Source organism: Neolamprologus multifasciatus, chromosome 3 (assembly GCF_963576455.1).
Source record: "Neolamprologus multifasciatus chromosome 3, fNeoMul1.2, whole genome shotgun sequence".
Lineage (NCBI taxonomy): Eukaryota > Metazoa > Chordata > Actinopteri > Cichliformes > Cichlidae > Neolamprologus > Neolamprologus multifasciatus.
Genome location: NC_140441.1, coordinates 39,803,952 through 39,866,381, shown reverse-complemented (window position 1 = coordinate 39,866,381; position 62,430 = coordinate 39,803,952). Strand labels below are relative to the sequence as shown.

At 40.4% G+C, this 62,430-nt stretch overlaps 2 protein-coding genes and 2 long non-coding RNA genes across 4 annotated transcripts; 2 read left to right on the top strand and 2 right to left on the bottom strand.

Moving 5' to 3' along the window:
* Positions 1-1,931: 1,931 nt before the first annotated feature.
* LOC146523138 (uncharacterized) lies at positions 1,932-14,562 on the bottom strand. The gene is made up of 4 exons (XM_085145376.1): positions 10,999-14,562; positions 8,825-9,175; positions 5,626-5,976; positions 1,932-3,509 (listed from the first exon to the last, which is right to left on the bottom strand). The coding sequence occupies exons 1-4, from the start codon at positions 11,063-11,065 to the stop codon at positions 3,331-3,333; spliced, it is 948 nt and encodes a 315-aa protein (XP_085001502.1). The 5' UTR covers positions 11,066-14,562; the 3' UTR covers positions 1,932-3,330.
* Positions 14,563-14,565: 3 nt separating this feature from the next.
* LOC146523135 (NXPE family member 3-like) lies at positions 14,566-60,424 on the bottom strand. Its single transcript, XM_085145162.1, has 7 exons — positions 58,391-60,424; positions 34,718-35,134; positions 29,544-29,833; positions 23,696-23,766; positions 22,662-22,868; positions 21,420-22,566; positions 14,566-16,054 (listed from the first exon to the last, which is right to left on the bottom strand). Exons 1-6 carry the CDS (start codon positions 58,505-58,507, stop codon positions 22,013-22,015), a joined length of 1,656 nt encoding a protein of 551 aa, XP_085001288.1. The 5' UTR covers positions 58,508-60,424; the 3' UTR covers positions 14,566-16,054; positions 21,420-22,012.
* Positions 22,828-26,449, top strand: LOC146523137 (uncharacterized). Its single transcript, XR_014871501.1, has 3 exons — positions 22,828-25,405; positions 25,574-25,637; positions 25,995-26,449. It is a non-coding gene; the product is annotated as an uncharacterized LOC146523137 (long non-coding RNA).
* On the top strand, positions 51,523-55,295 carry LOC146523136 (uncharacterized). The gene is made up of 2 exons (XR_014871509.1): positions 51,523-51,594; positions 52,015-55,295. It is a non-coding gene; the product is annotated as an uncharacterized LOC146523136 (long non-coding RNA).
* Positions 60,425-62,430: the final 2,006 nt, after the last annotated feature.

Here is a 62,430-nt window from a genome sequence, read left to right as displayed (position 1 = left end):
CGTCGGGGCAGTCTGCTTCTCTCCACCCCAGGGAAAAGGGTAACACTACCTGGGTCTGGGTGCAGTTTCCCCCTCCAGGGGCAAGGGTACCTAGACCTGGGGCTTAGAGTACGCTTGGGGAGTGTGATTGTGTGTACAGTGTCTCTTTACGTCTGTGTCCACGTTGGTTGAGTGTGGAGTAATTGCCTATGAGGGTGGGAATGGATGTTTGTATCTGTGTGTGCCTGTATGTCTGTGTCTATATGTCAGGTTGGGTATCAGACGCCACCTCTCTGGGGACATCTCAGGCCCTCCAAGGTATGGAGGCCTATCTCCCCCCACCACTTCCCCTGCCGGTGGCAGACGCCCTCAGACATCGGTGCGTTGGTGGTTCTTTGTGTCCGGGGCTGGGCGTCCAGGTACACACCGGCTCACTCCTTGGTGGCTGCTTGTAGGGGCCTGGAGCCTGGGGCTTGCTCGGGCCACTTTGGGGGTGGGGTGCCCTCAGCCTCGTGGCCTTGGGCTCGGTCACTCACACAGCTGGCTGCCGGTGGAGCTCACGGGCAAGTCACTGCAACCCCTCCTGGCTTCTGCTCCGCGGCTGCTGAGTGACCCCTCATCTGGGACTCACCTCAGCTCCTTCTGGGACAGTGGCGCAGCTGCCCCTCGGTTGGTCTTCCTTGGTCTCTTGTGTTCTGAGGGTCTCTGGATATCTGGAGTTTTGATCTCCTCCATACCTGCTTCATGCCCTGGAGGACGGGGCTGTGGCTCCCCCACACCCTCTAGCAGATCATTACATGAAGGAACCTTTTAAAAACAAGCGTGCTCATGCTCACAGGTGTACACATGGGTGCTCACACACACAAACTACACCCTTTTTGGCTCCTACCTCAAAGCACACTGTGCTGTCGATCTTACGTGCTGCACAATAATGTCTAATATTTAGTATTTACTGTTATATTCCCATATATCATCGTGATGTTGTTTATTATATTGCTCTCTCTCTTGGGAGAGAGAGAGAGAGAGCGAGAAAGAGCAGAAAAAGAGAGAGAGCGAGTTTTGAAATGTGAGAGATTTGTAACGTTTAGCATGTTTGGAGCGTGTAGTTAATGTGTTGTCTTGTGTAGTTAGTGCGTGGTGTTGTGAATAGTTTTGTGTTGTGTGTCAGAACAATGAGGCGACTGCTGTCTCCAGGTAGAAACAGGAGTGATACACCTGCCGCTGTCAGACCTGCAGGTATCAGGCTGTGATGTTCACCTTTATAGTGGACAGAAATTATTTTTTTGGAGTGTCACAAATAATTTGTGTGGCATCTTATTGCAGAACAGCTGATTGTCCTGTAAATAGTTTGAAATGGTTATTTAAAAAATCAAGGTAAAAGTTAAATGGATGCAAATAGCTTATACTAATAAACATGTTTGTGGTTGTTACAGTGATAAATATAACTTTTTCTACTCTCATTTTATGTTTTTTTGTCTGATTTTAGATCAATTGTGTTAATACAGTATGTCAAAATGAAAACATAACTGTAAATTCAGACACGTGAGGTTGTGCTGAAAAGGATGAAGTAAATAGTTTTTAAAGGTGAAATGTGGAGGGAAAATCAAAAGTAGTTAAAAATGGCCAATTATACCCTGGACCCCAGAGGGTTAAACGTTCTTTTTTCTTTTTTTTTTAAAGTAACGCAATAGTTACTTTTCAAGTAATTAATTACTTTTAGAATATTGTAACTCAGTTACTAACTCAGTTACTTTTTTGAAGAAGTAACTATAATTAATTACTTTTTCAAAGTAACTTGCCCAACACTGTACAGTGACTATGTCAATAATATTGAACTTTAAGGGCACTTTCTGTAGACAAGAGGGTTTAACCAGAAATAAAATGGATTTTTAAAACATTGTTTTATACTATAATTATTTTAAACAAAGCAATGTGTATTAATAAATTACTTTTTTAAATTGGGAGTTTTGTATGTGTACAAATGATGATTTAAGATTTAAAACCTGCTGTTACTGCTAAACTTTCTAAAACATAAAATTCATGAAATAATCAGTGTAAATATGATGATGTTAGAAAAAAATGTAACAGTTTTCAGTTCTAGGAAAGATGATTAAGGTTGATTCACTCAAAGCTTCGACGGATAGCCATAAATAGATTCACCATGGCAACAGGTAAATACTCTACTTAAGTGCAGTGGGCTAAGGACTGTGCTTCATTGTAGACCATTATTTATATTTATCTTTCATAAAAAAGGGAAAAAAAAATTTTTTTCCTGTTCAGGGTTGTTTACTCCTCATTTTACCCAACTTCATTTTTACTTCATGCTGACAAACCTAGACTCCGGCCAAATGATGTATTTAATTTTTACATCTAATTAATCAAATAAATATACAAATATCAATCAAACAGAAAAGACACGTTATATATCCAGTGAAAACAGTTTTTATGATTTCCAACACTTATACATACATTTAAACATTTAATTGTACATTTAAACATTTAATGACTACATTTGAACATTTACACATATTTCAACATGAAAAACAGTAAGAGTGCACTTGGATTGTCTACAGCCTGGATTTAAAAACTACTCTAAGCTACATTTATTTTTAGGGTTTTTTTGGATCTTGGAGAACCAGAAAATTCATCCACCATTGCTACGATTGCTGTCTGCATTAGTCACACTGCTATCATGTGTAGTATTAAAACCACATAAAGATTTCCTTTTTTTAAAAAGCAACACGTTTTTTTCTCAGAAAGCTCAGAAGCTGCACATGAAACAATAAAACTAATGCTAACGTAGACAGGAAACACTACATGTGGCAAGGCAAATTTACTTTGGGATCATGTACCTGCTTCTCATCCTATCCCTTGCATCCTCCTCATTACACTAGCACTCTAGCCATCCTTCTTCACTCTATCCACAAATCTTCTTTGTGGTCTTCCTCCATCTTCAAAAGCATTTGTCCAGTATATACACTGCATCTCCACTGTTTCCACTTTGCTTTTTTTTTTTTTTTTGGTCTCTGAACTGCTCAGCCTTGCCTGTTCCTCTGATGTCTTTTTGATGTCTATTTTCTTTTCCATTCTGGTCTCTCATAGTCAAAATCTTAACATCTCCAACTCTCTCACCTTCAGCTCAGCCTGCTGTCTTTCTTTGCCACCATCCTAAATCCTACATCACAGCCAACCCTCAATGTTTGACCAAAAAACACCTCACAAAACATATAACATACCACCTGGGCTCTTTACAGTTAATTTTAACAAACTCTTAAACAATATTACATGAACAGAAATACATTAATAACTAAACCTAACACTGAAGAAGTTCAAAAAGTTTAAAGAAAAAAATTATACTTTAATAAGCAGTTTGGCTATGCATGGAGCTGCCTTATGCCAGCCAACACAATATTTCAAAATACCTGTGATGACAACAATAGCTCCCATAGCAATAACAAGTGGCAGAAGAAATGTAGCTGGATCACACGCTTCCAATTTCTGGTCAAACTCAAACCCTTCTGGTACTGGCACTGTTGGTGAGAATTAGAAGAGAGGTGTCAGACATGATCTACAGGGTGGGCCGTTTATATGGATACACCGTAATAACATGGGAATGGTTGGTGATATTAAAGTCCTGTTTGTGGCACATCAGTATATGTGAGGGGGCAAACTCCTCACACCACACCATTGTTTTTCTTGTGACAATACCAATAAGTTTGATGTGTCACATGGCCCTCTTCCTATTGAAAAAACAAAAGTTGTATCCAAGATGGCCGACTTCTAAATGGCCACCATGGTCACCACCCATCTTGAGGAGTTTGCCCCCTCACATATACTAATGTGGCACAAACAGGACTTTAATATCGCCAACCATTCCCATGTTATTACGGTGTATCCATATAAATGGCCCACCCTGTACTATTATTGCTTTATGCAGTCTCATCAACAACATGTTTACAGAAAAATACAAAACATTAAATTAAAAGATAAATAAATGCATGTTCCTTTCTCACAACAACAATCTGACACCTGTACTACAAAGCAAGCTTTGGATCTCAAAGAGTCAGCTCTGGGTTTTCAGTGTTGAGCTACATTCACAGAGGATTCTGGTTCAATGAAAAGTTAATGGCATTGGATGACTTCAGATGAGTATAGGAAAAGTAACCTTCAACACAGGTGAGTGTGAGCGGTGAGTGCTTGAAGCTACTACCAATGAGAATGCATTATGCAGTGTACCACCGAGTGACGTTTGACCTGGAAGTAAATACATTTGAGGTTACCTAGGCAATGGAATTATGGGATGTGTGCATGTGACCGGTCGTCTTCAAAGCAATGTGCAATGACTTAATCAATTCCAGTTTGGATGCAGCTTTAGGAAAGCAGTTCACTTCTTATTGGGCTACAACACCACGTGAAACTCAATTGCAGACCTAAGGCTGATCAGTCAGTTGTCTGGAAAACAGCATCAGTAAGAAATTCACATTCACTTTATTACTGACTTCATTAGGTACAGGATGTTTCAAAGATGTAAACACTTTATGTTTACATCTTTGTGTTTACATCTTTACTTCCTGCACAGTGCTCTCTCTCAGTGTACTCAGAGACCAGTTTACCATCAGAAATCTCTGTTTATTACACGATTCACTTACGACTCTGCTGTTGTGTACAGTGCTGTCCACCACTATTTTTTTGTTTGTTTCTTCTTTTAATGACAAAAAAGCCTAATAAAGTGGAACCCCGACTTACGAAATTAATTTGTTCCCGAGGGTCTTTCGTAAGTCGAAACTTTTCGTAAGTCGAAGCACCCAGTGAGTGAGGTGATGCTGAATGATAAGCTATAGGCTAATTGCTAACAACAATAGGTCGCTCAAGAGGTTGTCACATGATCTGGTAGGCATTGTAGGCTCAGCCAATCAGAGCCAGTGGATTTCGTTACACGGGCATTTTGCCTTAACACGGGCAGAAATATTGCCGTTCAGTGCCTTCGTAACTTAAATTTTTTGTTAAATGGGGTATTCGTAAGTCGGGGTTCGACTGTATCTTTTACAAATTATGCCCTCTGCTTCACTTCAGCAGCATCAGGTAATGTTCATATGTTGATTCTGGGTTTTCTTCCGTTTTTGTTCTACTGCAGAATATTTTTAAGGAGGTAATTTGCTATTCTGTGTTTTATCCTCAGTGACATTGATACAAAGGTATGCTGCTGTGATGGTTACACCTCTGATGAAGTCTCACAAGAGTCAGCTTTGTTTTTCTACACAGATATAAAAATATGGATATGCACTGAGAAATGACCAGAAGCATAATAGTTCTGACAGAGTCTAAATTGAATTGAGTCGAATCAAATCAATTCAGGACTTTTGAATCAAAATTTAATCAGTTATTACAATCAGTGACGATACCCAGCCCTTTTAACAGCTAATGTTACAGTTTTCACTGTGTTTGTAAGTCACTCTGCTGACAGTGGACAGAAGCTGAATTTCTGATTGTTTAAAGCAGCTAGATTAATAAACCCAGTGTTGACTTACTGATTGTTTAAACACCTTCATGTGAAACCAAATGAAGAAAAGATAATCTGGATATGTTGAACTTGTTTTGTAGTACAGGCTACAAAAGGAAGAAGATTAATTTCTTCTACAAACTCACCCACTGTCAGCTTGATGATTTTGATGGGCGTAGTCTTTAAAATGGCTGCCTTAGAGTTGTTTGTTCCTACCTGGGTGACATGACACTCGTACGTTCCATCATCATCAAATGTCGTGCCATACAGAAACAATGTTAATTTCCCTTTTTGCATGTCTGTATACATGAGACGTACACGGTTCGCAAGACGTGGCGGCTGAGTGCTTGGATCAGATGCATTGCTCTGGTAAAAAAGTTCATTTCCTAGATACGAGACAGATCTGGTCCACATCACAGCTCCAATGGATTCCTTATTTGGAACCTCGCATGGCAGAATGGCAATTTCTCCAGGTGCAATGTAGACTTTCAGTGGTTCTGAAACGGAGAGGAAACAACACAAAACAGAGCTAATATGATACCAAACAAACCATAATACACTGCATGCTAAATATTTAAAAATTACTGAGAATCACATGAGGAGAATAATTTAGATTCCCCAACTCAAATAGAAATCAACTATAAATTTAAACCTGTCACAGTCTAAGGATCGTCTATTAGATCAAGTAAAACTGGAAAAAATGTCGCTCTCCCTCAAACAGAAACTTGCATTACAGAATTACACTAACATGCTCCAGAGTGGTCAAATGTCACTCAGGTTCCTATTTTTTTGGATTATGGTTCATTGTTGCTTAACATTTCTGTTTTGTTATATTAATTTCTACATTCATCATCTTAAAAATGACTAAAAGAGTAGTTGTAAAATAACAAACTGATCATCTGAAGAGATTTCAGAGCTCACAGTACAGAAACAGCTTTAGTGAAGGTTTAAAAAGGTTTAAGGTTCTTATGGCCTCTGACAGTGGATTCATTTCTGTGCTTGACCTACTGGAACTAAATGCAGTGTTCAGTAGGGATGGGTACCGGTATCTGACATAAACAGTAGTAACCAGACCGAAAAGCAGCGCACATTTTGGTGCTTCATTTTGGTGCTTTCTTTTTTTACTGAGATATCATACACTTTAGATTCTAGCCAATCTACCTTTGCAAGCGTAGTAGGCGGGTCCAGGTACGTACGTTCTTTTAGAGCAGAGCTTAAGATTAAAAATGCCCAAGGCGAAGCGGTCAAAAGTCTGTCTGTACTTCACAGCAAAAGATGCAAACTCAGCAGCCTGCAACAAGTGCTTTAAACTGATACTGTGATACTGTCAAAGGAGGTAACACCTCGAATCTGATGAAACACCTGGCGACGCATAGCGCTTTTTTAAAAGCCGAGAAATGCACCGTATTTGATAGCTTGCTGTGAGACCTCACACCGTGCACATCTACTGCGGGTTGAGTGCCTGTTATTGAACCAGAGTTAGCAACATGAACCCGAAGAATAGAGTCCTGGCCCCTAGCCCTGCGGTGTAGCAGAAAATCACGGGTTATTTTTAGATACCCGTCATACATCGGGTGGCTGTAGCTCAGGTGGCAGAGCGGTTAAGCCACTAACCAGAAGGTCGGTGGTTCGATCCCCGGCTGCTCCAGTCTGCATGCCAAATATCCTTGGGCAAGATACTAACCCCATGTTGCTCTCCGATGCATCCATCGGAGTGTGAATGTGTACGAATGTTAGATACTCAGCACTTAAACTTAGAAGTGCTTGTGTGAATGGGTGTGATTGGGTGAATGAATTAGCTGTATAAAGCGCTTTGAGTGCTCGGACAGAGTAGAAAAGCGCTATATAAGAACCAGTCCATTTACCATACATCGGTCGCTTGTTCATCGAGCGACCACTGTATGCAAAATTTGCAAAAAACCAAAACAAAGACAGCGCAACAGGCACAACAGACTGATACAGTCACAAGACAGTGCAGACACTGCAACAATGACAGTGGGTTGTGCAAAAGACTGAGCACTGTGTGTGTATGAGACTGGGCAGATAAGTGCTTTAAGTAGTGACCTGTATGAACGTGTGTGTCAGTCGACTCACTGAGTGTTTAGGAGTCTGACATGGGGAAGAAACTGTTTCGCAGTCTGGCAATGAGGGCCCGGTACCTCTGGTACCTCTTGCTAGAAGGCAGCAGGGTAAAGAGTGTGTAGGAGGGGTGTGTAGGGTCTTCCACAACTGTGGTTGCTTTGCAGATGCAGCAGGTGTGATCAATGTCTGTGATGGAGGGAAGTGAGGCTCTGTGGTAAAGGCTGTGTAAATTCCAATAAAACTGAGGTTAATTTACTCGGCCCTAAAGATGTTAGAAATATGGTATCTAACCAGATTCTTACTCTGGATGACATTACCTTGACCTCCAGTAACACTGTGAGGAACCTTGGAGTCATTTTTAACCAAGACATGTCCTTCAGTGCACATAATAAACAAATATATAAGACTGCTTTCTTCCATTTGCACAACATCTCATCATCAAATTAGAAATATCCTGTCTCAGAATGACGCTGAAAAACTAGTTCATGCATTTATTACTTCCAGGCTGGACTACTGCAATTCATTATTATCAGGATGTCCTAAAAAGTACATCCTGAGTACTGCTGCTCACCTACAAGGTTGTAAATAATCAGGCCCCATCTTATCTTAATGACCTTGTAGTACCATATCACCCTATTAGAGCACTTCGCTCTCGCACTGCAGGCTTACTTGTTGTTCCTAGAGTATTTAAAACTAGAATGGGAGCCAGCCTTTATGCCCCTCTTCTGTGGAATCAGCTCCCAGTTTTGATCAGGTAACCCTGAATCCTCTCTTATTTATGCTGGATGTTTTTAAACACCTTTCTCCATTTAATTATTAGTTATTATTAATCTCTGGCTCTCTTTTGCAGCATCTTACCCCCCTCACCCAGAACTGGTCATGGCATGTGGCCGCCCCTCCCTGAGTTTGTTTCTGCTGGAGGTTTCTTCCTGTTAATATTTTTTTCTTCCCACTGTCACCAAAGTGCTCGCTCATAGGGGGGTCATATATCATATTTTCTCTCTTGTCTTTGTATTATTGTAGGGTCTTTACCTTGCAGTATAAAGTGCCTAAATGCAACTGTTGTTGTGACTATATAAATAAAGTTGATTTGAATTGAATTACTGGTGACATCAATTTGGATTTAGATTAATAAATCCAGTGTAGATTTACTGATTTAATAACCACCTTCATGTGAAGCCAAATAAAGGAAAAGATCATCTGGATATGTTGAGCTTGTTTTGTAGGCTCCAGGAAGAAGATTAATTTCTTCTACAAACTCACCCATTGTCAGATTGACAGTGTTGATTGGCTTGGTCTTCAAAATGGCCGCCTCAGAGTTGTTTGTTCCTGTCTGGGCGACATGACACTCATACGTTCCAATCTCAGCAAATGTCGCCTCCACTATATACAAAGACAACTGACCATTCCACATGTCTGCATGCAGCAGATATATGCGACTCAGAGAAGGTGACTTCTGAGTGTCTGGATCAGACGCATTGCTTTGGTAAAAAAATACACATTTTGAATCCAAGTAAGACCTGGTCCACATCACAGCCCCAATTGATATATCATTTGGAACGTAACATGGCAGAATGACATTATCTCCAGGAAAAACCTTGAGGCTTGTCGAGTCTGAAAGAGAGAAAAAAAAATACAACACAGACCAGTAAGCTGGAGTTACAGCTGATACCAAACAAACCAGAATACACTGCATGCTGAATATTAGTACAATTACTGAGAATCACATGAGGAGAAACATTTAGAGAGAATCGGTTGCCCACGACACAGATAGAAATCAAATATAAATTTAAACCTTTTACATGTAAGAATCCATTAGATCAAGTAACACTGGAAAATATGTCTCCCTCCCTCAAACAGAAACTTCCTGCTCAGTTGTTTTTGTACACATGTTACATTGCAGCAAAAAAAAAAAAAATCCTGAAATATCTGGTTCCAGCAGCCTCCTTTTTAGGCCAACATCAAAAGCTTTTAGACCCAACATGATGCGTCTCAGATAGGATGAGTCACCCACTTCACCCCAACTCTACAGGTACCATTAGAGTTACCTGTACCTGAGCTGGACTGCAGTAAACACAATCAGGTAAAGACTAGTAGTTGAAAGTATGGAGATAATTCAAAGACAAAGGCATCAATTTAATTAAAAAAAAGAAAAAGCCTCTCCTCTCCCATCATCAAATTGCCTGAAAAAAATTACACAGAAAAAAACACTCTTACAGCACTAATAGAAAATGTATAAATAAATGCCAAAATGTCAAAAAAAATCTATTTTCAGACAATAAGAGAGTACACTATATTATATTAACAGAAACTAGAATGATTTCAGTTTCTGTGAACACCTGGGGAATATCACACTGAAGCTGGACCTTTGTACTTTTAAGCTTTAATATCTGTAAAACCATTAACAACAATTTGTAAAACAACAACTTTTAACTAGAAGTTTATGCCTTAAATATGGAAATTTGTGCATAAAATATCAATCCCCTACCCGCTACACTGTGATTTCAATTGTCTTTGAAATCTGCTGTCAAAGATGGGACATCCAATAATTTCAAGAATCCATCTTTCTGTGTGAGCTTCACCTCTGAGACTTCACATTCATACAGCCATGCGATGTCCCTTAAAGTGTTTTTTTAGATAATAGAATTTTAAAATGTCCTCTACAAAGAGTCATATCAGCAAAATTTCTAACAAAACCCTGATACCTGCTCATATGTTATTGAACATTTAATTTTCTCAAACAAAACAATTATTACAACAGGGACCTAAAAGTTTGCATAATGTACATTGAGAAGTTTATATTTGCCTTAATTATTTTCCGGCAAATCTGGGATGATCGGGTGAAAGGTATTTAATGAACTGATATGGAATGATCCCAAAAATGAAACATTTCAATCTGAAAAATCACTTGAATTAAAAGCCTTCCGAGCTGGGAGTATCTTCACAGATCCAACAGAAACATGTGTCTCATCGCTTTTGATATTTTTTTTTCATGATAAAAAATAAAAAAATATTTCCCCCTTTAATGCCTATTAAGGAAAATTGATCTTGAATCAATGAGTTTTGATGAAAAAGATCAACATTGTGCTCCACATTGAAAAGCATTCTGATTTTTCTTCTGCATTTGATTCAAATTGAGGCTCTGCTGATTAGATATTTTTGTCGTGGTGATTCCGGATAGATCCTTCAGATGGTTTTCATTACTCACACGTGTGAACTTAACACCTGTCTGTCCTCCACCTGTTGATATTTATCAGTAAGACAAACACGCTCTGTCAAAATCCAAACACTAAGTGCAGCACAGGAAGTATCTAACATAGTACAAAGTAAGAGAAATACGCATCTTTGTATATACATGTGTTGCTGCTGGCTGCAAGTCTGACATCAGACATTCAGCCATAAGAGCTGATTTACATCATTCTAATGAAAAACCTCACCTCCAGAAGATGATGGTGACAGACAAAGGAGAATCAAACCCAGCACGGCTCTTCTGGACACGTTCATCTTCGTCGGAAGTAGCAGTAACGTTGAAGAGATGCTTCTTCTTGGTGCGTTAGGGTGCTGTGAGCACTTGTACTCTTGTCTAACTGGACACAGTCTCCACTGTTCAATCGCAGGTTTTCTGCTTCAGCCCATCTGCCTCATCCTTCAGACTGGATGCAGAGTTGGAGGTTTGCTGCTCTCTACTGTTCATGTGTGAACTGCCTTAAATCCACATTCAGTTATTATTAAATCAACACTGAAAGTGCACAAAGAAAAGGAGAATACACATAAGATATTAACATTTGTTTGAGACACTTGCATGTTTGAAATCCTCAAACAAATATTAATATTTGACAAGTATAATCCAAGTAAATAGAAAATGCAGCTTTGAAATGATGATTTCATTTCTTAAGGGGAAAAAAATTATCGAACCTTCCTGGGACCATGTGAAGAAGTAATCCTCCCCCAAACCTGCTATATGGTTATGTTACTACTGGTAGGGGCAATCAACCATTTGTAATAACTGTAAATGAGTCTTTGACATCACTGTGGAGGAATTTTACCCACTCTGCTTTGCAGAATATGCAGCAAACTGAGAAACCAGGAGGAGGCTAAACACTTTTTACAGCACTGTGAATTGGTTTACCGCCCTTTAATGTAAGCAAGATAGACTTTATATGCTAGAAAATGAGATTTATATCTACAATAACGATTTTTAAAAATAGTTGAGTGTTGAATTGCGCACACAGACAGCAGGGGGCATCTGTTTCTGCTGTGATGAACACCATACAAGCTAAAAGAGATCATGCTAAAGGATGTTGAGGCTGTGTGACTCTTAGTCAGTGTGTTGCAACTCTGTTAAATGTGGACTCAAAGACAGATTCACTCATTTCAGAGCAGAGGATATCACTGCCTTGCATGAACTTCATAACAAACATTCATAAAGCTGCTCGGAAATCAGGGAAAGACTTCAGTTCCCACAGTTTTATTCTCCTCTGGTTTAGTTTTAGTCTGAATTTGTCTTCAGTCTGACTTTGATGATAATCAGACTTCTCTGGTGAAATGACCCCCATGGCTCTGAGTTGTGTATTTACACAACTAACAGAAGAAGACGGCCGTAGTGATAGACGGAGCGGTTCCGAACAACAGCAACATCAGGAAGAAGGAACGCAAGAAGCTGGAGAAATAAAAAAGCCTCAGTGAAGTGCTGGAGAAGATGTGGAGGGTGAAGGTAACAGGAACAGCTAAGCGACTGCGCAGGACCCTCAAGCTCCCAGGCCTCTGGTAGATATTATCATATAATTATAAATTATTATTGTAAAATAAGTGGATTTTATAAATATCCTGAACAGAAATGTTAAGTTATTTAATTGCAAAGATGGTGACTAAAGCTTTAATTTCAGGTGGAAAAAATTTGATTTTATAATTAAGGCATAAAAACTGTACTGGACCAAAATCAGAAATGTGCAGAGTGCAGCAAACAGGGGCGGTCCTAGCATGTTTGGTGCCCTAGGCTCTGCAGTCGTTCACTTTTCTGTTTCACCTTATGAATAAAAGATACATAAGCTGAGAGTGTTTCTCAAAACTGGGTTGTTAATTTTAATCTCTTTGTCTTGTTTTCAGAAAACATCAAATTTTAATGAATTTAAAACAATAATATTCTGCATGTACACGCATGAAATACATAATATTTTAGGTTCTTCATTTGATGTAAAACTGCTTCCAGGTTTGTTACACCAACTGTTTCACTTCATAGATGCTTATTTTTCTGATCTAGTTTTTTTTTCTTTCTGAAAATCTAAAATTTTACAATCCTACTATTTATCCTAATATGATTTATCCTAAGGTCCCAAAGAAGGATTTACTTACTTGGACTAACATGAACAAAGAATAAAGTCAAAAAATGCTTGCAGCGTCTAGTGCTTTCAACTAGGACATCTTGTTTATTTATTATATGTATTAATTATATATAAAGTATTGAATTATTGCAGTCAACAGTGAGAGGACATTTATTCTCTCGGCATCTGTAGCTCTAGTATCTCCAGTAGCCAGAGCTGGAGATTTTCATGAATGGGAGTCACTGGTAGGATCAAGAACAAGGGTGGTGGCATTTGGAAAAAAAAGTCAAAGAGAACATATGGCATTAATTCTACTTTAATTAAATGCTTATTTTGTATTATTTTATTATAATTTAACATGTACTTTACAACGGACAAAACACATGACATGCTGCGAAAAGTAGGGGAGACCGGGGATAGTTGTAACGTGGGTCAGTTGTAACACTTCCAATTTCTCCAATCAGGGCTAAGTTTCAAATGATGTGACTCATCCTGTACATGCCCAATTCAGTTCTGCTATCACATGTGCAAAATCAGCACATTTTGTCAAACACAGACAATTTAACACGAAAAAAAGTAATTTGTATGCCAAAAAGTAAGTTTTTCTACTTTATTTCAATTTCTAATAGAATTATCTGCTTTGCAGTTAAACTCATCAAACTTAAATTATGTTATTTGTATGTCTATGGGGATATATTCTGTGTAGGTCTTTAGTGCTAATGTTTTAGCCGTTGGCTGTAATGTTAGCTAGTTCATAGCTATAGGAGTCTGGGTCAGTTGTAACAGCAACAGTCTGGGTTAGTTGTAACAATAATGCAGATGTTACAACTTACCACACTATTACTTTAACTTATATTAAACAAGTTGGGGCAACGACATCAGCAGAGAGAGGTTCACTGGGCGCTTTTGTATATGCGGTTAATGCCATTGGCAACACAATTCCTCCACTGTTTGTGTTCCCACACATACATTATGCAGACCACTGTGTCAGAGATGGACCAGTAGGAAGTATTGGTAGTGGAAATAAATCAAGATGGGTGCAAGAAGCAGATTTCCTCATCTTTCTGAAGCACTTTGCAAACCACACCAAGGTAAGCCATGATAAAAAGTAATGGAATTGCGATGCTGGTGAACAACTACACTTTTTCAGCTTCATTGTTATGTTCAAAATTGGTGCAAGAGTTGTAGGTTATAATGCCCACTGAGCCAATGAGGCCAAACTCAAGGAAGACCAACCAAAATTAATGAAATATTCAGTTGCAGAAAATTCCATAATTTGTCTTTTTGGGGGGGGGTTGGCATATGTTCAAAAGCTAGATTTCTGCATTCTGTCACACACACACACATAGCTACATAAATGGCTCTAAGTGCATTCATGTGTTGAATAAACAAAGATTACATGTTAATGTTTTGTTAGTACCCTTATTTCATTGTGTTACATTTCACCCCAGGATATGTTACAACTAACCCAGACTATGGGGTTAATTGTAACATTTCACTCTTTGTGTTTGAGACCATACCATGCAATGGGTAATTGTGCTGCAGAGAAAATAGATGCACTATTTAATAGCCGAGACATGTAAATACTTTTCATTACATTTTGAATCCACTACCTTAAAAGAGCTCCAATTTACAGACAGAAATGTGAAAAATGTTACAACTATCCCCGGTCTCCCCTATTCCCTTGAGTGGGTAGTAGCATAGCTGGACTGGCCATCGGGCATACCGGGCATCTGCCCGGTGGGCTGATGGTGATTTTTGTTTTTAATGGGCTGACGGTTTTTTTGTTTGTTTGTTTTTTGTAACGGTATAAACAATGAAAGGTGGTGGATTGGCCAAATGGTCATGATCGACTCTGGGCTGGACCAATTACAGCCGATGAGGTCGAACTTTAAAGTTCCGTATTTAGGTGTAAAGGAACGTCATTTGTCCCGAACTTCAGCAAAAAATTTAAAAAAGACACAAAGCTGGAGTTATTCTGTGTCTTTACGCTGCAGAGCTGCCTCTTCTTCTCTCATTCTCTCCCCCTCCATCTCCTGTTGCTACTTCAATCATGAAACTGATCAATGATCAGCTGATCGGCTTTGCTGTCCTAAGTCCCGTCTCGTTTGTTTATCCCCCACTTTGCGCCAGAAAGACGAAACCAGTGGATGTCGCGCTAAACAACAGCAACACGTTTAAGCTTGATAAGCTGTTGTTATAATTTATTTGATATTACTTTCTAGTATCAGCTGATGTTTGCTGGAGCCACAGCCATATACTTTTCTTTCTTATTCTCATTTAAAATGTCTAGGTTTTAATAAATACACCTGAATCTTACAACCAAAGTGGTCATCTGATGTAAAATATATAAAAATTCATTATTGTATATAGTAAATATTAAGTTTAATATATGCCCTAATAAGCTATAGTACCATGTGTGCAGTCTGCAATTCTGTTGCAGAAAGATACTGAATCTATTTAATTACTGTAGAAGAATAACTGGTTTCTGTGCATTTGTTTTACCCTGGCAATAAATTAAAGTCGATCACGTCGATTAAGCATCATGAGGTGGAGGGTGGGGGGTGGTCCCCTATTTTTTTGCCGGGAGTTGGCAACCCTGCTAGTTAGGTATATGTAATTATTGATTAGGTTGTTTGATATTTCTGGTAAGTACTGTTGTAGTGTAGGTTTACGTTTATTCGATTGATACATATATACCAACAAGACAGTGTACATCACTGTCACAACAGCATTTGTTTTCATTCAAAGGCTTTATGGCTTTTCCTATAATACCTGGTGGGCCGTTCTCTAGTCAAAATGCCCGGGCTGATTTTTCCAGTCCAGTCCTGGGTAGTAGGTACATTTATTGTTAGGATAACTCCAAAAATGGTGCTCCTGTGTGGTAACTCGCAAAAACAAAGAGAATTTTTTTTTCAAAGCAGTTTTATTTATTTAACTTCACTTCTGGACATAATTGGCAAGCTAGTGAAACAATAATAGGCATCTATCTGTATATTATGAAAATGATGTTAAAAAAAAACAACAAATAATCAACTCTGAACAACCTCTGAAATAATTCATACACCACATAATCACATGACATTTTCCCTTTCCACCTTTCAGACACAAATTAGCAAGCACAATGCAAGAAGAAAGGAAAAACTACTTCACACTCAAGTCAAGTGTAACACTGGTGGTGCAATACTAGTAGTGGGCATGTAAGACCTGTTAGTGCTACTTCTTGCCTTCTTTGCCTGTAGTACTGGCAGTATAGTTACCTTTAACCACAGTACGAGGACAGAAGGGAAATATGGACCAGATCAGACAGGTTCTAGATTCGTAGGAGCCAAGGGTGTATGACAACAGAGGACTTGTACACAGTAGGTGTAGAAAACACAATTGCATTTATTAGCAATTATTAAAGTTTAGCAGGTTGTGCACATTTAACAAAAGTAGAGCGCGCTTCTTGAAAACAAAATAAAATAAACCCCACAAATAGTCGACCCAAGGATATATTGTCTTTTGTGTCTTTTTCAAAGTCAATTTCAGTCTTTCAATGTTCACTAGTCACTCAGTGTGTTTGTAACCAGTCGGGTTACAATCTACCAGTTCATCCGGCTCTTTGGGCTGGGCTCGCCATCCAGTACTGGAAAAGGGATCCTCGATTCTTCTCAGGTCCTCAAAACCAATCCAATCCAAATAAGCAAAGGGAAAAAACCTGACCTGGGGACCAGGCCAGAACACAGTAGTTCAACATTTAAGCTATCATATCTATAACTTATTATTACTACTGGTTGCTTGTAGTGTTTCTAAATTTCTTTCAAAATATTCCATGTTGTACAACAAATTATTCTCATTTCAAAAGGGAAAAAGTGCATAGGAAACACACATTTAAAATAATACAAAATAGCTCAGCAGTGCATTAAAAATACACATTGGCTTGAGATTTATCAAGTTTCAGCTAGGTAAAGTGCAAGTGAAGGCACTTAGTTTCACGTTTCTAATACTTAGTGTGCAGAACTATAATTAGCACCATGAGAAAAGTGAACATGTGCTAACATAACAACTTCGCACAAAACCATACATTATTCGTCAATACCACAGTAATGTGACATAAACCTTTAAAGAACATCTCGTATAAAGTGCAGCAGACTCAGTGCTAGTTGCTTTAGCCTCGGAAAAGGCACTTTCATTGCAAAATGGCTAACGGAAGTTAGCATCGGAGCTAGCGGCGAGTAGCATGCTATGCTAGCGCACATGCGCTGCCTGGGACTTACCATGTGAAGCAACAAATGCTGCACGGGGCTTCACAGTGCTCACGCTGGCTCACGGAATACAGTAATACAGTAATACAGTAATGGAATACAGTATCACCCTTATTATTCTCGCCGAAAAAAGGATTTTCACTATCCAGCTAGCTTCTTCGCTGCACGGGTAAACTGATCTTTCACCGTCTGTGTCTCTGGCGTATCTGACTGGCACACGAAGGCGCACACACAGGTGTCTGAGCAGCGCACAGACTGGGGGAGGGTCAGACCGGCCAATGATTGGTTGCTCAGTGGATCTAACCAAACACTCTACAGGACTAAGTCCTGCCCCCACACCATTTATATATTACATATACATATGTACATATTAATTAAACTTATGTTTACATGCTTTATCAGTATTTATTATAATTAACTTTGTTTTTATCAATATTTATTCCCATTGTTACGAGTATGAATATTTATACTTTTAATCCTGTTTTTAACACTGGGTTACACTATCCCCCCTTAGAATCATGCAAGTCCCTTTGCATGGGATAGCTAAACGGTAATGACAGGGGAACCAGCATTCATGGGGATGACCACAGAATCTTGTTCTGTCAAGGCACTGGTAAAAGCCAGGCTTAGACCTTGAAACAGGGACTGGGCAATGGAAATAAGAGGATTTCCCAACTGACTATATTGCAGTCGTTCTGGTTGGGTTCTTGTTCTCTCTGAGCGCCTTACAGTCGCTGTGGCTTCACTCTCAGTATCTGACTGACTTGAGTTCGCTTGATTATCATTTGAGTTGTCTTCTTCCACTGGCCCATCACAGGTAGATCCATCGGGTAAGTTAGCGGCACTCTCGTTTTCATTGTCAGTGTTTGAGTGTTCCACCATGGTTTCACTCTCCTCTAGGCTTCCACTCTCCTTTAGGCTTCCACATCCAAGTGGATTTCCACATTCAGGTATGTTGTCACATCCGGTTAAATTGTCACCTCCAAGCAAGTTGTCATGTTCATGTAAGTTGTCTCCCCGGGGCAAATGAGTTTCAGCATGATCGTGACCATTAGGGTGTGTCTTTGGCTGGGGAATCTCATAGACTCGAGTAACCTTCATGGGCTCTTGAAAAGGTTCCTCTCTGAACCAACAGACATCCTCATCTTCCAGTTCTGAATGATCACATTCCTCATGTTGTTTAGGTGATTGCCTTGTTTTTGGTTTGCGTACATGAGTTGGTTGGACAGGTTTCTCTTCAACAGGGGCAAGAAAACCACAAGGGAGCAAGAGATCGCGGTGGACTGTGCGGACTGGGCCCTCTTTTGTTAAGGGTTTTATACTGTAGACGGGCAAGTCACCTGCTTGGTTCACCACAACGTGAATATCAGTCTCCCACTTGTCGGCTAGCTTGTGCTTGCCTCTGAGACGGACTGCACGCACCAAAACTCTGTCACCTGGCTCTAGTTTTGAGGGTTTCACTCGCATATCAAATCTTGTTTTGTTTCTTTCTGCCATTTTGTTAGCATGGTCTGTTGCTAGTTTGTAGGTCTCTTGTAGAGTTGCCTTTAGTTTTGTTATGTACTGAGAATGCGACTTGAAACTTTTGTTGTTAAAGGGCAGCCCAAATGCTAGATCGACTGGCAATCTTGGCTGACGGCCAAACATTAACTCATATGGGGCAAAACCAGTTGTATCGTTTTTCGTACAATTGTACGCATGAACGAGTGGTTTGACATAGTTATGCCACTGAGTTTTGTCCTTTTCCTCAAGAGTACCTAGCATACTTAGTAACGTTCTATTGAAACGTTCTACTGGGTTCCCTCTGGGGTGATAGGGTGTTGTCCGGATTTTGCGAATGCCCATGATCTTGCAAAGCTCTTGGATAATGTGGGACTCGAAGTCGGGACCTTGATCGTTATGCAATCGTTCGGGTATCCCGTAGTGGACTATGAAGTTGTCCCAAAGGGCTTTTGCAACGGTCTGAGCTTTCTGATTGCTGGTAGGGATGGCTAATGAATATTTCGTGAAATGATCGGTTAATACAAGCACATCCTTTACATTACTTCGATCAGGCTCAATGGACAGGAAGTCCATGCAGACTAATTCGAGGGGTCTGGTGGATTTGATATTCACAAGTGGAGCTGCTTTTTCTGGAGGAGTTTTACGTCTTACACAGCGGTTGCATGTTTTGATCTTATGTTCTATATATGCTGCCATGCGAGGCCAATAGAACCTTGTTCGGGCAAGATCTAAGGTACGTTCAGTGCCTAAGTGGCCCATGTCACAGTGGAGGCTTTGGAAGACTGGGTCACGGAGCTGTTCAGGTAAGACAAGCTGGTAAGTAACATCTCCTCCATCTTGGCGAGTTCGGTACAGGATGTTATTGTGCATCTCCAATCGATTGAACTCTCGGAGTAGAAGGTTGATGTCAGGAAGTTCAGCTCGCACAGTTGGTGGGACCTTTTCTCCAGTTTCAATTTGTGCAATGACTTCCCTCAGACAAGGGTCTGTTCTTTGTTCGTTTGTGATCTGTTCAGGGGACATATGGGGTATAACAGGAAGACCACCACAGTCATTTTCATTGACAAAGTCACCTGGAATGGCAGCTGCAGAAATGGCTAGCGAGTGAACCAAAGGGATGGTGTCATTTTGAGAGCTGCATACAAGGTGTTTCTCACAAATAGCAGACACTACTTCAGGACTTAAACTGCTGTCAGGTAGGGACAGGTGAGTCTGTGTGAACTGCTGTATGCGGTCAAGCTCTTTTTGGGACACTGCGTCGTTAAGCAACTCGCCATGTGGCCGTCTAGAAAGGCCATCTGCATCTGAGTTAAGCTTGCCTGCTCTGTACTGGAGCTTAAAGCTAAACGTTGACAGGGCAGCTAGCCATCTGTAACTCATGGCATCCATCTTAGCAGTAGTTAATATGTATGTCAGAGGATTACTGTCTGTTACGACAATAAACTGATTTCCATATAAGTAATCTGCAAACTTTTCCGTCACTGCCCACTTCAAGGCTAAGAACTCTAACTTATGGGCGGGATAACGAGATTCACTCCTAGACAACCCACGGCTTGCATAAGCTATCACCCTGGTCTGGCCATTCTGCTCTTGATAGAGCGCGGCGCCAAGCCCTGTAGTGCTGGCGTCGGTATGGAGCGTATATGGCAGTTTAGGGTCAGCAAAACCCAATACAGGCGCAGTACTGAGCTTTTCAATGATGGTTCTGAAAGCAAGATCACAAGAGGGAGTCCATCGTTTGCCGAAAGGTGTCTTGGGGTCATGGTACTGGACAGACTTAGCTTTAGGCTTTGTGCTTTTGCGCAAAGGAGGGTAGCCTGATGTTAAGTCAGTGAGGGGCTTAACGATACTCGAATAGTTCTTAATGAACCGCCTGTAGTACCCTGAAAAGCCTAAGAATGAGCGGAGCTGTTTAAGATCACGGGGCACAGGCCAGGTACTTAAGGCTTCCACCTTTTCAGGGTCAGTCTCCACTCCCTTGCTGGACACAATATGCCCAAGATATCTGACAGAAGTTTGGAAAAACTTGCATTTTTCGGGTGAGAGTTTGAGCCCATATTCTTTCAGGCGATCAAGAACTTTCATTAAGCGAGCCTCATGTTCTTCAAGTGTCTTGGAGAATACAATGATGTCATCAAGAAACACGATCACCTCACGCAGGTTCATGTCGCCCATACATTTCTCCATGAGCCGCTGGAATGTGCTGGGGGAGTTTGTAATGCCTTGGGGCATTCTATTAAATTCCCAAAAGCCGATGGGACATACGAACGCCGTCTTTGGTTTGTCCAGCTCCTCCATCTCAATTTGGTAGTACCCAGATTTTAAATCCAGGACAGAGAACCATTGCGACCCGATCAAGGTGGAAAACGTTTCCTCCAAATTGGGGAGGAAACCCCTCGATAGTGAAAGGATTTTCACTATCCAGCTAGCTTCTTCGCTGCACGGGTAAACTGATCTTTCACCGTCTGTGTCTCTGGCGTATCTGACTGGCACACGAAGGCGCACACACAGGTGTCTGAGCAGCGCACAGACTGGGGGAGGGTCAGACCGGCCAATGATTGGTTGCTCAGTGGATCTAACCAAACACTCTACAGGACTAAGTCCTGCCCCCACACCATTTATATATTACATATACATATGTACATATTAATTAAACTTATGTTTACATGCTTTATCAGTATTTATTATAATTAACTTTGTTTTTATCAATATTTATTCCCATTGTTACGAGTATGAATATTTATACTTTTAATCCTGTTTTTAACACTGGGTTACACAAGTCTCAACAAATCGATCGATAAGCTGTGACACAGATTTGGAGGATAACTTTGGTCCACTTCTTTACTGGCCTCTCTTCCCACTGACAACGAGGCCCATAAAAAGGAAAAAATGTCATTCAGTGAAGCACCAAATCCAAGTGATGTAATTGGTTGACCCGCATGATGGAAACAAATAATTATATAAAATCACATTTAGAGAAAGCATAATATTTTAGGTTCTTCCCATCTTAGGAACACACTGGAACATGTCAGCTTTGCTGGTTGTTTTTCATTTTTACCCCCTCACGTTACTATTTTATGTTTGGTGTAATAACTAAAAAGTAAAACTGGCTTATTTAAATGGATTTTGATTTAATATTATGAATACTGAAAGAAACAGAAAATACAAAAGGGATAACAGAATTGTTTTGGTTTTTCCCTCAGTAAATATAAAAGCACTAATAAAAAAAGCCCCAATTGAAGTCTAAGGAGAAGCCAAGAGTTGACATCACAGTGGAACTGTGAAAACAGGAGCAGTCTTCATAAACTGCACTGTGAAGAGTGAAGAAGACAGATTAGATGAGGATTGAATATGTTTATAGATGGAGTACTGAAACACATCTATCCACCCTTTGGAGAACATATGTAGGACAACAGAACATTAATCATGTTCTTGATAATTGGAGGTTGTGGGTGCATGAGGTGTGGCAGGTGGTGGGCCAGAACCATCTCCCAGGCATCCACCAGATGGACATTCAATCCTTTGAATATAGCCTTGAGTGCCTTTAGCCGCTGAAAAGTGGCCCAGTCGCTGTTAACAAATGCGCCAAGAAGTGTATAAAGTTTGGGATTTCCAGTCCGAATGACAACCACTATGCCTGGAGCCCTGGACAGTAGCCGTACCACTCCACTGCGGATGGTCATCAGTCGACGGATGTAGAACCCAATAGGGAAATTGTCAAAGTGTGCCCAGATGCCAAAAACTACTACAGTGTTACTGCCTCCAAGCACATTGTCCAGCTCATTGGCAATATAATGCAGCTCCATGGATGGGACATTGACAGTACGTAGAGGAGGACCATGGGTGCGGTACCTTACAAAGATGTTATTCGCATGGTCCAGGGCCGTTAAAGGTCCAACTGATTTGTGGCTATGCAGGTTAAACTCCTTTAGATCTAAAAGAATTCCAAAGGAAATAAGTTAAACTACATGAATAAAATAGTGTGAATAAATTATTGTTCTTTGCCAGAAAGGTTTGCAGAGCAGCTACCTGGTAGTGCTGCATTAAGGTACTCAAACCACTGCCTCATTGTGGAGTCTCCATACATATGGACCTGCTTTCCTTTCAGACACTGAGTGATGGCCGAGGGAGTGTTGAACTGATGAACGGTAGTGCCACCTAGTGCTCGCCACACACCCTGGTAGTAATAGCCAGACGGTTCAGACTCCACACTGCTGATGCTCACCTCTGACTGACCTGTTAAGCAGTAAAACAGACAATTGTGTGTGTATTTTTACTTAATAAAATACACACACACACACACAAACAAAGCCTTTCCTTAACCTGTATGTAGCAATAAAACTCAATTAATCTGACAAATGCAGCATATGCAGTGTGCAGACACAGTACCTGGTCCATGAGGCACTGGAAAGTGGCTGGTTAGGGCAAAAGCCAGGGTACACCCTGGACATGTCACCAGTCTGTCACAGCGCTAACACATAAAGACGAACAACCATTTGCACCAGATTCAAATCTATGGACAATTTAGATTGACCAATTAACCAAACCCCACATACTCCATGTCTTTGGACTGTGAGAGGAAGCTGCAGTACCTGGAAAGAACCAATGCAAACACGGGGAGAAAATGTAAACTCTAGACAGAAAGGCCCCAACCATGTGTCGGAATTGAACCCAGGATCTTCTTACCTTCTTGCTACTAATTGTACTACTATGCTACCTGGTTCAGGTATGTCGTTGAAAATAAAATCTCAGGACTTACCACAATTCACTGATCACATTTAGTTGGTGGACCGATACATCATGTTCACCAAGGAGAAAGGTGGCAGGTTAGCCTTCTTGGAGGCCTTCTGTGAGGTTTGCATCAGTAATGACGGACATTTAAAACTTGATGTGTCCCATAAAGTAACCCATACAAATAAGTATTTAAAGTTTCACCACTGGCGTACAAACTGGATGTCATCGCACTGTGAGACAGAGTGAAAACCATCCCCACAGAGAGGCCAGGGAAGATATGGAGATGAAGATTAAGATATAGATGTTAGCAGTAAGATTTGTATTTTTACCTTTCTGCTTTGGAAAAACAGTGACACTGGCAGGTCCTGAAGCTGGAATGGAGACTTTCATGTTTACGCCACTGAGGGAAGTACACACATTACAATCTTTTCACAAAAATTAAGTATTAAAATGATTTTTAAACTAGAGATACAGTGAATCAAATTCAAATTTTTATCATTGTCATATTCAGGTAACAATGGCACATCACTACTGACAATGAAAATTTTAGGCTCAGTAGGCAGCAAACATAGCTTGAGTTATAAACTACCAATCATTAAGCTTCAGACTAGATAGAGAAAATATGGAACATTTTTCCAGCTAGCAAGCTACATAGTTCCATCTCTATTCTAGCAAATCTAACGAGCTTGGAAAGAAAAGTGTCTGGACTTCTTTGAGTTGCTTGAAGACGTCTCACCTCTCATCCGAGAAGCTTCTTCAGTTCTAAAGGGTCAAATGGTGGAGAGTCCCAGATTTAAACCCAGTGGGAGTTTCCCCCCAAAGAGGGACAAAGGACCCCCTGATGATCCTCTACCTAATCACATGAGCCAAGGTGTGAAAGCGGGTGTGGGTCAAAATCAGCCATTTCTCTGCAACAGTTGCCCATAGTGGACCTCATCACAGCCACAGAAACTGCCATACGGATTAATAAATTATCACAGACAGAAGCAGAGCAAATCAGGATGAAAGTCTCAGCCACCCTCTCCAGTGCCAAAGTCTCTCCGTCCAACCTCACAATACAGGAAAAGAAGGCCGTCGCTTCCCTGAGCAAAGACCACAACATCACTATATTACCAGCTGATAAGGGAAGGTGCACCGTGGTCCTAAACACAACAGATTACCACACAAAGATCACTACTCTCAGGTAGTGACAACAATACCTACAAAGCCTTAAAGCGAGACCCCACAAGCAGCTACAAAAAGAAAGTTATAGCTTGCCTTCAAGACCTTGAAAGGGACGAAATCATTGACCACCTTACATATCACCACCTTTACCCAGGGGATGCCATACCCTGCATTTATGGACTTCCTAAGATCCACAAAGAAGGTGTCCCACTCAGACCCATTGTCAGTAGCATAAACTCAGCCACTTACAACATCTCGAAACACCTTGCTACCATCCTAGCACCTCTTGTGGTGAACACCCCACATCACATCAAGAACTCCACCGACTTCACCGACAAGATCCAGAAACTTACCCTGGACCCAGATGAAACAATGGTGTCCTTTAACCATTTGGTTGGCTTTATACTTGAGAATAAAGTAATATAGCTTGTCCTTCTAAAGAATTAAGTTAAATTCCACAGTTGAATCATAAGAAACATTATGTTACATATAAACCCTGCCATATGTTAAATCTGGTCATTTTGCTTATTAGAAACTTTATATATTGGAAATTAACTTTGAATGTAATGATTATATTTAAATTAGGTGGTCTTTTTCAAACACATATCTCTATAGGCCTAAACTGACAGTGCCAATACCACACATTCAGACACAGTAGTAGATGGTGTTTTTAATACTATATGTGTTAGTCTAATTTGGTTGTATGGGGTCTACACTGACCTTCTGTGTTGTAAGGTACAATGATTGCACAGCCATTAAGGATCAAATCAGCTTCTAAAAAAATTTCTGTTTTTTCTCCCTCTGCTTGCTTCTTACTGTTTTTGAGGCTCGGGACCAGCACTCCTGCTGTTGGACAGAAAGACATCAACTCAGTGGTAAGTATTTTGGTCTTCCAATATATTAGCAATTGTCAGTGACATTTATATTAATAAGGCTGAACTTTAATCATACTTTAGATCAGCCTGTTTTACTTATTGTTTTATTTGTGCTTTGGTTTGGGGAAGTTGTTTCTGTACTGATCTTTTCCTGTCTTCTGTCATTAGACTTGAGATATGACTGCACTATGCTGTTGCTGGTGACTCCAGTTAATTCTACAAGACATGCTGTGTAAGTAAACAAACAACAACAGTTTGGTCTGCATTTCTTGACAGATCACATCCCCCAAACTTAGTTTAGAGGGTCTACACTGTAAATAGTGAAGTCTGCAAGTTTTCTAACAGCAAAATTTGTTTTGTGCCCAAATCATTTTGCACATCATTGGAATGAAAGTTATTGGCCATGTTTGCATAGCCCTTTTTAAAATGATGCTTTCAATTGCAATTGGGACATTGAATGTCACCTCTCCGGTGGTGAGGGAGCCTGAGATTGTCTAAATTGGAGTCTTTTTTATACCAAATGCAGAAAAAAATGTTTTAAGAAAGCAATTAAGTTCATGTTCCAAAAAATATGATTGTTTGGTTGCAGGACACCAGGAGAGATGAGTCCTCCATCACAGATGGTGTGGTCAGTGAAGATGGTCGCCTGCAGGTTCAAGCTCATTGCATCTCCAACCCACATCCACTGCCACTGTACTTAAGGGAAGTTAAAGACTTTCTTCTGCACCTACATTTGGATCACCTCGATCCATGACAGTCATTCAGGCAGTAATGCCTGGACTGGAAACAAGCCATCCTTAAAACATTACAAGCTCATGTGTTGGAATGAAAAACAAATGTGTTGTTTAAATCAGAGACTGCACTTGTGACAGCACAACAAATATTTTATTTTGATTATATAAGTAAGTACAAAACAAACTTGAGGTAGGCCTAAACTTATTTTCAGAATAATTACATCTGAGACTTTGTTTCATTTTAAGATTATAACCGTGATGGCAATATAATTGTTTGTTGTTCAAGAGAACAGTGTCCAGTATGTTGGTTGTTATACTTTTTTGCATTTGAAAATGAAAGTTGGGCTGATTTTAACATCATTACAAAAAGTGTTGTTAATTATTTTTAATCACATTCAAGTTACCACAATTTTTTTTTTCATTTAGTTGAACTTGAAATTTTGTTTACTAATTGTTTACCTACTTTGTCAGTAGGTAAACAATTAGTATTGTACAGCCAGAAATATCAAGTTATTCTTAATACAGCATACTTGCAAATAATAAGTTGTCCTAACAGTCATCTTAAGTAAGCTTTACTTAGTTTTTTTGAGGCTACGAGTTTGCATATTTTTTTGAAATCTGGAAACTACATAGGTTTTTACTCTATACTCAAAATGGGTAAGTTGCCCTAGCTTAATCATCTTACGTAAAACATTACTCAATTTTTTTTAGGCCACAAGTTTACATAGTTTTTTTGAGTTCTGTGAACTAATTCGATTTTACAGTGCAGCCACTGGTACAGATATGTAGACGACACCTGGGTCAAAATCAAAACACCAGAAGTGGAATCCTTCACTGCGCACATTAACTCAGTGGATAAAAACATCAAGTTTACCAGGGAAGACACAAAGGATAACTGTTTGCCTTTCCTGTGCACATTGAAGAGAATGGCAACCGCAACATTGAAGTTTACCGGAAGCCCACACACACGGACTAGTACCTCCTCTTTGACTCCCATCACCCTCTAGAACACAAACTTGGGGTAATCAGGACCCTACACCACCGGGCTAAACATGTTCCCTCTAAGCCTGAAGGAAAAAAGAAGGAACACACACATGTAAAGAAAGCATTTAAAACATGCGGCTATCCTAATTGGGCATTTATAAAGTCAGCAAAGATGCACAGAAAAGAAGATCAGACATCAGCGAGGAAGGATAAGAAAGACAGATGCAACAACATTGTCATCCCCTATGTAGCCGGTGTATCAGAGAAACTCCAGAGGGTTTTCTCCAAGCACGACATCCCGGTGCATTTCAGACCCAGCAACACGCTCAGACAAAAAACTTGTTTACCCGAAAGACAAAACTCCAAAACACAGACTTAACAATGTGGTGTATGCGGTACAGTGCAGCGAGGAATGCCCAGACCTCTACATTGGAGAGACCAAACAGCCACTTCACAAGCGCATGACACAACATAGAAGAGCCACCTCCACGGGACAAGATTCAGCAGTCCATCTGCATCTGAAGGTCAAAGGTCACTCTTTCGAGGATGCCAATGTTCACATTTTGGAAAGAGAGGGCAGATGGTTTGAAAGAGGAGTGAAAGAAGCCATTTACATCCACTGTGAGCGACCATCTTTGAACAGAGGCGGTGGTTTACAACACCAACTGTCTGCCATCTATAATCCAGTTTTGAGATCCCTTCACAAACACCTTAAAGGAGTTCAGGTAATTTGGGGGAAAAAAACCCCATCCAGAGCTAAGTTTATTGTTAAAGGGAATCTTTAGACCTTGGGCAAGAAACCCCCTTTTTGTCATCTCTCTCCTCTCAATTGAAAGTGTCACATTCCTTCTACCGTCACATCGCTTCATCTTATCATACGCTGAATGCTTCATGCAGCAAATAGTTCACTATGTTTTAAACTTTTTTAAAAAATTATTTATTTTTTTAAACTACAAAACCTAGATTGGTGACAACATATTCCCATAAAATAGATAATCTATGAAATCGACCTTGGACGCTGTAACTCTGTAAAGTTTCATTTTTTTCATGGCAAATGGGCAAAGCCAGCTTATTCTTGCTTTCACAGCCTGCAGATGAAAAGCAGAATTGCACACAATTGGTGTTTTGGTCACTCGATGTATTAATTTGAGAAGCATTCATTCCTGGTAGAAAATAAAATATTTTTTTGTGTCTATTTAGTGAGCTATTGCTTGTGCTGCTGCCATGTAAGGATTATCCCAAACATTTTCTCTTAAGGAGGATAACAAAAATTAGCGTGTTAAATGAAAATAAAGAATAGGTGACAATGAATTAAATTCTCCTGAATATTTTGCTGTTCATTGTTCCTGCTAGAAGCAGAAACTTGGAATTATATTGCTGCGCACAAGGCTGAAGGTTAAGAAGTCCATGTTCTTGCATTCAAGTGGTCACATCAATCACCCATTCTCACCTCTGTGATACATTTTCTTTAGCATTTATTCAGCTCAGACGGGGTACAACCTGAACGATCGCCAGCACTGTGGCATGATACTTCAGTCTAAATATATTCCTAGTTCCCCACAATACAGTATGTATACATTTTATATTTTAAACAGTTTTTGTTGTTTATCATGAGACCAATCTGTCAAATCTCAGGTATCCCATGCTGAGACTGAAAAAGAAAAGAAAGAAAGAAGGCAAGACTGGCAGACCAGCAGCATCAGCAGTGTGATTCAACAATGTGGTTTCCATGCTGAGCAATGGGGAGCCTCCAGCACAAAGAGAAGTTCTGTTCCCCCTCTAATGAGCCAGCACAAACTGCCAACCTCCTCACTGAATCACTCCCCTAGTAAATGTCCTTCACCATCAGCTTTTATGCAGCGCAGCTCTCTCACCCAGACTTCAGGCACTGTAAACGGCAAGCAGGGTCAGAGTAATTGAAATCATTAACGCCCACTCACATCCTGGGCCATCTGACCTCAGCAAATCACATGATAGGGTGGGGCCAGGTTTCACAATGAGCTCACCCGAAACCCTGGCTGATTGTGACCCACACCCGCTTTCACACCTTGGCTCATGCGATTAGGTAGAGGATCATCAGGGGGTCCTTTGTCCCTCTTTGGGGGGATACTCCCACTGGGTTTAAATCTGGGACTCTCCACCATTTGACCCTAAGAACTGAAGAAGCTTCTCGGATGAGAGGTGAAACGTCTTCAAGCAACTCAAAGAAGTCCCGACACTTTTCTTTCCAAGCTCCTTAGACTAGGATAACCTGGATGACTGAGAACCTTCACAGACATATTCTAGCAAATATTAAAAAGTGAGGGGATTTTATTTCATGTGTTTTGAAAGCATTTGCAAAGTAGTCCTTATTTTCCCTTGTATTAGTTTAGATATGATTTTAGTAACTCTAGAAATTGAACACCACAGGTAATGCTCACCTCTGAAAAAGCTCCTCCATGGTTGTCAGGCCTGTTTTATATCCTTCTTTGTAGTTGCTGATCCTGGTGTCACAACTCATATTTTCTGGCTTATAGCAGAACCATGGCTCACCTGTACGTAAATCAGTGTAGTTGCACACAGGCTGGGTTGGACGTAAACATACGTTGCAGGTGGTTGTTCTAGTGAACAAGCTCGAGCGGAACTGACTCTTGAAGTGGATCCAGTCGGGTTCTTCTATGTCCACCCTGCGCAACTCTGTGACTGCCTCACTGGGATGAACCAGTGTCACCTGGTAGGACAAATAATCAAAGTTTTGAAATTTGGGTCTCACAGAAGTATATATAATATGGATCTGGCACATGGTACTGTTAAATATTATTAAGCAAGCCAGAGCTTCATTGTGCTACAGCAAATGTGAAGTTGTTAATATAAATAGTCCCTGCAGGCCAGGATAGGTCTGAACCTTTGATCATCACAAAGATGCCCTCAACTGACAGCGTGCTCAGTGAATACCTCAGGCAGCAGAAACCCAAGAAAAAGGATGAAGGTGAGGAACCATCATGGAAGGACAGGCCCTTGCACGGAATGTACCACCAGCAGATAGCAGAGGTGGCTGATACCCAGAAATCCTACCAGTGGCTGGACAAAGCTGGACTGAAAGACAGCACGGAGGCACTAATCATGGCAACACAGGAACAAGCACTGAGTACAAGATCCATAGAAGCTGGGGCCTATCACACCAGGCAAGACCCCAGGTGCAGGCTGTGTAAAGATGCCCCAGAGACAATGCAGCACATAACAGCAGGGTGCAAGATGCTAGCAGGCAAGGCATACATGGAATGCCATAACCAAGTGGCCGGCATAGTGTACTCCTCCCCCTTTTGTGAGTGTGGACGCTTCCTCTCTTTGCACTTTAAATGCTTTGCTTCTTTTATTGATTTTTATTTATTTTTATGCTGATTTTTTCCCTTTTTTCTGTATGAGCTTACCTGCGATAGCTTTTGGACACTTATAGATCATTAGGACTAAAGTGTTCTTAACAGAAACAACAACATTTTTATAGTTGCCTTATCTTCAGCGCTCCGTGTGTCTGTGGCCTACACACAGCTGAAGCCTGATTACAGCGTCTGGGCACCGAACAGCCTCAATAGCCTGGAAAGGTGCTAACCTCTAGGCTAACTAGCAACAGGATGCCTTCCCTCTCCACAGACGACTACCACAGCCTCCTGCAGAAGACTGCAGTACTGGAGACCAAAATTCATCGTTTAGAAGTAAACATGGAGGTAAATGGACTGTGTGGAAATGAAACAATCTTGCCTTTGATTCAAAACAATGGCCATGAGCAAGCTAGTACAAAGCTAAGGAGCACAGATAACCTGACCAAGAAAGTAGACTCTGTGCATTATAATAAATCCTCAAGCGATAATCCCCCCTTGGACTGTCTTGGTGCAAAACCAAGACAAAAATCATGTCTCCTGGAAGGGGGAGGAATTATCACAAACAGGGCACAGTGAGCTGAAATCTCTGAAACTGACTGGCCTTCACTTCCTACGAGACAGAAAAGCTCTTCTACCCCTGTATGCGGGAGGAAACAGGACTGGACAACCGTGAATAGGAAGGTTAACAACAAACCTCCACAACAACTGAATGTGAAATTGCAGAACAGATTTGCTTCACTATCAAAGGTCCCTGGATCTATATCGGACAACCATCCATCTAAAAGTAGCGAAGTAAGGTCTGAAAATCTGTTGAAAAGTAAAAGGCCACAGGGAAAGCTAAAGGCTAGGCCTGAAACTCTGGTTGTGGGTGACTCTGCCGTAAAGGATGTACAAAGGATGTGCGGTAAGAACACTAAAGTCCTCTGCTTTACTAAGGATATGGTCAACAACCTGAAGGAGAGAATTCTTCAAATTGCAGATGAATATCCAACTGTGACAAACATTGTTCTGCATACAGGGTCAAAGAATGTGTCCAAACAACAGTCGGAGGTTCTGAAACAGGACATTACTAGATTATAAAATACTGTAAACTCTCTGAATGCAGCTGTATTCATCAGTGGACCTGTACCGCCCGTCAGAGGAGGAGACGAGAGATTCAGCAGGTTGTTTGCACTAAATAAATGGCTTATATCAGCATGTACTGACCACTCAGTGCATTTTATCAACAATTTTAATATTTTTTTGGAAACGCAGGCATCTGTTTAAAGCAAATGGATTTAATTTTAACAAGTCACGGGTGAAACTGTTCACCTCCAACTTGTTTTATTCCATACATCATCCTTCTGTGCTTGGTGCCAAGGCTGAGATAAACGAGGAGTTTTCTCATAAAGAGGAACAAACAGTACTCCAAGAACAGACAAAGCCCAGCAGAAACCTTGAGGAGGAGCTCCATCTGCCCCCATCTGGGAAGAGCCTCAGAAAGGAGAGACATCTGAGGCAAGAAGAGGGGTCCCTATTTGCCTCCAACTCTCTCAACAACACCAACGACCAGGACCAGGGACCACGACCTTCCCCAGTCCCCCAAACCCCTGACAGGCCATCACCTCCTCCCCCTCCCTTTCTCCCTCCTCCCCACACCTGAAATTCACTGAGGAGATGATGGAGCGGGTCAATGATGGGCTCAGATCTACCCCCGGCCCAATCCGTTTTTGTCCCCCATAACCCCCCCACCAGAGCAGCCAAAGGTTCGCCATCGAGCCCCTTCCTCAACAGAGCAATCGAAGTTACATTGCCCAGCCATTGCCCATTTCAAAAAGGTCTCAAAGACTTTGGAGTCAGACCTGTTACAGATCGTCAACTTTTCTTTAATGTCAGGTGTGTTTTTAGAACAACTAAAAACTGCTGTAATTAAACCTATACTGAAAAAGGACAATCTTGACAAGACACAAATAAACAACTACAGGCCAATCTCAAATCTCCCATTAAGTAAGATCATTGAAAAAGCAGTTTCTCAACAGCTCAATTACTTATTAAAACAGAATAACTGCTATGATGCCTTCTAGTCAGGTTTTAGACAGAACCACAGCACTGAAACCGCTCTGACCAAAGTGTTTAATGACATATGTCTGAATACAGACAGTGGAAAAATGTCAGTCTTAGTTATACTGGCTCTCAGTGAAGCTTTCAATACAGTTGGCCACAACATATTACTCAAATGACTGGAAAACTGGGCAGGTCTTTCAGGAACTGTACTAAACTGGTTCAAAACATACTTAGAAAACAGGAAATACTTTGTATCAATAGGTAACTTCATATCTGAGCAGACAAGTATCACATGTGGAGTTCCCCAAGGTTCCATCTTGGGACCCCTTCTGTTTAACATTTACATGCTCCCACTGGCACAGATTATAAAGAACAACAAAATAAACTATCACAGCTATGCAGATGACACACAAATATATATCACAATGTCACCAGGAGACCGAGGCCCTGTTCAGGCTCTTGGTAAATGCATTGAGGAAATTAATGACTGGTTGTGCCACAATTTTCTCCAGCTAAACGAAAACAAAACTGAAGTAATAGTCTTTGGTGCCAAAGGAAAACGATTATAGGTCACCAGAGAACTTCAATCTATACACCTAAAAACCACAAACCAGACCTAAACTTAGAAAAACACATTAAGACAATAACAAAATCAGCTTACTATCACCTCAAGAATATATCAAGGATAAAAGATCTGATGTCTCAACAGGACCTGGAAAAACTAGTCCATGCATTCATCTTTAGTAGGCTTGATTACTGTAACAGCATCTTTACAGGTGTACCTAAAAAATCAGTCAGACAACTACAGCTTATTCAGAACTCTGCTGCTCGAGTCCTCACTAAGACCAAAAATGTGGACCACATCAGTCCAGCTCTGAGGTCTTTACACTGGTTGCCTGTCCGTCAGAGGATAGACTTTAAAGTTCTGATGCTGGTCTATAAAGCTCTGAATGGTTTAGGACCAAAATACATCAGTGACCTCCTGACCCAGTATGAACGTTCCAGATCCCTCAGGTCATCTGGATCCGTTTTTTTTATCAGTTCCCAGAGTCAGAACCAGACACGGAGAAGCTGCATTCAGCTTTTATGCTCCATATATCTGGAACAAACTCCCAGAAAGCCTCAGATCAGGTGAAACACTCAGTTTATTTAAATCCAGGTTGAAGACTCACCTATTCTCAGCTGCATTTGAATAAAACACCAAATCCACACTTTAAGCTTAAATTTCAAAACTTACATTTTAACTACTGATTTTATCTACTGTTCTGATTTTATCTACTGTTTTTATTAATCAATTTTAAATCATGCTTTTTATTTGTTTTTGTTTTTTAATGTTTCTGTAAAGCACGTTGAATCACCTTGTTGTTGAATTGTGCTATATAAATAAACTTGCCTTGCCTTGCCTTACAGGAACATCTGTGCCGAGTATAACCTGGAAGTCCTGAGGTCAAAATGGGAAATGCCCCCAAGGATGATGGAGAATGACCGAGCTAAGATCCTGTGGGACTTCCAGATACAGACGGACAAAATGGTGGTGGTAGAGAAACAGAAGAAGACGGCCGTAGTGATTGATGTAGCGGTTCTGAATGACAGCAACATCAGGAAGAAGGAACACGAAAAGCTCGAGAAATACCAAGGGCTCAGCGAAGAGCTTGTGAAGATGTGGAGGTGGAAGGTAACAGTGGTCCCAGTGGTAATCGGAGCACTGGGTGCAGGGAACAGCTAAGAAACTGTCTTTAATAAGAATTTTTGGCATTGGTGCTTTAGCATAACATCAAGTATGTAGTCATTAAGTGTCCCTTAAATCAAGTAAGCTTGAAACTCACCTTAGACTAAGTACCTCATTATCCATAGCTACTACAGCAATATTAGTCATCACAGAGTGATGTGCTATTTACTTAATCACTTATCTTTGCTCATTACTACTATGACTACTAAAATACACACATTTTATTATATTTTTAGTTTTTTATTTCTATTTTATTAGTACTAGTCTTGTTATTTTTTGTTATTTTATTTTTTATTTTATTATTTTCTGTTTATTTCATTATCATGTCAGTTGATGCAACAATAAACTTCACAAATATGGGATAAATTAAGCATTCCTATCTTAAATCTTCTAGCAACTACAAAGACATAGATAAACTCATAACAACTCTAGTAACAATACAAATTAAAAGTTTTATCATCACCTCAACCTGTGCGCTTCCTTCCCAGAGTAAAGAAAATACAGCAGAGTAGGAACCATTGAGATGATCCACCACTTGTCCTGCAACACCAGCACCAAGGGTGGGGTTGTGCAGCCGGGCAAGTAAGACGTCTCCTCCATACTTCTTTGGACGGCCCATCAAGTCATATATTTTGATCAGGGCCTCCAGTTTATCCCCTATTTGCCACTGTCCCTCTCTCTTCCTGGGGAGAATGGTGAAGGTGCTGTGGGCTGGATCACTGATGCTGTTCATAATAAGAGGTGATGGTAAAGATGGGGTTTCAGGCCAAGCAATGGACTCTAACAGAAGTTGTTCTTCAAGAGACTCCTCAGGGGACAGTGGTTTTAACTTGCAGAAGTTGTAATGTATGTCAACAGGTTGAGTTATTTTCCTCTGAAACTGGAAAAGGGAGAGAGCATTGCAGTTATCTAAATGCTTCAAACAAAAGAAGTCTGTCTTTAGTTTTAAACACAATATAATCAATGATTCCTCTTGACATGACATTTCCTGCTTTCACTATCTTGCAATGTATAATGCATGTAAGCTGAATTTCCCTGAATTTCCCAGAGGAACTCACCCAAGCGATTAATAAAGTTTTATCTAGTCTAATCTAGCTCTTTATTCAATACAGTCATCATTAAATTATTACTTTACACCCGGATGTGTAAATGGGGGCTGGATCCAGAAAACAGTTAGTGAGGCTATAGGAGGCGTCTGTCCAGGTGGTCTGGGTGAAAACTCTATTTTTGATTGTATGGTAAAGAAACACGGAATAGAGTGTGTGTGATACCGGTCAAAAAAGAAAAATTTAAAAAGGGGGAAGGGGAAAAAAGAGAGTGGTTTTCCTAAAAATGGTTTCCTCAGCGTGAACCGGCTAAAAAGGTGGAAGAGCAACTGGGGGAGGAAGATACACAAGTGTTTGTAATCAAGGTGATATCATGAGATTTAAGAGAAACAAAATTAGAAACAAAACAAGTAGCCATAATGATCATGGGGCCGTCTGTTTCATGAAATATTTTCATGAAAATAATCATTCAAAATAATCATTATTATTTTGTTAGTTATCATAAAAGTACCATGTGTGTAGTTGCATCACTTTGACATTTCAGAAAATACAAATGTCTGGAAAAAAAAATTATTTGTTGAAATTATTCCGGAAGACTAATGGTATCATACATTTGGATAATTTTGAAAATGAAATAGCAGAGCATGTCATTTTGAACTCATTGTAAAACAGCATATTCAGCATATAAACAGCATTTCCTGTTAAAAGTCCCTTAGTCTGTTCATTTTTAGTCACAGTTGTGTCACCTGACATTATGATTTATTTATTTATTATTATTTAAATTCATCTAAACACATTCAAGCTAAAACCGTTTTCTACAATGTGTCCCGGCACTGGGTCTGGTGACCCTGTGTTTGTGATTTTGATTTAAGTTGTATTCTTTGAATTATTGTATTCTGTTTGTGTTGTATTCAGTGTTCAATATTAAAATCTGTAACATAATGTTTGGAGTTTAGTCTGTTACTGTTACTATTATTACCATTTCTTTTTGGAGCAATTGTAACCCACATATTTTCCTTAGTAATAAAGTATTCTGATTGTTTCAGGATGACCTGCCATTATCCAATGACACGATCCGGGGTTAACTGATGGCATGATCATAGCTGGACTGGCCATCGGGCATACCGGGCATTTGCTCGGTGGGCTGACGGTGATTTTTCGTTTTTATGGGCCGATGATTTTTAAAAAAAAAAAAAATTTTGTATCATTGTTTATACTGTTTTGTATAAACGGTATAAACAATGAAAGGTGGTGGATTGGCCAGATGCTGGCCGGTGTGTAAAAATAACTCAGTTGTTTGGTGGTGGATATGGCGTAGCTTCCGCAGATTCAGTAACATTAGCAAGTGGTGGAGGCCAGCAGGTGGATGAGGGAAAGGGGAGGCAATAGGAGAGACCCGAGGTGGGGCCGGTCCGAGTGTCAGGTGAATTGAACTTCAGGTAAGAAGTTATGACCTGCAGTCTATCTGGGTCAGATATAAACCAAGTTTAGGTGGAGTTTATTTTTGTTGGGCTGAGTTTTTACAGTCAGTTACAATAACTTGTACTTCGTACTAGCTAGCATGACGGAGTTTCTATACAGCTGGGTGGGTGCTATGATGTTACTGATAGTGAACTCTATTTTATTCATAAGGTTAGTTAGTAGAGTTGCCAACCGTCCCGTATTCATGACCACAGCTGTAAAAGCTGTGGTCATGATATCGGTTTGGATATGTGGTGAGAGGGAAACATGAAGATGAATCCAGGAGATGTCCTTACTGAATCATCAGAGCTAAACAGGTGATGGAGAAACAGGTTTACCTTTTAGGTGACATGAATGAGTTGAAGGGAAGTTATGAACTGTTTCTGAGAGACAAATAACACCAGGATCCTTTTCTAAGTAGCTGACAGCTGGTAACTGTGCAGGGGCGGGTCTAGCAAAGTTTTGCCAGGGGGGCCAGGTAGGGCATTAACAGGGAGAGGTGGGCACAAAGAAGTACTTTTCTTTCTTATTCTCATTTAAATTGACTGGCCATTATTAAATAATTATCTGAAGCTTACATTCAAAGTTTTTATCTGACGTAAAATGTATAGAAATCATACATATATCAAGACAGTGTACATCACTGTCACAACAGCGTTTGTTTTCATTCTAAGGCTTTATGGCTTTAATACCTGGTGGGCTGGTCTCTAGTCCAAATGTCCGGGCTGATTTTTTGTCCCAGTCCAGCCCTGGGCACGACACGCAGTGAATTAATCTGAGAAGGTGCATCAAAAAATAAATGGCCGCGCCAGCAGTGCACATCGCAAATTAGCTTGCATATACACATTAGTTGTGCCGCTTCTTAATGATGGCATCTTAGCTAACAACCCCAACTACCAGATTCAACTTGTAATTGGCTAAAAAATAACTTAGCCTACTGGTGAGAGGGACGTTGTTAGCTCTCCACATTCCGACACTTCAAACGCTTCAGGAGCTTTCCGCTCAGCACAGCATCAGCGCCACGGAAATACACAGATGCATCCGTAGACTCGAGACAGAATTCACAATGCCTTTTTTGGGACTTTCTGGTCCAATGTTTTCTTTTCTGATCAAACCAGAAAGCTGTAATTAGCAGCTAGATTTGTCTCGCATTAACTGGCTGAGTTAATGCCAGTTAATGCGACATTGAAACAGCTGGAATTCACAGCTGTGCATGTTCATGGAGCTTGCATTTTCGCCTGCTGGACATCACTACCTGACAAGTTTAACTGTCTTCAGAACATTGCAGAGGCCTTGTTGACAGTATTTGGTTCTACATATCTGTGTGAGCAGATTTTCTCTCACATGAAGAGTGTCCTCAGGTAGCCGTCTGAATGCTGGACACTTGGAGACCTGTGTCTCTGAGTGGGAGACCAGAGATTACATTAACATGTGTATCCCTGTATTAACAAACATGCCATATTGGGCTAGTTTATTAGAGCCCGAGCACTGAGAGTGCGAAGGCCCTATTGTATCTGCTCCGTTTCTTCTTCTTCTTCTTCTTCTTATTATTATTATTAGGGCCCGAGCACTGAGAGTCAGATTGACACAATCTCCAGTGTGTGGAATCTAAAGACCTTTGTGATGTTAAATTGCGAAGCTTTTTACGTTCAGGGCAACGGGGTGGTCGTGGCGGCACGTGGAGTTTGAATCACTCGCCAAAAAGCAGTACAGATTGATGTGCCCATTGTCAGGAGTACGCAGAGCGCCACCTAGTGGCAACAGGAAATGTCATGTCTATCACTTTGTTGTACTGATTTTCACAGGTTCATCGTGACCACCTCAAAAGTGGTGAATATTAACATGAGTCCCTCGTGATGCTTCAGTGTGAAAATTGTGACTTTAAACTAAACTAGTGGCAACGTGGTTCACCATGAAAAATTAAGTGGCTTTTGAGGGGCTTGGAAAGTTTAAAAAGTCTTGAAATTTGGCCCACACCTCCAATGTGATGAAGGCTTTGTTGTTATGTGATCATTTTAATTGAATAGCGCGAAATGGCTCCACAGCGCCCCCTACAAAATTTCAAAACAACAGCCCCTGCTCTGTGTTTCATCTATGAGTCTGAAACCTGGTAAGCTTATGGAAGATATTAAGATGTACAAAAAAGTCTCTTGGAGCAATATCCCAAATCCAACAGGAAGTCAGCCATTTTAAAATTAATGTGTAATTTTGGCGACATTTTCCCCTCCTTTCAGGCCTCATACTTTGACGAACTCCTCCAAGGGATTTCATCAGATTGAACCATTCTCCAGTGTGTGGAATCTAAAGACCTTTGTGATGTTAAATTGCGAAGCTTTTTACGTTCAGGGAAACGGGGTGGTCATGGCGGCACGTGCAATTTCAATCATTCGCCAAAAAGCAGTAATCTGCTGTCACTCAAAAACACAATGTCAAATCTCTCCCAAAGGTCGCAGGCGTGATGAGACTCGAGCTCGGAAATGTTTGTTATGCCATTTGTCAGTAATGGTTAGAGCGCCACCTAGTGGGACAACTATAATCATGATTGAATGAGATGAAATGTTAGCTGGTGGTTAAATGCATGGGTTCCATCAATGTGACATCAGATCGGACGTGCTGGTTTTAGGTTTCGGGCGTGGCTCGACGTGATGGGGTGCCCGAGCACTAAAAGTGCGAAGGCCCTATTGTATCTGCTCCGTTTATTAGGGCCCGAGCACTGAGAGTGCGAAGGCCCTATTGTATCTGCTCCGTTTATTATTATTATTATTATTTATTTATTTTTTTTTTCATTAAAATGAATTGCCTTTTTGAGGGCTTTAACATGCTCAAAAACTCATGAAATTTTGCACACATGCCAGGTCTGGTGAAAAAATTTGTATTTTAATGGTTTTACATATGAGCACTGGGAAATGGCTCTGTAGTGGCAACAGGAAATGTCATGTTTTAAACTTTGGGGTACAGTATTGTGATGGGTGACATCTGCAGCCTCAAATTTCTCCAGGAAAGCCTTAAGGAGTTGGTAATGGCTTACAGTGAAAAGTGTGACTTTTCGCGAGAGGGTGTGACCCCTGCAGCATGGCAAACTTTGATGCCTCGCCATGAAGAAACAAATTAGTGTAACTCAATGAAATCCAGTCTGATTAGAACCAGACTTTACAGGCATGATGTCAGACCCGCCCTGAACAGATTGATGTGCTTATTGTCAGGAATACGCACAGCTCCACCTAGTGGCAACAGGAAATGTCATGTCTTTCACTTTGTTGTACTGATTTTCACGGGTTCATCGTGGCCACCTGAAAAGCGGAGAATATTAACATCAGTCTCTCGTGATGCTTCAGTGCGAAAATTGTGACTTTAAACTGAACGGCGCACCCTGGTGGCAACGCGGTTCACCATGAAAGATGAAGTGGCTTTCGAGGGCCTTGAAAAGTTTAAAAAGTCTTGAAATTTTGCCCACACCTCCAATGTGATGTGGGCTATCTTGTTATGTGATCATTTTCATTGAATAGCGCAAAATGGCTCCCCTACAAAATTTCAAATCAACAGATCGTGCATTGTGTAGTATACGTGGGGTGACGAGAAGCGATTAACACCTCACGACCAGCTCCCGATCATCAATCGCTCGTGAGGGTGTCACCGCAGCCGCTCACACTGCTCACACGCAAACACGTAAACGTCGGTGAAAAAGACGGAGCAGCACGACTGTGCAGCGTGTGATCTGGACACAAGTGATGGAGGCACAACTTGTAGAACTTTGGAAAGCTCAGCTTTCAATGTGGCATCACCAAATTATCACGACCACAACAACCGTGAAAATAGTTGGATTTACATTGCTGCTCAATCGCAGCTGCCTGATCAGTGTTTTTCATTAGCAATTTAGCAAAGTTGATGGTGGTGGTGTGCGTGTCTGTGTGAGTGAAAGACAAAGAGGGAGAGCGAGCGACAGAATTTCTGTTATAACCTTCATTTTATGGAGGCACAGTGTGAGCACTCAGGTCACATCAGAGCATCGGGCGGTATAGTGTGAGACCCTGCATCGTGACCTACGAACTTAACCCATGCGAGCCAATCGTGCAGTTTGAAAATCGCACAGTGTTTGCCCAGCTTCAGGTGTACTGTCATCTGAGACTTGCACCGCAGTGTCGGCGTTTGTTTCCCTGTTGGCCATGCTTTTTGTTGTGGTCATCTGTTGTCTTCCGGTATTTTCTCCGCAAGCGACCTTTCCTCAACCAATGAGATGAGCGGTAATCTGAATTGTCATACTCGAATTGTCATAAGTGTGCTGTCAGCTCATTGGTCACAAAGCAGGAGCGGGGCTGGGAATTATGTTTTCAAACAAAGCGTTAATTACATTAAAACTTATAGACTACTTTTGATTCTCACTGTATTACGGGACAAAGTGCGGCCCTTTTCAGCTCAATACGGGACGTGTACTTTTGTTTCTAAATACGGGACGATTCCGTTTTTTAAGGGACGGTTGGCAACCCTACTCATAACGCTGCTTGCAGCTTTAATTTTTCTTATCATTGTTGTGAGGAGACCATACATAGCATAACAAAGCATAACACAGTGGGCCCAAAATTCCGTCCACTTCAGGTCCCAAAGTCAAACGAACACTGCGGCATCACTGAGAGTTAAAAACTTTCTAAATTCTTTCACCTTTAATAAAATGATCAGCTTTGCTCCTTTACCAGGTGTAACAATTAAGTTTAACATCCAGGCATCCATGAAAATAGAATTTATTGAATTTAACGGAGTTAGAAGTTAGCAGACAGTTAGCAGGAAGTTAGCTCGCTGGTTTCGCTAGTTAGATAAACATGATATATCTATATCTATATCTATCTATCTATCTATCTATCTATCTATATATATATATGTTCTGACAGAGATTTCTGGAAAAAATAACGTACAGCTCTGCTATCACTTCCAACATGAATGAAGACAGAAAACTACACAATAGTGACGTTTGTAGGGTTACTGGAGTTGGGCTAGATGGTATATAATGCTGTGCTAGTGATCACTAGCGACGCAGCTATGTTAGCATAACAAAGCATAACACAGTGAACCTGGAGAATGAACGCAAACTTTTTTCCACTTGATAAAAGTTCCCGATGTTTTTTTGACAAATGCAATTGCATGGAAAATTGCTGTAAACGGACCAAACTTCAGTAGGTGAGAACAACTGAGATAATCCAGCCACAATATGAGGTTAGTCATTAATGTAAGATAAGATAACCTTTATTAGTCCCACATGTGGGAAATTTGTTTTGTTACAGCTAGAGATGGACCGATCCGATATTACGTATCGGTATCAGTCTGATACTGACCTAAATTACTGGATTAGATATCGGAGAGAAATAAAAAATGTAATCCGATCCATCACAAAACTTGCGACACGCCGTAACTCGCCTCATAACCTTAGCACGTCGGAGCAGTATGCATCACGTGATAGAGCGGCTGTGGCATGCGAGACCTGTCGGTGGTCTGGTTGAGCATTTGGAGCTTCGCTACCAACCCGGCATTTCATCTCCCACAAAGTTGTCCCCGAGAGAAGTAAAGCAAGTGTGTAAGTCCATCTCTGAATGTTTGTAAAGCATTCCCACGTTAAGCTTAACAACCGATTTATGGAGCGACTGCCTCTTCTCTCTCTCCCGCTGCTACTTCAATCATGAAACTGCTTAATGATCGGCTGATCGGCTTTTCTGTCGCGACTCCGTCTCTCTTCTTTGTTTTTGGCCCACTTTGCACCAGAAAGAGGGACCCGCGGATAAACAACAGCAGCACGTTTAAGCTTGATAAGCTGTTGTTAGAATTTATTTAATATTACTTTCTACACCAGGATCCTTTTCTACGTAGCTGACGGCGGGTAACTGTGCAGGGGCAGATCTAGCAAAGTTTAGCCAAGGGGGCCGATAGGGCATGAACAGGGAAAAGGGGGCACAAAGACATACTTTTCTTTCTTATTCTCATTTAAAATGTCTAGCTTTCATTAAATAATTATCTGAGACCCAAAGTTTTAATTTGATGTAAAAATGAATAGAAGTCCATTACTGTATATAGTAACTATTAAGTCTAATATACCCTAGTAAGCTATAATACTTTTTCCTTTGGGAAGGCACCATCTGTGCAGTCTGCAATTCTGTTAAAGAAAGATGTTGAATCTATTTAATATTTCTTGAAAAATAATTGATTTCTGTGCATTTTTTTTCACACTGTATCAAATTAAGGTTGATTACGTCGATTAGGCATAATGAGGTGGAGCGTGAGGGGTGGTTCCCTATTGTCTTTTACGCTAAGTACTCTTTAAAATACTAGAATAGGGAGGATGGTGTAGGTTTAAGTTTATTAGATTGATCAGTGTTGCTGAACTATGAAATATTTTGGGTGCAGTGTATTTTTTGCAAACAGGTATAACAGAATAGCTTTAGTGTTGTTGTTTTTTGAACTTGAGTATGAACTTATACAAAATGCAGCAAGATATTAAAAAAACAGTTTTATTGATTCAAAAATATCGGTATTCATATCGGTATCGGCAGATATCCAAATTTATGATATCGGTATCGGACATAAAAAAGTGGTATCGTGCCATCACTAGTTACAGCAGAAAGTGGACAGTGCAAAGTTACATAGCAAAAAATAGAAAAACACTGGAACAACATATACTGTTGTTTCAGTGTTTATACAGCAGCTACCAGAGAATTCAACATTAATGAATCAATGGTACGGAAGTTGAGGAAGCAAGAGGAATGAGTTGAGTAAAGTTTGACTTATCTGACTGTTTTGTTTTGTTTACTGCACTTTATAATCCGGCGCGCCTTATGTATAAAAACAGACCCGTTTGTCAACAGTGCGCCTTATAATCCCTTGCGCCTTATGGTCCGAAAAATACAGTAATGGTTTCTGTTTCTGTGTCTCCCCTGTGTTCCTGGTGTCATGTCTCTAGTTTAGGTTTTGTTCTGTATTCTTTTTATATCACTTTTTTCTCTGTGTGTTTTATGCTTGTCTTTGTTCTCTGTCACTATACCTTCCCTGTGTTCCAGTTATTTTTGTCTCTGTACTTCATGTTTCCTCTGTTCCCATGTCTTCCATGTTTCCACGTCTAGTCTTTTTTTATGTTTTTATGAATGTCATGCTTCCAGTTTTGTCTCTATTTTTGCTTTCCCCTTGTCTCACTATGTCTGATTTGTCCCAGCTGTGTTTCCACCTGTTGCCCCAACCTCTCATTATCCTGCCTGTGTATTTTATTCCTCAGTCTGTCCCTGCTTGTTGTTGCATCGTTAACCATCAAACCTCCTCGGTGCTGTGTAGTGATGCCCGAATCATGAACGAATCGTTCAATACTCAAGAATCACTTCACTGACTCATGAATCATGATTCACAAGCCCAAATGACTCACTGACTCATCCCTGTTGCTGTTAGTGATGGATCGGTCGCGAACAAAATGGCTCTTAGAGCCGGATCTTTGAAGTGAACAATGCGAGCCGACTCCTTATTGGGAGCCGTGGGTTTTTTTTTCTTTCTCTTACCCTCTCTTTCACTTTTTTTCACTTCACGCTGCAAGTCCCTTGTGTTTGCGTTGAGCAGAGACGGCAAACAGAGCCTTGCGATTGTGCCCCTCCCCCCTCTGCTCAGCGCTGAGTTGAGGGGGCGGGGGTGGTAGTTACACTCGCAACAGCAGTAGCACACAACAAGAGCAGGAGGGAGAGGGAAAGAAAGAGAGCCGGGAGCAACAAGAGACAACACCGTCACATTGGAAAGGTACAGTAAAGAAAATGAGTGACACCAAGAAAAGAAGCAAAGTCTGGAGCCATTTTGAATCTTATTGACAAAACAAAGGCAGAGTGTAGAGTCTACAAGAAAAGGATATATAGAGCTGGCTCCACAAACAACATGCACAGGCACCTAAGAACTGTCCACCCATCAGTGCAATGGGAAGATAAAACGCAGTCAGTTGAGTGTGATATTAATATTTCTAAATGCCAACCTTTCTCTTAATTAAAGATCTGGGCGTTCTTTTTTTCACCCTTTTTTTTCAATATTTTAGTTTATGTTTAATTGTGTTGTGGTTTGCAGTGTTTTGTGTTGTTTCACTTTAAATTTGTTTAAAAGGAAAAAGCTTAAAATTTAAGTAGTTAAAAGTTGAAATGCATGAAATGTAAATAGTTGGTTTTTGTATTTTATAATTTATTTATTACATTTTATGTGGAGTGAATAAATAAAAGTATATTTACAGTGGCCCCTAGAGACAAAACACGTACAAACTCCAAAACACGTACAAACTCCGGAGAACATACAAACTCCAAAACACAACGGAAGTCCAAGATGCTAGGGGCGTGTGGAGCTTTTGTTACCTAGTGGCTACACAAGCCAGGAAGTACCAACAATCGGATTGGTTGTGTGGTAGTAACAGGTAAATGAAGTTTTCTTTTAAATTATTTGAATATATATATATATATATGAGTGTTTGTGTATTGACACAAAAACAATAGACATATGCATTCGATTGTGTAATTTAAGTGATCTTGGTAGCTCTGTTTTGGAAGTCCAGTTAACACTAGAAATGTGTTTTGGAGTTTTTACATGCTTTGCAATTTCTAAGTGCTTCGGAGTTTGTACATGTTTCGTCTCTAGGGGCCCCCATAACTATTTATATATAAACATACATAAAGAAAACCACGTCTTTTTACATTACTAATTCCTTTTGTGCATAATTTTATATTGTTGTTGATAATTAATTAATTAAAGCAACAAAACAACCCGAAGAGCCGGTTGGGAGCCGAAAGAGCTGGCTCTTTTTAGTGAGCCGAGCCGAGAGAGCCGGTTCTCTAAAAAGAGCCGGAAATCCCATCACTAGTTGCTGTTAGCAAACTAATTTCATTAGCAAAAATATATCTAGCTTATAATTAAAATTGTGGAGAAAAAACACAACATCCAGTATCTTAACAAAAACATGTCTACTCTGAACTGGAAGAAAAATCCTTGAGTAGAAGCTCACATCAAGACAATAGCTCCTCGGTTCACAGTAGCATCGCTCTGCTAACATGCTAACAGCACATTTGAGCTACTCACCCCCTCGCTTCCTGTGCTGAATCATAGCGCGAACGAATCACTCAGGACTCACTCAGGACTCACTCACCCCCTCCTTTCCTGTGCTGAATCGTAGCGTAAGCGAATCACTCAGGACTCACTCACCCCCTCCCTCCTGGCTCACAGCTTCTTCTTCTTGGTTGACAACCAATGTTAAGGCGCATTACCGACCCCTGGCTCACAGCTCAGTTGACATTTAGATGAGCAAATATATATTTGACACATTTAAGGAAAATACTAATAAAATAAAAATAAACAAAATAAATGTTCCCTTTAAAAAAAATTTTTTGCTCTAAAAAAACAGTTGTTTTCTTTTAGAATCACTCGTAGGATATACATGAAAAGAGAAACAAATTAAGTTTGAGTGAAAATGTAAATTTTTTGCACTCTCTGGTCAAATGACTCAAAAAATCCGATTCACTTTGGTGAGTGACTCATTAAAACTCAATTCAATTCAATTCAACTCAATTTTATTTATACAGCGCCAAATCACAACAAAAGTTGCCTCAAGGCAATTCATAGATAAAGAGAAAAACCCAACAATCATATGACCCCCTATGAGCAAGCACTTTGGCGACAGTGGGAAGGAAAAACTCCCTTTTAACAGGAAGAAACCTCCGGCAGAACCAGGCTCAGGGAGGGGCGGCCATCTACTGCAACCGGTTGGAGTGAGAGAAGGAAGACAGGATAAAAGACATGCTGTGGAAGAGAGACAGAGGTTAATAGCAGATATGATTCAATGCAGAGAGGTCTATCAACACATAGTGAGTGAGAAAGGTGACTGGAAAGGAAAAACTCAATGCATCATGGGAATCCCCGGCAGCCTACGTCTATTGCAGCATAACCAGAGATGGGCGTTACTGTAATCCGATTACTTTTTTCAAGTAAAGAGTAAAGTAAGGGATTACTATTGCAAAAACGGTAATTAGATTACCGTTACTTTCCCGTAGGAACGCTGCGTTACTAAAACCGTGATTTTTTTTGCGAGAATGTCTCATGACAGTGACGTAAGCAAGTGCGACGTTCGTGACAACAGCTGTGTGCAGATCAACAATGGATAATATATCGAGATGGGAGAGAGTATGAGCGTGCAGCGTTTAAAGCGTGGAAGTACTGACCTTACTTTGAGTTTGATTCCATAAAAAGTGACAAAAACATTAGTGTCCGTTGTGCGTGGGAAGAAAACTTCTTTTTACAGCGAAAAAAAACAACCCTAAACACCGCACCCTAAGCAAGCACCGAGTGTGTTACGACATAATGGGAAATTCACAGAGAAGCTCGGGGATTCTTCCACTGACCGCTGCGGCACACCTGCACCAGGGTAAACCTGTGCCTACCCAACTCCTGCTTTACAGGTGAAAATAAGAGCAAAAGGACTGCCAGTCTTTGACTTTGTTTATTTCCTGCTGTGTTTTACTTGCATCTATTTGAAAGAGTGAGTGTAAACACACACAAAAAAAAAAAAAATTATGTGCTGGAATGTGCAGAAAATAAGTTTAAATATTAAACAAATTTCTTCCAGTCAGAGAATGTTGCATATAATTAAATTTTTGCTTGATGCATAAAGTTAAAAGATTAAAAGTAATAAAACAAGTTTTAAAAAGGGACTTTTCCATTTGATTACATTTTGTATGATGGATTATGTAGAAAAAGTAGAATTGGGCTGAAAGATCTATCGCTTTATCACCTATTCAGGTTGTAAATCGTGTTTTTAAAAAGTAACTAATTAACTAAGTAATTAATTACTTTTGAAAATAAGTAATCAGTAAAGTAATGGGATTACTTTTTGGGGGGGAAGTAATCAGCAATTAGTTACTGATTACTTTTTTCAAGTAACTTGACCAACACTGAGCATAACTAAGGGAGGATTCAGGGTCACCTGGTCCAGCCCTAACTATATGCTTTAGCAAAAAGGAAGGTTTTAAGCCTAATCTTGAAAGTAGAGATAGTGTCTGTCTCCTGAATCCAAACTGGAAGCTGGTTCCACAGAAGAGGGGCCTGAAAACTGAAGGCTCTCCCTCCCATTCTACTTTTAAATACTCTAGGAACAACAAGTAGTTCTGCAGAGCGAGAGCGAAGTGCTCTAATAGGGTGATATGGTACTACAAGGTCATTAAGATCAGATGGGGCCTGATTATTTAAGACCTTGTATGTGAGGAGCAGGATTTTGAATTCAATTCTGGATTTAACAGGAAGCCAATGAAGGGAAGCGAAAACAGGAGAAATCTGCTCTCTCTTTCTAGTCCCTGTCAGGACTCTTGCTGCAGCATTTTGGATTAATTGAAGGCTTTTCAGTGAGTTTTTTTGGACATCCTGATAATAATGAATTGCAGTAGTCCAGCCTGGAAGTAATAAATGCATGAACTAGTTTTTCAGCGTCACTCTGAGACAGGATATTTCTAACTTTAGAGATGTTGCATAAATGGAAGAAAGCAGTCTTACATATTTGTTTAACCCTTTAAGACCTACCATAGAACCAAGTCCGCCAGAGCTTATATTATATTTTTACATGCTGTAGAGCCATTTTAGGGAGCATTTCAAGTTGATATACATCAATACAACCATTATAGCCCAAATTTTAATAATATGTATGCATTAAGTGCATAGTAATTACATAAATTGCAAAAAAGTGCAATAAACTACAAAAAAATTGAAAATTGTTTTTGTTGCACAAAGTTGCACAAAATAGTTTCCCACCACACATAACTTTCATTGCAGGTGCAACTGTAATCATTTTATACACATTGAATTTTGGTGCTTATTAAAGAGTTGAAGCTCGGTCAGTTAATTGATGGTCAGAAGCTTCGGTCTATTGAGTAAAGTGGCCTAGAGCTATGGAAGATTGCATACATGCTTACAATGCATATACACCACATATAATCTAGAAACAGGTCTGAATAGAGGCCTGTGTGTATTCAGCAACCTGCTGCATTGGAGTTTGCCTGGTAACAGATGACTCAGAACAAGTCAGGAAGTATACTTCTAAAATGTCTTTGTTTGTCGAGTGAGGTCATGCACTGAGGTCGAGACACACATACTAGCCTAGCCTGTTTGGCGCCCTGGGCGAACACTCATTCTGCCCCCCCCCCCCCCCCCCCCCCCCCCCCACACACACACACACACACACACTCACACAAAACATATTAAGGATTGTACATTAACATAAAACTGTTGTGTACACACACACACACACACACACATGTGAAGAGAGAGAGAGTATGCATAGTATGCAAATTGCCGCCAAACAGCCATCATAATTCGTCATACAATGAGAACAGGACAAATCAACAATTGACAATGACTAATTAATATTAAAATCTGTAAGATAATGTATTGTTTGGAGTTTAGTCTGTTACTGTTGCTATTTTTTACCATTTCTTCTTGGAGCAACTGTAACCCACATAATTTCCTTAGAGATTAATAAAGTATTCTGATTCTGATTGTTTCAGGATGACCTGCCATTATCCAATGACACATCTGCTTACCTGTATCTTTTGCTCATTTCTCCTCTTCTTTTCTCTTTTTTCTAAACTGAGCACCTGATGGCTTTGAACTTTTCTTGTCCATCTTCCATTGGTTTTAATTTTGCACTCCAGTATGAAAACCCATCCCTCAACCCGAGGATCACCACAACATGACCTTAGTTCACAGATTCACTTTGTCCAGGGTTTATTTCTGGGATTTCACACAACCCAGGATTCAAATCATGAATACATAATGGTCTTGGATTTACAACATTATAAATGAAATGTGCTCTATTTGGAAGCAGCAGGTTTCCCTCCCCTTTCGACAGGTTGTGTGTGAGACTTTAAATCATCAAACTGTAAATTATAAGTTTTAAATTGTTATTGATGCCTTTACCCCTGGTCCTAAAGTGTATATTTATTTTCTTACTCTTCTTATATATATTGTTTGTTTACTTGCACTGCTGTAACTGGAGCCTCGTCGTCTCGTCTCTCTATATACTGGACTGTATGTAGCGGAGATGACAATAAAGTTTACTTTGACTTCAGCAGTGAGCAGGCGCACCGAGGGCTCTCTCACTCACTTTTCGTGTATAGAATTTCGAAAAAACATCGGTGCAAATTATAAGTCTGTATCATAATGTCTGGTGTTTTCGTGTTTGTTGGTTTGTTTTTTTTATTTTGCGAGTTGGTTATTAGATGCTGCTCCAGCCAGCCAGAGAATCACCCGCCGCCCCGCCCTCTCCTCCCAGTGCCGCAAGCAGCAGGTGCACCTCGCAAACGAAGGGCGCCCTTACTCGACGCCGATTGTGTGACAGTGTTCATCTTCATCTCCCCCACACGTGTGTTTAATAAAATCATTGTTTGACGCACTTGGACCTGCAGTCATTTGTCTCTCACCTCAATCACGAACCGGGACAATAGGCTCATAAGGCCCTGATAGTAAAAAACTACATTTCCGCAAAATGATGTCACTTACGGTTTCGGGCAGGACATGGCGGACATGCGATAGTTCGTGCTGATGGATGTAGGAAGTGTTACAAACAGCTGATCGGATCGGCAAAGCGTGTTTCTGGAATATTATGTTTTTGTTGCTGCAAGTGCTTTTTATGCAGTTTTTGCAAAGCTATATGTGGAAGGAAACTGTGACCTAGGACAAGCTGATGGCATAAGATGTAAGTACATCTCCTCCGGTTTCATATGCAAAAAAAATGATTGCGCTAGCTTATGTGGTTGCAGTGCTACCGGGATTTAAAAATAGTTATGCAAAATGGAGCGGCTTTAAAGGGTTAATATGTGCGTTGAAGGACGGATGATCTGATATCGTCGTGTTGGTGTTGTTCCCAGATCATCATGAAAATGTTGTTCCAGGTTCAACATTGCAAGTGACCAATCACATTATTGTGACGTTATTCTTTTGCGCACCAACCCATTCGTGCATTTATGAAATTCCAATGTTGCAAGGACAATATCAATTCTGCTTAGCGTTTATTAAAGGGTTAGGGTTAGGGTCAGGGTTAGGGTCCGTTGATCGGCGGACAAAGGCGGTTTCTCGCAGCTTAAGTACAGTTTTTTGTTTTACGCCGGTTTTACCCAAAGTCGCAAAAGTATGACATCACAACATTCTGATTGGTCACTTGCAATGTTGATCCTGGAACAACCTTTAGTATGATGATCTGGGAACAACACCAACACGAGGATATCAGATCGTGCGTTGAAGGACATATCCTGGTCAAAAATGACTCCAAGGTTCCTTACAGCATTACTGGAGGCCAAAGTAATGCCATCCAGAGTAATAATCTGGTTAGACACCATATTTCTAAGATTTTCAGGGCCGAGTACAATAACCTCAGTTTTATCTGAATTAAGAAGCAAAAAGTTAGCAGCCATCCAGGTCTTTATGTCTTTAAGACATTCCTGCAGTTTAACTAATTGGTGTGTGTTATCTGGCTTCATGGACAGATTGGTGCTGTCCATGAAGCCAGATGGACAGCACCAAGCATACATTTTCACTGCTATGCAGATGACACCCAGCTCTGGGTGTCATCTGCATAGCAGTGAAAATGTATGCTATGTCTTCTAATGATGCTGCTTAGGGGAAGCATGTATAGTGTAAACAGAATTGGTCCTAGCACTGAACCCTGTGGAACTCCATAATTAACCTCAGTGTGTGAAGAGGACTCTCCATTTACATGCACAAATTAGAGTCTATTTGATAGATATGATACAAACCTCTGCAGCGCAGTACCTGTAATACCTACAGCATGTTCTAATCGCTCTAATAGGTAGTGATGTGCAATACCACTGATTTCCTTTCCGATCCGATACCAAGTAAAATTCAGGGTGGTATCGATGATACTGATTCTATCCCGATACTTTGTACAAAAACGCATTTAATTTATTGTATCTCAAATTATAGCATCATAATGATTACAGGACATCTGATTACTTGTTCTTATCACTTAATAATGAAGAGTTCATCATATAGAAATAAAAAACTGCAGAAGAGGAAGTAGTTCCTTCGAATGTAGACAATCCGAATGTTATAGTTTCTTTCCACTGTGTTCCTGTTAATGATAAACTACAAATTTACCCTAAATTACTAAAATATCAATATTTTAATGTGAGAATCGATTCTAGAACATAAATGATTGGTATCGGAGGAATCGATATTTCAGGATCGATCCGCACATCACTACTAATAGGATATTATGGTCAACAGTATCGAATGCTGCACTAAGGTCTAGCAGGACAAGCACAGAGATGAGTCCACTGTCAGAGGCCATAAGAAGATCATTTGTAACCTTCACTAAAGCTGTTTCTTTGCTGTGATGAGCTCTGAAACCTGACTGAAACTCTTCAAATAAACCATTCCTCTGCAGATGATCTGTTAGCTGTTTGACAACTACTCTTTCAAGGATTTTTGATATGAAAGGAAGGTTGGAGATTGGCCTATAATTAGCTAAGACTGCTGGGTCTAGAGATGGCTTTTTGAGTAAAGGTTTAACTACAGCCAGCTTGAAGGCCTGTGGTACATAGCCGATTATTAGAGATAGGTTGATCATATTTAAGATCGAAGAATTAATTAATGGCAGGACTTCTTTGAGCAGTTTTGTAGGAATGGCGTCTAAAAGACATGTTGATGGTTTGGAGGAAGTAATTATTGAAGTTAACTCAGAAAGATCAATTGGAGAAAAAGAGTCTAACTTAACATCAATGGTACTAAGAGTGGCTGTAGATAATATTACATCTGTGGGATGATTATTGGTAATTTTTTCTCTAATGATAAAAATTTTATTTGTGAAGAAGTTCATGAAGTCATCACTAGTTAACGTTAAAGGGATGGTTGGCTCAAAAGACCTCTGACTTTTTGTCAGCCTGGCTACAGTGCTGAAGAGAAACCTGGGGTTGTTCTTCTTTTCTTCAATCAGTGACGAATAGTAAGATGTTCTGGCTTTGCGGAGGGCTTTCTTATAAAGCAACAAACTATTTCTCCAGGCTAAATGATGATCCTCTAAATTTGTGACACGCCATTTCCTCTCCAGCTTACGAGTCAGCTGCTTTAGGCTACGTGTTTGAGAATTATACCACGGGGTCTGGTACTTCTAATTAGAGACCTTAGTTTTCACAGGACCTACAGTATCCAGAGTCGTACGTAGTGAGGAGGTAAAATTATTAACAACATAATCGACCTCTGTTGGGGTAGCGTTCAGATAGCTGCTCTGCTCTGTGTTGGTACAGGGCATTGACGATGATAACAGTGGCTGGATTATATTCTTAAATCTGATTTATATGGAATATGGTTGAAGTAAACTAAAGTATAAAATACTTAGTCAGTCATTTTTTTAATAGTAACTTAACATTATATAATTCACATATAAAACTATGAATTGTAATTTTAAATGGTTTAAAAGCAGGTAGAATAGCATATGTAGGCAAGTATATTTCTCCTTTTTTTAATCAAGAAGCAAAGACAAAAAGGAAAAAAAAAGAAACAGGGCAAAACCAAATCTACGCCCTTGAAGCTACATGTCTGACAAGATTACCACTCATGACTCATATTTAATTGGATAGCAGTTCTGAACTCTAAAAACAGTTATTAATAACAGCAGTTGTTAGACATGCATATTTTTTCTTTCTCTCACTCTCTCTCTCACACTTTTTTCGCTTCACGCCACACGCGAGCCTTTTGTTTGCACTGAGCAGAGGGAGGAGGGGTGGAAGTAGAACCGGCTCTCCACCTCTGCTCTATGTTGGTACAGGGCATTGACGATGATAACAGTGGGTGGATTATATTCTTAAACTTAGTTACAGCGCTTTCAGAAAAAACATCTACTTTGATAAAGTCCACTCTCCACTGCTGCGTAATCAATTATTGTAAATGTAAATGTTATCAAGAAATGATCAGACAGGAGAGGGTTTTCAGGAAACACTGTTAAATGTTCAGTTTCTATGCCATATGTTAAAACAAGATCTAGAGTGTGATTAAAGTGGTGGGTGGGTTCTTTTACATTTTGAGAGAAACCAATTGAGTCTAACAACAGATTAAATGCCATGTTGAGGCTGTCATTTTTAGCATCTACATGGATGTTAAAATCACCCACAATAATTATTTTATCTGAGCTGAGAACTAAATTAGATTACAGGACATCTGATTACTTGTTCTTATCACTTAATAATGAAGAGTTCATCATATAGAAATAAAAAAAAAACTGAAGTTTTGCGCTATTTGAACAACTTGCCAGCCTGCAGCACTAAAGGACTCCGTGAGAGACGTCCTTCTTGCCCTAGCAGCACCTGTCCTTCTCCTCCTGTTCAGTTCGCCTCAACATACGCTCATCATATTCTGTGATATGATTTACTCTGAGGTGTTTGACAAGGTCAGTGGTGTTGCCACAACACCTCACTTTTTTGCCACATGTATCGCAAACCACGTCTCAGCTGTTTGTGGAGGTAAAATACGTCCGCACATGACTCCAATTACGCTCAGCCATTGTTGTGAGTGCGCACGCCAGGGGCTGCGACACATTTATACAGCCGTATTTCACACATGACTATGAAAGGCAGAAGAGGAAGTAGTTCCTTCGAATGTAGACAATCCGAATGTTATAGTTTCTTTCCACTGTGCTTCTGTTAATGATAAACTACAAATTTACCCTAAATTACTAAAATATCAATATTTTAATGTGAGAATCGATTCTAGAACATAAATGATTGGTATCGGAGGAATCGATATTTCAGGATCGATCCGCACATCACTACTAATACGATATTATGGTCAACAGTATCGAATGTTGCATTAAGACTAAGACTAAGGTCTAGCAGGACAAGCACAGAGATGAGTCCACTGTCAGAGGCCATAAGAAGATCATTTGTAACCTTCACTAAAGCTGTTTCTTTGCTGTGATGAGCTCTGAAACCTGACTGAAACTCTTCAAATAAACCATTCCTCTGCAGATGATCTGTTAGCTGTTTGACAACTACTCTTTCAAGGATTTTTGATATGAAAGGAAGGTTGGAGATTGGCCTATAATTAGCTAAGACTGCTGGGTCTAGAGATGGCTTTTTAAGTAAAGGTTTAACTGCAGCCACCTTGAAGGCCTGTGGTACATAGCCGATTATTAGAGATAGGTTGATCAAATTTAAGATCGAAGAATTAATTAATGGCAGGACTTCTTTGAGCAGTTTTGTAGGAATGGCGTCTAAAAGACACGTTGATGGTTTGGAGGAAGTAATTATTGAAGTTAACTCAGAAAGATCAATTGGAGAAAAAGAGTCTAACTTAACATCAATGGTACTAAGAGTAGCTGTAGATAATATTACATCTGTGGGATGATTATTGGTAATTTTTTCTCTAATGATAAAAATTTTATTTGTGAAGAAGTTCATGAAGTCATCACTAGTTAACGTTAAAGGGATGTTTGGCTCAAAAGAGCTCTGACTTTTTGTCAGCCTGGCTACAGTGCTGAAGAGAAACCTGGGGTTGTTCTTATTTTCTTCAATCAGTGACAAATAGTAAGATGTTCTGGCTTTGCGGAGGGCTTTCTTATAAAGCAACAAACTATTTCTCCAGGCTAAATGATGATCCTCTAAATTTGTGACATGCCATTTCCTCTCCAGCTTACGAGTCATCTGCTTTAGGGTACGTGTTTGAGAATTATACCACGGAGTCTGGTACTTCTAATTAGAGACCTTAGTTTTCACAGGACCTACAGTATCCAGAGTCGTACGTAGTGAGGAGGTGAAATTATTAACAACATAATCGACCTCTGTTGGGGTAGCGTTCAGATAGCTGCTCTGCTCTGTGTTGGTACAGGGCATTGAAGATGATAACAGTGGGTGGATTATATTCTTAAATCTGATTTATATGGAATATGGTTGAAGTAAACTTAAGTATAAAATACTTAGTCAGTCATTTTTTTAATAGTAACTTAACATTATATAATTCACATATAAAACTATGAATTGTAATTTTAAATGGTTTAAAAGCAGGTAGAATAGCATATGTAGGCAAGTATATTTCTCCTTTTTTTAATCAAGAAGCAAAGACAAAAAGGAAAAAAAAAAGAAACAGGGCAGGGTTTGGTGGTTGAATCATCCGTCCGCACCTATGCCAAAACCAAATCTACGCCCTTGAAGCTACCTGTCTGACAAGATTACCAATCATGACTCATATTTACTTGGATAGCAGTTCTGAACTCTAAAAACAGTTATTAATAACAGCAGTCGCTTCACGCCACACGCAAGCCTTTTGTTTGCACTGAGCAGAGGGAGGAGGGGTGGAAGTAGAACCGGCTCTCCACCTCTGCTCTGTGTTGGTACAGGGCATTGAAGATGATAACAGTGGGTGGATTATATTCTTAAACTTAGTTACAGCGCTTTCAGAAAAAACATCTACTGTGATAAAGTCTGCTCTCCACTGCGGTGTAATCAATTATTGTAAATGTAAATGTTATCAGGAAATGATCAGACAGGAGAGGGTTTTCAGGAAACACTGTTAAATGTTCAGTTTCTATGCCATATGTTAAAACAAGATCTAGAGTGTGATTAAAGTGGTGGGTGGGTTCTTTTACATTTTGAGAGAAACCAATTGAGTCTAATAACAGATTAAATGCCATGTTGAGGCTGTCATTTTTAGCATCTACATGGATGTTAAAATTACCCACAATAATTATTTTATCTGAGCTCAGAACTAAATCAGATATAAAGTCTGAGAAATCAGACAGAAACTCTGTGTAAGGCCCAGGTGGACGATAGATGATAACAAGTAAGACTGGTTTCTGAGTTTCACAGCTGGGGTGGACAATGTTAAGCATCAGGCTTTCAAATGAATTAAAAGTCTGTCTTGGTCTTTCATTAATTAATAGACTGGTGTGAAAAATTGCTGCCACACCGCCCCCTCGACCTGTGCTTCGAGATTTCTGGTAGTTAGAATGACTCGGGGGTGTTGATTCATTTAAACTAACATAATCATCCTGCTGCAACCAGGTTTCTGTAAGGCAGAGTAAATCGATTTGTTGATCAATTATTAAGTCATGTCAGAGACGTGGAGGAGAGAGACCTAATATTTAATAATCCACATTTCACTGTTTTACTCTTTGGTTCAGATGTGGATAATGTATTGTTCTTTCTTTGTAATTGTTTATGTTTAAGTTGTTTGTTGCTGGTTTTTAGTTTGTTTTTTGTCTTTTTGGAAGCAGACACAGTCTCTATGGAGATGGGTTTTTGGGGGGGTAGCAGGAGGAGAGAAGCTGCAGAGAGGCGTGTAAGACTGCAACTCTGCTTCCTGGTCCCAACTCTGGATAGTCATATTTTGGGGGGTTTAATAAATTTGTCCATATTTCTAGAAATGAGAGCTGCTCCATCCAAAGTGGGATGGATGCCGTCTCTCCTAACAAGACCAGGTTTCCTCCAGAAGGTTTGCCAATTATCTATGAAGCCCACATCGTTTCTGGGACACAACTCAGACAGCCAGCAATTTAAGGAGAACATGCGGCTAAACATGCCACTCCTGGTCTGATTGGGGAGGGGACCAGAGAAAACTACAGAGTCCGACATTGTTTTGGCAAAGTTGCACACCGATTCAATATTGATTTTAGTGACCTCTGATTGGCATAACTGGGTGTCATTACTGCCGACGTGAATTATGATTTTACTGAATTTACGTTTACCCTTAGCCAGCAGTTTTAAATTTCCTTCAATGTCGCCTGCTCTGGCCCCTGGAAGACAATTGACTATGGTTGCCGGTGTCTCTAGCTTCACATGTCTGAGAACAGAATCACCAATTACCAGAGTTTGACCCCCGGCGGGTGTGTCGCCGAGTGGGGAAAAACGGTTAGACACATGAACAGGTTGGTGGTGTACCTGGGGCTTCTGTTTAGGACTATGCTTCCTCTAGAAAGTGTGCTTCGGATGAAGAACGTGGAGATTATACTATGAAAAAAGAATGCATTTAAAAGTTTTTAATTAAAATGCTAAGCAGATAAGCCACTCAGAAACACCACTGTGTTTGAGCAGGAACAAGAAGTGATACTCTACCACAGAGCGAGCGAACACCAAGTGACAGCACCACCAAGGGTGCCAGTAAAAAGTAAAAAGAATCAAATTTACCATCACTAGTACTGTGTGCTTTTCTTAAATGTCCTTAGTATTTTTCCTAGGTCTTTGTGCCAGTTTAGTTCCCAACTTATTTCATGTTTCTAGTTTCTTGTTTATTTTTTTCCTGTATTCAGTGTGGAGTTTTTCCAGCAAAAGAAGCTGCCATTTTAAGCTTACTTTTCCGTGTTTTCTGAGTCCTGCATTAGTGTCCTTCGTCCTGCCTGCCACACAGACTAACCATGACAGACGGAACAAACCATGACTTGAAAATATAAATTTAAAAAGAAATGTTACACTCTGGCACAGAGTTAAATGCCAGCATTCAGACATTAAACAGACTTTGACAGGACTGCAGAAATTCACAACACTGACATCCATGCTCACCACAGGTGTTCCTGGGTGTTTTGTTCCATCTTGCTTTGTTCTGTATCCTGCCTTATGTTTCAACATATAAAAAAAGAAAATTAAAAATAAAATTCTCACCTCGAGAATGTCCATGATATATATCATGAAGATGAATACAAAAACAGCCAATAGTAGGAAAATGCAGCCACATTTCGGAAGGCGAGAATAAACCTGCATTTTACAAAGTGGAGACATCGTAAATAAAGTGAATACACAGTGTACTGTTGTAGTACACTGTGACTTGCTCAACTGGTTTTGGAAAAAACAGCATTCAATGGTCGGAGTGAGGAAAAGTAAACATCTCTGTGCCTTTGCCTCTGCGCTCCTTCTTAGGATGGAGCCCTTGTGGCTCCTCCCAGGACTCCCGTCTGATGTCAAACAGGTGGATATATAAGCTTAGCTACATGTCTGATAAGATTACCACTCATGACTCATATTTAATTGGATAGCAGTTCTGAACTCTAAAAACAGTTATTAACAACAGCAGTTGTTAGACATGCATATTTTTTCTTTCTCTCACTCTCTCTCTCACACTTTTTTCGCTTCACGCCACATGTGAGCCTTCTGTTTGCACTGAGCAGAGGAAGGAAGAGGAGTGGTAGTTACACTCTAGTGATGGAATTTTCGCCTCTTTTTAGAGAACCGGCTCTTTCGGCTCCGAACCGGCTATCCAGGTTGTTTTGTTAAATCACTCAAACCGTATGCTATCCATGTCACACAAAGTGAAGTTGAAGTGACTTTGGCTGAATTTAAAACTAAACTGCGGAGCTATGAAGACACAGAGAAAATGCACGCTGCAGCGTCAGATGACAATGCCATGAAAGCACGTGCACGACCGAGCAACAAACCCACGTTTGAAAAATCGAATGACCGTGGAGCCAGCAACGCAGACATAGTGTGTTTCAGATGCGGACTAAAGGGACACAAAGCCAGGACGTGTCAGCGCAAGCAGTGGTGTAGAGAGTCTAAAAGCACCAGCCATCGGGACTCAACCTGCAGACGGAAACGGCGGCAGGATAATGCACGAAAAGTTTCCGAGGAGTCAAGCAGCAAAGACTACGCATTCCGGATAAGCAGCGAGGATGCAGAGTTCCAGTCAGAGCATGGCGTCAACAAAAAGGTTCTGATGGTGGACACAGGGGCAACTGTGCATATTGTTACAGATATAACGAAGTTCAGAAAATTCAACGACAGTTTCCAGCCCAAGACACACTATGTAGAGTTGGCTGACGGCACCAAGTGCACTGGAGTTGCAGAGCAAAGAGGGGAGGCAGAGTTTTGCTTGAGGGACAGCAGGGGGCAGTGCCACCAAACAACCTTGAAACAGGCACTGTACATCCCTTCATATCCACAAGACATCTGACACATTATTAAATCCAATTCATGAATGGCTGTAATGGAATTTCTGACATGAGTCTAATATGCTTACCTCTATCAGATTTGAAGAATACCAGAAGAAAAAGAGGATCACAAATGAACCTCAACAGCCTTCCATATCACAGTTTATGGAAACTTGTGCCGGACAGTACAGCATGACTCATCCACAGCAGAAAGTGATCACGAATGCATTATTAAGTGACTTGATTATTGGTGCAACCTGCCCCTTTCTATTGTGGAAAACAAGAATTTTTGGCACTTTCTGACAGTAGCTGACAGTAGGGATGAGTACTGGTATGGTTCTGACATAAACGGTAGTAACCAGACCGAAAAGCAACGCACATTTCGGTCTGTTTTTTTTTTCCTGAGATGTGATACACTTCAGATTCTAGCCAATCATTTTACGTTTCCAAGTGTAGTAGGTGGGCCCAGGTACGTACGTTCTTTTAGAGCAGAGCTACAAATTAAAAATGCCCAGGGCGAAGCGGTCAAAAGTCTGGCTGTACTTTACAGCAAAAGATGCAAACTCAGCAGCCTGCAACAAGTGCTTTAGGCTGATACTGTGATACTGTGCAAAGGAGGTAACACCTCGGATCTGATGAAACCCCTGGCGACGCATAGCGGGGGTTTTTTAAAGCCGAGAAATGCACTGTACTACGGGTGTGGTGCCTGTTATCGGACCCGGATTTAGCAACATTCCCCAAGATCCTGAATAGGAGAGTCCTGGCCCCTAGCTCTGCCAGTGTAACAGAAAATATGATGATGGCAGCAGCAGCTGTTCTTCTCTGCGTGAGTAGCTTAATGTTGTTCGTGTGTAATTTACGTTGAGTAGTTTAACCACGTTATTACATTAATGCATGTAAGGTGAACTAGAAAACACCGTCGTAGTTACATGCGGCTGTCTTCTTGTTTGATGGCAGATACTCTCTTCACCCTGGCCAAAAAGGCTAAAATGACAAAAGAAACAGAACAATTATATCAAAAACAGAGAACCTCGCTGCTGAGAAACGTTCAATGTTAAAAACTCAGTTGAGCAAGAATGATCATGTTTCAGTCACTGTAGACATTTGGTCGGACCGAAGGATGAGGGGTTTCGTTGGTACCACTGCATTGGATACAGAAAGAGAAAGAGAGGATGCAGCTGAAATCCAAACTGCTGGCCTTTGACCGCTGCAAAGGATTGCACACTGGTGAAAGAATCTGTGAGAAATTTGAAGCTATATGTGACAAATACAACATCAAAGATAACCTAGACTATATTATTAGTGACAATGCTGCCAATATGCTGAAAGCATTCACTGTGTGCTTCCCCACTGAGCAAGGTGAGGAACATGATGAGGATGGTGATCATCTTGACGACCCAGAGCTCTGGCACCACTTAACCTTGGAAGATCAAGAAACAGTAGGTGCTGCTATGGCAAAGACACAGCACCTGCAGCGTTTTGTGCACACACTTCAGCTGGTGGTGAGAGACGGTTTGTCAGAGACCAAAGTGGCATCTCCTTCACTTTCAAAGTTATCTAAGCTCAGCTCTCTACTGCACACAAGCACAACATTCAAAGATGTGTTTGAAGCTAAATTTGATGAACAGAAATGGATTCCTGCTGCTGTAATCACAAGATGGAATTCAACACTGAGACAAGTAAAGTTCTCCAATCTGAACATCTAAAACTCTGTGCTGTTCTTGAAATGGCTGGGCACAAGGAGTTATTATTTACAACAAGAGAGTGGAACCTGTTGAAGGAGATGGTAGACATCTTGAGGCTTTTTGGAGAAGCAACAGATTTGACACAAGGTGAGAAAATAGTCACAATCAGTGCTGTTGTTCCATCTGTGCTGTCCCTTAATCACCACCTTGAGAAACTTAAGCCTCAAGTCCGTTTCCTGAATGGTCTGGTCAGGAGTCTCGAAGCATCTCTGAAGAAAAGACTTCTTTGAATTTTTATGAGTGTCCGAAAGGCTAGAGCTGAAGATGGGATCACTGCCCCCTTTTCAGATCCATTGTACCTTAAAGCAGCTGCTTTGGATCCAGTTTTTTTGTTTTTTGATTTGCCTGTCCCGTTTGGTTCTTTTGCCATCAGAATTGTTGTCTAAAGGCAAAGAAAGATGCCCAACGGATTTACTTTACCAAATGGACCATCCCAGCCTTGCCGTATTGGTCTATTTGATTCACCTTTGCTTTTATTGTTTGTTTTATTTTCACTTGCTGAACACGGGACAGACTTGACTGGGGAAAAGAAAAGGGAGCAAGAAAAGGGAAAGAAAAACAGCGGGGAAGAGGGCAAAAACCAACAAAACAAACAGACATAAAATACATATATCAATCATCTGGATCACCTGTTGAGAAAGAAAAAAGAGAAAACAAGCAAAGAAAAAGAGCAATATAATAAACAACATCATCGCGATGATCTATGTGAATATAACAGTAAATACTAAATATTAAATATTATTGTGCAGCACGTAAGATCGACAGCGCACAGTGTGCTTTGAGGTAGCAGCCAAAAAGGGTGTAGTTTGTGTGTGTGAGCACCCGTGTGTACACCTGTGAGCATGAACACGCTTGTATTTAAAAGGTTCTTTCATGTAATGATCTGCTAGAGGGTGTGGAGAGCCACAGGCTCCAGGCCCCGATAAGCAGCCACCAAGGAGTGAGCCGGTGTGTACCTGGGCGCCCATCCCCAGACACAAAAAACCACCAACGCACCGATGTCTGAGGGCGTCTGCCACCGGCAGGGGAATTG

Excerpts from the sequence above, each read along its gene's own strand:
- LOC146523138 (XM_085145376.1), bottom strand. The coding sequence starts at position 11,065 with ATGAACGTGTCCAGAAGAGCCGTGCTGGGTTTGATTCTCCTTTGTCTG. Across the intron at positions 5,977-8,824 it reads CACTGTCAATCTGACAATGG|AACCACTGAAAGTCTACATT; the intron begins GTGAGTTTGTAG and ends TCTCCGTTTCAG. Across the intron at positions 3,510-5,625 it reads AATCATCAAGCTGACAGTGG|TGCCAGTACCAGAAGGGTTT; the intron begins GTGAGTTTGTAG and ends TCTCACCAACAG.
- LOC146523135 (XM_085145162.1), bottom strand. The coding sequence starts at position 58,507 with ATGTCTCCACTTTGTAAAATGCAGGTTTATTCTCGCCTTCCGAAATGT. Across the intron at positions 29,834-34,717 it reads AAGGAAGCGCACAGGTTGAG|GTGACACTGGTTCATCCCAG; the intron begins GTGATGATAAAA and ends TTGTCCTACCAG. Across the intron at positions 23,767-29,543 it reads ATGGAGGAGCTTTTTCAGAG|TGGCGTAAACATGAAAGTCT; the intron begins GTGAGCATTACC and ends TACTTCCCTCAG.